This window comes from Myxocyprinus asiaticus, chromosome 22 (genome assembly GCF_019703515.2).
Source record: "Myxocyprinus asiaticus isolate MX2 ecotype Aquarium Trade chromosome 22, UBuf_Myxa_2, whole genome shotgun sequence".
In the NCBI taxonomy this organism is placed as follows: Eukaryota; Metazoa; Chordata; class Actinopteri; order Cypriniformes; family Catostomidae; genus Myxocyprinus; species Myxocyprinus asiaticus.
Window position 1 is genome coordinate 8,666,772 of NC_059365.1, and position 72,089 is coordinate 8,738,860.

The window sequence follows — 72,089 nt, forward strand, 5'->3', positions numbered from 1 at the left end:
ACACGTCTCCACATTCAGAAATCCTAGCTCATCTTTCGCTTAGACTTTAGATTTTAGTTGGGATGGCATGCAGCCACATCTCACATTGCCCAAATTTAAGCTTTTTTTATACTACCTTGTGTACAACAGACAAACACCGAAACAAACCAAAATTGTGGCTTCGTTTCATCAACTAAGAACATAATGACATGCTTTTGGAGTCTGGGACAACTGAGCTTCCTGTGTGAGCTTTCATTGTCTTATTCATTTACATCCAACTGAATTGTGAGGATGAATTTGTATTCCATGGGTAGGTAATTTCACTTCCATGGGGAAATCACTGGAAGAGTATACAAAACTAAATAGCAAAATTACATTCTTCACACATGTAGGCAGAAATCTAATTAAAATCTGACTGCAAAAAAAGAGAAAAAAGGGGGTGGGTGATCAGTAAACTGATTTACAGACTAAATAGTTGGCTGTCAGCATTTTAACAAAGGCTGTGCTTTCATTGTGTTTCATTCTTTCAAATAGGTTAATAAAACATGTTAACGTTCAACCATTAAATGGGATGGCATATGAAACACTTTCTTTTTTTACTTTATTCCTTTTTCTGCTTTCCTTCATACATTGCACTTAATTTTTATGTATCAAATTATTTATTGCTTCTCAATTGTAAGATAATTGGTGTATATTTTATGAGGTATTTAAAGACAACACGAAACAGCATTCACAATTCTTTTAACTTTCATAATGTGATGTTTTTAAGAGTGAAACAGAATATGCAGCAGGAAATGATGTAGGGAAAGACTTTGGGATTTGATTGGATAGTGAAAAGGCTTTAATATTATTGGTTAATATTATTTTTCCCCTGGCGAGTGGCCTTGGTTACATCAGCAGAAATGATTGATGTGGAGAAGTATATTATATTTGTAATGAAAGATTATGAAAACAAACTTTATTTTAAAAGTAAATATGATTCATTTTGATGTTGCTGTCTTTAATTAATTTCAGAGAAATATTTACAGTGTTTTGTTGGTTCTCTAAAATATTCAGTGGGTTTCAAAGTTCACATTGAAATCTGGCAATAAACAAAGTTGAAGGTATTTTATTTTATTTATTTTTTCAACAAAGACATGCTTTCATGTAATATGAGGAAATATGTAAGACTCTGCACTATTGCTAAGAGACAAGTCAAAATAAGCACACTTGTGGCATTGGCCAACTCCTTTTTTTATAAAAAGTCATATTTTATTACTTCCAATGAAGCCACACAAGATGCTCATTATTTGAACATTCTCAAATCAGGCTGAATAACATGATCATCAGCTTTTGCACAAACTTGTGGAGTCCATGCCAGCTCAATTGCATGCTGTCATAAAAGAATATACTAAAGACTAATAATTTCTAGAATTCATGTTAATTTTTAAATTAAACTTTTCACTTAAGTTGTTATGCTGATTATATGATTTTTAGTGGGAAAAACTGTATTAAATTAGAAATAAATGCAAAATAGAAGCCTTTTCATGGACTTTTGAACCCCACTGTAATTTTTTTTTTCATTCTATTCTCTATTAAATAACAGGACTACCTCCCAAATTTACTCACTCACACACAAATACTGTATACTTGTGTCCCCACCCTCTCCAACTCAAGTGAAACATCACTGTTGTGCTACTGTCATGTTGCCATCACATTTGACAGAGAGACGTAAAGCATTTTTGTATTGTCCCTGATGTTCCTGTCACCAAAAATTCTTTGTATAAACCTGTCACAAAGAACGGTAGGCAGTGGTTTGTTTACTGCCTTCAAATCAAATTGAAAAGGATGACAAGCCAAAACGCAAACGGGCAATTTTTGTTTCGCAGCTGTCCTCTACATATGGCTAATCTCCAAAAATAGCTGGTCCTGTCTCTGCCCAATGCTCAGTTTCAGACCACAAAAAACGACTGAATTTTGCCGTTAAAAACCCCATGAAATCATGGTTTTCTTGCTAACAAAGAGGATATTTTGATGGGACATGTATTGAAGGTTTCGCTCCTTTAAAATAAACAAACAACAGCATTTAGTTTACATCACAACCATAATTTGGTACTTGCTAGTTAGTTGCAGGTGGTATTAGGGGGAGAGGCATTCTCATTATAGAGAGCTTTTGATTTGACAAAAATCTGTGCAGTGCACTGCAGATGAGTCATCAACATTTTTGGTCCGTTTTCACGTAAGAGAAAGACTGTATATTTTTAACCTGTATATCTGCTAAAAGTTCATTTCATAGATGGCTTTAAAGCTGACAGAAATGGACTGAAAGCCACAATACTCCAGTTTTGATTTCATGGGGTTTTTAAATGTGAAACCCAAGGGTTCAGTATTTTCAAACACCTCAAAAATTTAGCATCCATTCTGTTGAGCTTAACTTTGGTCAATATAACTAAACCAAACTACACCTGAACATTCAATCTTCCCCTCAGAATTGTGCATGTTACTGCAGCTAACACTTCTGCATCAAATAGAGCAGAAACAGGTGATGAGAAAACGAGCAGAACGTTTGCTGTTCACAGGAACTGTTAAATACTGAAAGCACTTGTGTTTCAGCTACGGACCAATGACTTTTCTTTCTGCCTCATTTAATACAGCTATATCCAAAGAAAAAAACAATGTCAAAAGAGTGGTTGTCAGGGAAACATGAGCTGGCATGAGTCACGCATTCAAAAGTATGCAGGCCCTTGATGCAATCATTAATTATTGCACTAGGATGTCTTGGTTTACACAAATACATTACAGTTTTAGCAACTGCCCTTCAGATTTTGCTTTATAAATGGAGCTCTACTGTACACAATCCATCTTAAAATACAGTACTGTATATGCATTGTAGATGTCACAGACTCATAAGAGTTGCAATTCCCTCCTTAAAGGCACAGTGATCCCAATATATGAACATAAACAAGTACACCTTAGCATACTACAACACAAAGGTACTAGTCAATGGTGGCAATACTACAAACAACAAGAAGGAAAACAATGCTCTGTTACCGTAACGATCAAGATGAGTGTACATTACTGAGCTTATTAAACATATTATACTTAAAAACAATGTCTGTTGCTCTTCATCTCCAAATGCAAATAATTTGTCAGATTATATAGCCAGTCTAATATTCAGTTTGTCTATGGAAATAAATAATCTGAGAATCACAAATTACAGTATCAGAATCAGAATATGTAACAGCCAAACACAATACTTGGTCAAAACAATGTAGTCACTCAACTTGGTCAAAGCAATGCAAAGGTCAAAGCAACTTAATGTCACCAAAATACATGTCTGTTCAAACAGGGCCTGATCCTACTAATCATCTAATGGAAACAAACAGTTTTTTGCTCCTTAGATCACCAACACACAATAATATCAACAGTGACACAACAGAAGCAATTCACTTATCAGATATGGCTCTCTTCTGTTTCAACTCAAGTCAAGAGACCCTTCGGCATCTTAGATTAATCTCTTTTTATACCTGAGAAAGTAAGACCTTTAGAAATCAGAACCATAAAGCAGAAAGAGGAAGAGAGAGATAATTCTATTATAGATTTTTTTTTTTTTTTTTTATCAATATCATTGATTAAAAAAATCTATAGGACACTTAATTTACAAAACTGTCTGTAAGAGCATTCAGGGCCTTTTATTTGCGAAGCAACTTTAACGATCAACAAAACATGATAACACTTCTCTAAACAGAAACAAAAAGGCAGAAAAAAAGAAAAGACTCTTTCAAATTAGAACGGATTTTAATACCTTGACCTCAACATGATTGCACAATGAAATTAACCAATATACAGATTTCTCATGACTGATATAAAATTGTATTTATTTTATCCCTCAAGATACATTCTATTTTAAACAATCATTAACTTAGTATTTTAAATAAAGACTGAACGAAATTAAGCTTTTTCCTTTAAAAAAACAAACAAACAAAAAAAAAAGCTCTCTCCGTAATATTAACTTGAACTTACAAACAAAATAAAGATTTCAAGCTAATATTATTTAGCATAATAATATTGCACATGGAATGTGATATGATTCTGACCACATCTGTAGCCTTTTCATAAGGCGAGTTACAAGGTCTCAAATTTCTGTTGATAACACAAACCTCTCAGCAAATCCAATAAATTACCAAGTGTATTAGCGCCAGTTAGTACTAAATTCCCTTGGTACATTTATACTATCCAGAATCATATCAGGTTAATGCACACTTATTTGGTTGCATAATGTTAATAAGAAACCTTTTTACAAGTTGCTCTGGGATATAAGAATAAGCAAACTGTTAGACTTGATACGCTATGAGGCCTTACCTCATGCAACATGACAGTGAAATTTACATCACCATCATCTTTATGCCTCTGCCAGTTAGGCCATAAGTAGAAATCAAAATGTAACTCAGGTCAGAACAGAATTTTAGACCATTATAGCATTCAAAATGTTCCTTGAAATTGTTAAATAGTACCAGTAGTCTTTAAATAATCCTGCATAGAAAAGTAAATTAATTATGAAGTTAAACTACGAATTGACAGGTGTTTTCAATGGGTTTTTTTTTTTCTTCTTTTTTTTTTCATATTTTATTTTTTCTTGATGAGACAGTTGAATTTAATTGTTGACTGTTGTAATTTACACAACTGCCCCACAAATACAAATAATGTTGACTTACAAAATAAATCCAGATACGCTTACATGGCAAGCAGCTGTTTAGTTTCTCTTGAGTTCATCAATGTCCTGTCATGTGCCATACCCAAACACTTCAAGAAGAATCACATGTCAGTAGAACAATATCTAATGGCTCTTTACATTTAATTGGAATAATCCAAAATGTATGGATATTGGCTGCCAGTACCTTCAGATATTATCAAATCCATGAGTTTCAAGGCCCCCAAAAGTGGCAAAATATAATCCAAGAGCAGGGAGTCTGGGGTATTCCACCACTTTCAAGCAAGAGCCAACTTCCAATTCTTCTTCTCCATTTGATTTTGTCATCCCATGATCCCTAAAAATACTTCCAACCAAAAACAACGAAGAGGGGGGTTCAATACGAAGTACACTCAATACTGTTTCATGACCCAATCATTTGGTAAAAACAAAGTTCAGTGGAATCTGATGGAACCCATATCAATAGCAGCAAACTACAACTGTTTGTAACAATATATCCTCATAAACTGACTCATGTCATCTTAATTTTTAATGGCATCACAACGTGAAAAAAAAAAAATAAAATGTTATGTAATTTTAACACAGCCACCGATTTTAAGGGAGTTATGTTTTGTGTAATGAAATGTGTCCGTTATTCCATTGGTCATTAAGATTGGTCATAAGGCACTTTTGTCATTAAGGGGCGGATGAAAATGATGTTCTAGAATTTACTGTGAGCTGTCTGTTCCTCTAGTACTTGAAGGTAGTCTGGGGTCCCCATTTTTGCCTTTAGTTCATAATAATCACTTTTACGCTGCTCAATCACTATCTTACTGTGATTGCCCCCTATCAGTGATTTTTTAATTTTTTTGTCATGTGGTTTCTCGGGGTAACGGATCTCAAAGCCACTCACCCCTATACTGTTGAAATCCTTTTTGCTCTCCAAGTAGTTGTGGAGGAACATGTTGTCTCGTCCCGGTAAGAACTCGTCTAGCTCATCAATGGTGCTTAATCTCTTCCTAGGGTCCAGGGGTAGAGAGTCCTTGTCTTTGTCAGCACTGTTGCGTAACATCATTTTCTGTCTCTCAGAGTCTATAAACTTGAAACCAGGCTCTGAGTCTCTTATTCCACAGGTGTGAGCTTTGCTCATGTGCTCGATGGTCTGCGGAATGAAGGTCTCTCCTCCCAGGTCATCCTTCTTGTTTGATTTGTGATTGTGCCTCCTAATCTGGAGAGGCATGGAGCCACACTCCTGGTTGCCAAGTCCCTCCTGTCTCCCTGCCGGCTTTTTGTTGCGTCTCAACACAAAGACCAGCAGGCAGAAGGCCACAAAGACAGTGAGGATCAGAACCACCAGTATGCTCAAGATCATAATAGACAATGGTACAGGGCCACTGGGAGGCGCCTTGCCAACTCCAGCAGGGGACAGTGATGTGAGAATGGGGGTAGCACTAGTCAGGATAAAAGGAGGCCTGGCTATGAGCTTAGGGCACATGATCTCATTTTTCAGCTCTTTCAGCTCAATATTGGAGAACTGCACTGGAGATGCACACTTGACCCCTTTGGCAGCGACCCCTTCATTCAGTTTTTCAAGCCACAGTTTCAAAGCCACTAAATCGCAGGAGCATTCCCAAGGGTTGCCATCCAGGTCTATTTGAGTGAGCGATTTCAGCTGGTCTAGGACGCCACTCACAGGCAGAGTCATGAAGTGGTTGTTCTTTAGATTTAATCTGGCAAGAGGAACACCTGCAAAGATATATGCAGGAAGGCTTCTGAGCACATTGTTATTCAGGTATAAGAGCTGCAAATTTGGCATAGTGTCAAATGTTCCTGCTAACACCTCCTTTATGGCGTTGTACTCCAAATAGAGATATTGGAGGTTACTAAGCCCAAGAAACATTTCAGGGTGCAGCTGCTCCAGCTGATTTCCATTAAGGTATAACCTACGGAGGTTGGTCAGGTTTGCAAACACACCTTTTTGGACTGTGAATATTTGATTGCTGCCCAAATGTAATAAATCTAAACCCTCAAAACCTTGGAAGTTGGTGGGTCTGATATATCTGATGTAATTACCACTAAGGTGCAGTTTCTTGGCATTTGGCGGTTTAGGTATGAGATCCGCTAGACTCTGAATATTTCTTTCTTGACAGCTGACACTAATGCCAAAGTCTGAAGGGTGAGCTTTGCATGTGCAAGGCTGAGGACAGGAGAGGGGAGGGATTCGAGTTTGGTAGGACACAATTAGACCATTTTTACCAGCTGGAATACCAGCAACAATCCCATTTCCATATATTTTGGAGGGACTGGTGGTTTTGGGTGCTTTGGTAACTGAAGGTGCTATGGTTGAAGGTGATACATTAGACATGTTTAGCCCACCCTCAGGCTGGGAAGGGGGCATCCGTACGTCGAAGTCACTGCCTGTCCCCATAGGGCACAGTTCCTGTTTATTGGTCTCCTTTAAGAGTCGGCCATACAAGTCACTGGGGGTCTCACATATAGCCTCCCCAATGAAAATGTTATAGGGCATATTCTCCAACCAGGCTTTCAAAGGTAACAAATCACAAGTGCAATTCCATGGGTTGTCATCCAACTGCAATTCCACTATCCTCCCAATGTGCTCCAAAACTCCAAGATAAGGAAGCTTCTGTATCCTATTCCCTCGTATGTCCAAGTGAGTTAGGGAGGCGAATCGAAAAATGTTCTCAGGTAGGCTTTGAATAAGATTGTCATTTAAAATTAGAACCTTGAGTTTATGTAATTTGTTGAAGGCTCCTTTCTCAATAAACTTTATTAAATTGTAGTCAGCCTGTAGGTATTCCAAATTCTCGATCCCCCGAAATGTGTCAGCACGGAGCTCTTTTAATTCATTGTTATTTAAGTGCAACTGTTTTAATGCACTAAGCCCCATGAAGGCCCCTCCCTCAATGTTTTGGAGTTTGTTATTCCCCAGCTGGAGTGAGACTGCATGTGTGAAATTCAGAAAGGTGTTGGGGTAAAGGATGTACAAAAGGTTGTTCTGGAAATTCAAATGGTAGAGGCTGGATACTGGTGGCTGCAGCTGTGTAGGTCGGTACACAGTTATTTTCTCACAGTTCACATAGAGGACATTCTCGATGGACATGCAGGAGCAAGCGCTGCAGCTCTCAGCTCTGAGGTCTGAATCCGAGTCAGAAAATGAACTGGATATGAACAAGGCCAACAGAACAAGCAGCAGCATTTTGCCTTTTTAAAATCCCCCAGTAAACCATTTAGTAACCTTAGAAGGGGAAAAAAAACAAACAAACAATCAATCAGAACACATGCTGGTTTCCATTGGAGTCACACAGCAATATTCCAAGATCTTACAGCAAGGATGTTTGATAACCCTGGCACACAGTGAACTTGGAACAACCTGCCATTTGCCTGTAGTCGCTCTGACCCAGCTATAATATTTAATTCCATATGGAAATAAATAAATACATAAATAAATAAGTAAATATAAAATCCATCTGGTTAACAATCACCACAACTGTGATAACTACATTTTTAAATACACTGACGTAGTGTGACTAACACCGCATTGAGTGTATGCATCAGCGTATTTCTTGTGTTTCACTAAATAGAGGTAAGAAAAAAAAAGAATATATATATATATATCTTTCCCTCGTATATGCAAGAAAATACAGTATTATCACCCTCACAAAATCATTATTTAGAATTAGAATGCAAAAGCGAGAATATTGTTCGCGTTTCCCTGTTGATTCTCAAGCTTTGCCTACAACTGACTGAATGCAGAAATAATTTAAGACTCACCGGAAATGTTAATATTTCCTTCTTTTCAGATGACACCGGACCTTGGGATCGCCAAGAGAGGGACTATACCCATTAAGTCAGGTTCAAATTTCAGTCTCAGTCACTCTCCGTGTCAGGCTCCACTTGTACAAAACATATATTGGGTCATAAAATCCCAAGGTTAATGAGCTCTTTTGAGGCATCTCAAAATTGTCGATGCGCTGAAGAATAAATTCGTTGGGCAAAACCGAAGTGAAAATGATGAAATAGCAAGTGGTGGATTTGGATGCAAAACAAGTCCTGCATTCTCCCGTTAAAGGAAGCGGGGTTGAAAGAGTGTAAATGATTCCGCTTTATCATCAGTTTAAAACGTATTTTCAACGCTGGAGCTGTACACTTCACTCAACAGTTCGGTGGATAAAAATGATTCGGGTCGTAATAAAGTAATAAATTAGTAACAATTCATCGCGCGTCGGCACTCTCCGGATATACGGAAAACCAGAAATCGACTCCAGTTGATTCCTGCCGTTTCTTAAGATTATGCAAGTTGCGAGATGTGAGGGGGTAAAAAGAACTACGTGTCTGATGTCAGAAAAGGGGTTCTGGCCACCGAACTGACAAGGAAATGAATAATTCAGCTAAATAAAATGCGCTCAAAAAGCGATGCCAACCTCCACATCGTCGTGTGAAACTCTGACTGAAAATAAGTGTTGGTGGTGCAGTCCCCGTCTTAAAATGATACCTGGATGAGTCTTGTAAAGCAACTATTCCACCTCGTCTTCTTGTAAGTATGTTGGTTTTGCTGCTGCATTGAGCTTCCCACACGGTGAAGCGGGAGGAGAGAAAATGCAGAGATGCAGAGAGAGAGAGAGAGAGAGAGAGAGAGAGAGAGAGAGAGAGAGAGAGAGAGAGAGAGAGAGAGAGAGAGAGAGAGAGAGCGAGCGAGCGAGCGAGCGAGCGGGCGGGGGGGGGTATGTAACAGTGTGAGAATATTAAAGAACAAAATTCAACTTCAGACTCCCCTAAACACTCGCTTGTGACAATTATAAAGCGCTCTGCTCTGGTGTATTTCGTTGAGGAGATCTCTAGAAAGGGTGACGCGCAATCTTTAGTTGGATCGAGGCCAGTTTTGTCGCTGCACCAAACAATTTTTCTGACAGCAGCGCGATAGGTTTTTTATTTGTATTTATTCTTTATGTTTCGATTTCATGACTTTGTAATTATGTCCTGATCCACAAACAGAAACTGCGGCAAAAGTCCACCTTTCCACATTAGTTTGAGCTGTTGCACGGCGCAGCAGTAAATCATTATAGTCTGACAGATCGCCACGATCCTAATAACTTGAAGCTTCATTTGTGTACATGCATGTGTTTCATTGATTTTATGTCATGCCACTGAATTGGAATCGGTTAAAATGAGACTTTTAGATCATGGAGAGGTAAAAGGAAAATAGTGAGCAAGTCGACATAGACTGAGCATCCTTAGCTCTCACATCATTCAGGGTTCGATGTGTTAATGTTGAAACTCACCAAGAAAAATAAGATCAAACACGGCGCCCTCATCTGGCAGAAATAAGTGCGTTATAAGTGAGATTTCATTAAATGGATTCTATGTCAAGCTTAGATTTGTGTAGCCTAATATTTAATGATACATAGTGATACAGCCAGATCGTTCTGATATAGAAGAGACTTGTTGGGGCTAGTTGTCACACGCGGAAGGTGTCACAAAGGCTACAGTATCTCAGTAACAATAAGGTTTTGAGCCAAAAGTCCTGTACAATATATTGTATATAAGCTATATGTAGTAGTATATGCTGTATATATGATTTCTATTCTCTGCTATTAAAATTCCAATATTGTTATATGTTGGTAGTAGCTGTTGAGTAAATAAGTGGACATAATTAAACATGCATTCATGCAGACATCGGTCAACTATACAAATAATGAATACTTTAATAATTTTAAATGTTGGGTATTTTAAAAGATACTTATTTCACACATTATTTTTCAGGTTGGGCAGGTAATCACAGTTTTATTATTTTAAGTTGTGACTTGTATTTTATTGTATGTTGTAACTTATTAAATGTATTAAAACCCAACACGTCCTTTTTGTACATTAAATGTACAAAAAAAAAAAAACATTATTTTTTATTTTTTTTATTTTTTGGGGGGGGTTTGATATTTTTCTATTTTTCAATTTCTGTTGCTTCATTCATTGTTTTAATGTTTATATTATGATGAAAAGCCATTAAATAGATGCTAAGGGGGCATGTTGTCACAAAATGACAATGCATGTTAAATTAACTGTATATTATTTCCTGAGCAATAATGGTAAAACATAATAATAATAATAATAATAATAATAATAATAATAATTATATATATATATATATATATATATATATATATATATATATATATATATATATATAATTTATTTTTTCCCTAACCCCTTGAAAAATTTGAATGATTTGTTGCGAAACGCCACACTGCTTAACACAATGTACACTAATGTGTACTTCAGCACATTTTGCCTTTAGAAATCCTATATTACTGTGCATTTTCACATTGAGGATCAATGGGTTCATCCAAAAGCTGAAAAATTTTGCTTTCAGAGGCTTTATATGGAGTTAGGATGAAAATAAGGTGCATTTCAAACTGTTCTGAGACCAGTGCAGACAGACAGCACACTGGAGGTTAAGTCATTCACCAAATAGTGATTAAGGGAGCATCCTATATCTCTCTATGCAGCTAAGTGCATTCAATCCTAAAATCCAACCAAAAGTTCAGTTTCAGACTGCATTTGGACCACTCAACATGTTGGGCAGACATGGAACAAGGGTAATCAGTACATAGATTCAGAATGTATAATGCATAATTTTATTTTTAACATTAGCAGTCATTGGATGATGCTGGCCATTACTTTAAATAAGTATTAATTATGCTTATTTCTGATGCATGTCTGTAACATCTCAAAAACATGAATAACCAACACTCCTGGAAACATAATAAACAATTTGATTAAAAACCACAGGAATTTCAAGTGCTTTTTCCCCCATTTGTTTACTGCATAACAAGGGTGGGAAAAGAAGATTTTATATTGTCAGTGTATTTGACACTGTTGTTGGCACAGGGATAAAAAATAATATATATATTGCAATGTTCAACAGAGAGTAATGGCACAGTTTCAACAAAAACTGTGAATGAGTAATGAGATTTAATTTATCCAAAGGATACTGTTAGTGCATCTTCATTCCTCTGGTTGTTTACAAGCAAAAACTAGTGACAGTTCTCCATCAACCATCCTTCTGTTTTCCTCATCTCCCATTAAACCAAACAGAGAATGTCGCTTTCTTTCCACATGTTTTACAGCTTTCTTTTAACCCTTGCTCCTCGGTCCCGTCAATAATAGAGCAATCTAATAAAGTACATCCCTCCAGCTGGCAAACATTCTGATTGACAGGCAGTCTGTTGAAATAGGGTAATGAGATAGAAGAGATGACACTGTGGAATGCCGCCTGCAGCGGATGAGAGTGGTTTGGGGAATGTCTGCCGGGGATTACCGCAGAGAACTTTGGAGTCTGGTGGCAAAAATGGCTTTGAACTATCTACATATGTACACATGCCATGATTATAAGCTGTTTATCTTACTTGTAGTCTGAAAGGTTACTAAGCCTATAGGCACGGAAGGCGTTCACATTCATTAAGAGCTCTGAGTGTCGTTTGAGTGACAAGAATATTTCGATAGGAAAAAAATTATATTTGGAAGGACTTTATGGGGATTAACAGTGTAATATAAAGGGAGGCACGTTTTGATGCTGATGGAAGTTAACAGGCATATTTGTACTAGTGGTCGACCGATATGGGTTTTTTAATGGTCAATGCCGATATCCAGAGAGCAGGGTGGCTGATATGCCGATACAATGGCAATATAACACACAATTTAATATAGTAAATAACAAACATAATAATAGTAATAATAATACACTCTTATTTAGCACTATATTTACTCAATTTCACACAAAACAAACAAAAAAAAAAAATTATAATATTGTATTTTAAATGGTAGATAGCAGTTTCTTCAGATTTCTGTTTAATCATAAAATTTTAGTAATTTATTTGCACATGAAGAAATTGTTAATATACACAGTAGTCCAGCAACCATGGATGGCATGTCCACGTTAGCAATCACATAAAAATATAAAAATTAAAAAAATATAAAATCAAATCAGTTGTACATACAGTGCAGAGTGAATACGACATTTACTTATAACACACGTGACTTGCTTTACCTTGGGCTGCATCCAAAACGTAGGCAGCTGACTTGCTACATACAGTAGCTGCCTAATCAGTTAATGGCTTAACTGAAATCTGTTTTGAATGAATGGAACTCTTAAGGAAACTGGTCTCCGGACAGTTATAAAGTACCTTATTTTCATCCTACCTCCGTATACAGCCTCTGGAGGCAGCATTTTCCTGGTTTCGGACGCAACCTTGAAGTTGCACTCACGCGCTCGTGCGGATCCAGCGCAGGCCTCAATCTCCTGACAGTTTAAACAGCCTGGATCACCTGCTTGGATTGTGACCACTGACCGTCATGATTTGTGAATCAGAGGAACTTTTGATCCTGATCCTGAAGTTTTTCTGGCTGATAGAATACGCGCTTCAGAGGAAGATATTAGATGAGCGCTCGACGGGAAGAAAATGCTGGATTTTCATGAGGTTCATGAATGACATCTGTTTAAATTAGATATCTGCATATTTGCAAATGGTATATAATAAAAGTTTTATTGATATTTGCCTTTTATCATTAGAAAAGTTACAGGGAACTATTGAGGAGAGACTGTTAGAATATGTGTTTCAGAGGAAGATTTATGAGCTCTCCACAGGATGCTGGATCTGTTGAAGTTGTGTGAGGTTGGTTTATTACATTTGTTTAAATGAGATATGCACATATTTGCAGACGATATATGATATTAGTTTTATTGATATTTGCCTTTTTCTCATTAGACAAGACAGTTAAAAGTTACAGGGAACTGTTGAGGAGAGAGAGAACTATTATGAGGTCATGTGATCTATACCACTATTCTGTGCTGGTAGGCATTCATTTGTCTCTCAAAAGCACCTTGTCAGCCTATCAAATATGAATTTAGATCCTTTTTTTTTTTTTTTTTTTGTAAACTACATTTTCAAAAGTTGCCTTTTTGTTTTAGCAGTAAACACAAATGCTTCAGAAAGGTTTAGCTGTGGTTGCTCATATGGAGATGCAGGTTAGATTCTGGTCTTTCATTTCAGATACCCATAGTTTACCATTCTGCTGGCACACCATTTTACCTGTAAATTAACTGTATGTTGAATGTATTAGCAGGGTAGTGGGTGTTCTGCATGTTTGGCATCAGGGGTTAGTTAAGAAGGATAAAAATCGGGTTCAAGTTGGATGCTTGATTATATAGCAAAATGCGTAATTGTTGATTATTTCCCTTAATATTGTAATCACGGTTATTCATTTTGATTAAGTTTACATAAAATAAAAAATAAATACAAATACAAAATAACTTCAGCCGCCCCAAGAAAGTCCATAGCACCCCCTTAGCACCCCCAGCAAATGTTTGTAACAGCCAGCAGGTTGTCCTCTGTATTAAGATTGTGTGAAGAAACATTTTACATTTAAATATTTTATATTTGTCAATTCCTTCAAAGAATAAGTCAAACAGTTTAGCAAAATGGTCTGAATCGTTCAGACAGCTCACGCACTGTATCGTTTGGAGCCTTTCTCAATCCGTAAAAACAGAAAAGAAATAAATAGAACAGAAAATAATCAAGTGGAATATTTATTGTCATGATACACAGAGCAGATGAGGAGGTAAACTTAACTGTTGAAACTTCATTAAGCGCACTCCAACTGCATGTCTCACAACAACTTTCTCTCTCAGTAATTGTGGAGCAGCCCCCGTAACCTAGCAACCCTGGACCCTGCTTTGTAACAACCAGGTCCTCGTTCCCATCGGATTGATTTTAGCGGGTAAGAGCGTTTTCTATGAGCGATTTTACGAACGTTCATTATTTTTTTACGTGCGTTTCCCAAAACAGCACTTAACATTATCGTGCGAGGACGAGCTTTAAGTGCTACTTAAGAGAGACACTGTCCATAAACGTGAAGTGCTGAAATATGACCGTATAGTGCTGCTTGTCATTGCAACTTCATTATATTTGTTGCATAACTTTAAAAAATGTTTGTAATTTACCTCACTGGAAATATATTTTCTTAAATATACTTAATTCACCACATAATTGCATTTTGTTTTGCAATCGTTTTGTGCAGAACAAAATATATATATATATATATATATATATATATATATATATATATATATATATATATATATATATATATATATTTTTTTTTTTACACAATCACTGCTTCGTTCATCATATGTGCATTTTAATATTTCGTTTAAGAAATTTGCTCAGTGGGTCAAGATTAAAGCTTCCAGGATCAGTGAAGACAGTGGAGGCCCTGTGTATGGTGCTGCTAATGACAACAAGCATTAATTGAATATAAGGAGGTTCACAGTGGCTGTGTCTCGTTTGGGAGGCTACATGCTAGGTAGGACACGTCCTTTGAAGGCTGCGGTATACGGAGCGTCGTCCTTTAAACAAGTCTCACTTTAAACAAAACGGCCTTCGTTGGACAAACGGAAACGTAACGTAACATGGTTGCTATGACAGCACGCCACTCTTTAACAAGGGCAAGTCCTTTGAGTGAGAAGGGAACAAAGTCCCTTTAGAAGGGAATGTATGAGGTAAAATTTAGGAGAGTTATAATGATTTAGACAGAAAAGAAAATAGATTCTACAGGTGTACTTTTAGTCTAATAAATTATTATTTTAATTATATATTAATATAATTATACACATTATATACTCTGCACCCATCTACTGAGGTACTTCAACTTGGGAATTAACATTATTTGCATTTGAACATCATATTTACGGGCAAATTGGCATTATTTTATGTGTTATTTTTTTAATTTATTTTTTTACATTTCCGTTGAAGCAAAGAATTGTGGGTTATCAGTGCCCACAAAGGATACACCTCATGCATCCTCTGAAATCCCATGAAAGAAGGTCGCATTTGAAGGCTGCATTCGAAGTGTCCTACTCGCTTTTATGAAACGAGACAGCCTCGATGACGAAATGCGACCTCCGGAGGACGCATCCTTCCAAACGAGACACAGCCAGTGTTATTGTGCAGCGCAAAATAAAGAGACGCATGGAAGTTGCGCTTTAGGGACATTAGCCAATCAAAGGGAGGACTGCTCTTTATTCCCAAAAGTGATAACGGAAATAGCAATGCTACATACCATGTGCGGTACCACACAACACGTGGTGCGGGCGAGAGCGCCCTTAGGTGTCAGAGAGGAAGAGGAGAAGAGGACGAGGAGCCAATATACTGTACAGACAATTTTCATGCATGGCAGCAAGTTATTTAATTTTTTCCTTCTCTCTTTGATTGTAATTTTTACAGTTCTCTGCAACAATCATGCCACCACTTTGTTGTTACTAACTAGTCCACAAATAACTTTTATTTGTTTACTTATTAATTTATTTGTCCATCCAATATTGACTAACCATTTTATGCATTCATCATTATTATTATTATTATTATTATTATTATTATTATTATTAGCCTTTTCAGTTAAAAAATAAATAAAAATAAAATGTATGTATACTGATATTAAATGAGCATAAAGTGTAGCTATAGGTGTTTAAATTGTATCAGGTGTAATTTCACTTTTGTCCTGCAATTGTCTGCATAAGTCTGTGTCCTTACGATGTTCTTAGCGCTGTATGATTACTCCAGACCACTCGTTATTCTACAAGCATTTTCAAGTACTACTTAAGTTACGATGCTTTTGGGTAACAGCCTGCAAATCTAAGATAAAATGGATTCTACAATCTACTTAGGCTTACGATGCTTTTGGGAAATTAGGCCCTGAGCCCCTTTACCAAGGGAACCTGCAAAGTTAGCAAAGAAAGCATAATGCAGAATAATAAACAGCTTTTGTGAGGAAACAGCACATAACTTAATGAATTAGCTGTCTGTCCACTAATCTTCAACATGTTTTACACTTAACAATCCTTTTGGAGTGAACAATATGTGGAGTTTACTACGATAAAAAAATGGCCTGTTTTTTAAGAGAAGTCATGGACAATTTTGCGACATGTAGGTGTCAGTTTACGCCTCTCCCCGATCATACGGTGACGGCAATATTTTGAATCAAAACCTGCAAGTGCATCCTTTGTTTGACAGCGATGAATAATGTCTTTATTAAGTTCAACGCCTGCTTGTGCAGCTTTTGAACAACTCAAGGTAAAGCCATTTTTTCCAACCAAACAGGTATCAAAAAGTATCATTGCATGTTTTTTTTTACATGTACATTGGAATACTATATAAATACCATGGTGTACATCAATGCACCACAGTATTACCAACTAATAGCATCACAATAACATGGTCCTGCCACAGCAGGCTATTTTTAATTTATTTTTTAATTTTATTTTTTAAAGGTAGTCACCAGAATTAAATGCTTTAGTGCTGTTTTTGAAAAAAGTTTCTCCCAGGGGAGCATGTCCCAAGACCCCCAATAAAAGTACCCTGTTTGGTTGTAACTGTGTTCAGACAGTACTGTAAAAAGCTGAAAACCCCTGAAAGTGCGTTGACTGTGAAACTGGTCCTGCTCGACCCACTCCGAGCCGGCGTCTCCGGCATGGGAGGCGGGCGTGCTAATGAGGAAGCTAAAGGCAACAGCCTCTAGCGTCAGTCAATATTGCACCTCTTGAGGCCAGGGGAGTGAGGCTTACACACTGCACATCTACTTACCAGCTGGCTCCTGTTACACCTGTTTTATTGAGGCTGAAGCATAGTGATTTCATTTCTGCTGTTACCACGTGCAAACTGATATGAATAAATTCACTTGGCCATGCCGGGTTTTGCACATATTTAATGACCAAAGCTCAGCTCCCCCTGTCAATGATTTAGCACCTCTTCAGCACCAGCAATCAAAATTCACTGGCGCCGCCCCTGGGGCTGCTGCATGCCATATTTTTTATTTAGGATTCACATAAAAAAAAAAAAAAAAAAAAGCTGAGAACTGAGTTCATGTGAGACATAAAACGTGCATCAGACTGTGCTAAACTCTGGCCACAACCACACTGATACGTTTTCATTTAAAAAAGCATTAATTTAGCTATGTTTGCACCTGTCATCCTCACAAGAATGGTGTTTTCCTCCACGGAAAACAAAGAGTTTCAAAAACTCTCTCCATTACCACATACTTGGAAAACGATAACGTTATGAAACTGAAAAAAAAAAAAAAAGTGTGGACATTGCCTCACTTTTTAGGACTCATGATACTGTTATTTAGTTTAACACACCTTATTATGTTCAAATCCATTCTGTAATTTATTTATTTATTTATTTTTAGATTTTTAAACAAAATCAGCACCAAAAATGCCCAAAAAGTCTGATTCTGTCTGGACGTAAACTAAACATTCTGATTTATCATTGCATTAATGAGCACAATGGATATGTCTCTGATTGGTTACAATGCTCAAAGTTGCAAAACAACACGTTGTAAACAGAAAGTGTTCACACGACTGGAATATACCTAGGGAATTCTGTAATTGGCACTTTTCACGATTATTTAATTTTGTTAGCTGTACTTGTAATCTGTAATCTGATAATTTTGTCGATCAATTGCGCAGCCCTAGTATAAGTATAGTGTTTAATTCAAACATAATTTGTATTCTAACTTTTGTGAATGGCATATGAAAGAAAATTTCAAATAAATAAATACAAATGAATCAGTTTTTTTTATTTTTTATTTATTTTTTATGTACAGTAATTTCAAATCCAATGATTGCATGTGTTTTCCACTGTGAAACATCACCATTTCTTCTAATAACTCTTTTTAAGCATTTGGACACTGAAGGCACAAGTTTTTAAGTTTAGAAAGTGGAATTTTTTGGAATTTTCATTCATCCATTAATTAGGTCTTTATCTGCACAATTGTTCGGGGTCTTCGTTGCCGTATTGTGCACTTCATAATGCACCACACATTCTCAATTGGAGACAGGTCAGGACTGCAGGCAGGCCAATCTAGCACCCACACTCTCTGCTTACACAGCCATGCACTTGAAATCTGGGCAGTATGTGGTTTGAAGTTGTCCTGCTGGAAAATGCAGGGACGTCCCTGGAAAAGATGGTGCTGAATGGCAGTATATGTTGCTCCAACATTTGTACATATCTGTCTGCATTCATGGTGTTCTCACAGATGTGCGAGTTACCCATGCCATGGGAACTGACACACCCCTGGCCCATACAGACACTGGCTTTTGGACCTGACGCTGACAACAGCTTGGATGGCCCTTTTCCTCTTTGGCCCGGATAACACAACAGCTGTGTTTTTCAAAAACTTTTGAAATGTGGACTCTTTGGACCAAAAAACACAGTTGCACTGTTCTACTTTAATCTAAGATGAGACCGAGACTAGAGAGGTAGGCAGTGCCTTTGTACAGTGTTGATGTAGGGATTCTGCTTTGCATAGTAAAGTCTTAACTTGCATCTGTGGATGCAGTGGCGAATGGTGTTAACTAATAAAGGTTTACTAAAGATTTGACCAGATTCCTTGAATCTTTTAACTATATTGTGCACTGTAGAGGGTGAAATGCCCAAAATCCTTCCAATTTGTCTTTGGGGAACATTGTTCTCAAAGTGCTGGATTATTTGCTGAAGCATCAGTTGGCAAATTGACAAGTCTTGAATGATCCTTGCTCTTGAAGGACTAGGCTGTTTTTGGAGGCTCCTTATACGGTATACAGTACTATGACACAATTGCCTCACCTGTTTAACATCTCTTGTTTCACATTGCCTTGTTATTCGAACTAGTCAATTTGTTATTAGTCTTAAATTGCCCCCGTCTCAACTTGTTTGGAGTGTGTTGCAATCAGCTGATTTGAATTTACTGTACAATAATAAAAAAAAATTACAAAAATTACATTCATATGTAAAACATCATATAATGTGTAGATGTAGTGCTTTCAATATAGCAAAGGGTGAATATAATTTACAAATAACTCCTTTATGTTTTATTCACATTTTTCATTCTGTCCCAACTTTTTTGGAATTGGGGTTGTATATATTTTTGTAAATTTTCCTTTGGGCATTTAGTACTAGATCAACATTTTTAAGAAAATACTGGTTGTTTTGTGTTTGGACAAATTTGAGTCATATATTACTAAAACAGACCAATATGTGTTTCAGAAGCTTCAGCCCAGATTGACAAACATTGACATATAGGCCTATGGGGCAACAACTAGAGGAAGAAAAACTTGAGCTGGTCAGCAGACAGACAGCGATCCTGTTAGATGCAGCTCAGTGGGAGCTCGGAACATGTTTATTATGGCCAGTGCCTGCAGAAGTTTAACAAGTGATGCTCCTGTGTGCTGCTTTGCTGCATGGGTTCTCCCACAGCTCTGAGTCAGATTTACTCAGCTGTCAGTTTCATTTGTGAGCCACTGTGCCTTAATACGCTTCAGAAGGATCCCACAAGACCAGAGTAGAGAGCCACATGAGCGGTTTTGTTTGTGCTGTTATGATAGTCAACCTGACTTTAATTAACCTTTTCCATTAATACATCATACTTCATCAGCAAAAATAAACAAAACAAAAAATAAATAATTAAAAAAAAAGATTATTTTTGTCGATACACAATGCCTGGGCAGTGGGGTGAATCAGTCAGGCTCAGGTAATCTCAGCTATCTTTGTCGAAGAGGGCAGCGTGGCATTTCAAAACTCTGGCAATTTTTTCCTTACACAATAAATGTAACGTAAACGAAAGGTCAGCCTTTCACTGGTTATCACTTTGACTTTTTAACATTTTTTCTCCATCTCCTAAGTAAATATCAAACTGTTTCTACACACAGGGCCTGTGTTTCTTTTACATAGGGCCAGCCACTGGCTTAACCTTAAAGGAGGATTCCGGGTTCAATACAAGGTAAGCTCAATCGACAGCATTTGTGACATAATGTTGATTATTCCAAAAAATATTTTGACTTGCCCCTCCTTTTCTTTAAAAAAAAAAAAAAAGGAAAAATCTGGGCAATAGTGAGGCACTAACAATAGATGTGAATGGGGCCAATCTATATTCATTAAAACACGCACTGTTTCAAAAGGATAGCCACAAGATGTAAATAATATGCATGTTAACACATAAATAATTTACTAACCTTTTCTGTGTAGTTATATCTGTGTAGTTGTCATGATGCTGTAAACCCTACTACCTCAAAATTACTGTAAAATGTCCTGGTTACTTGCATAACCTTCGTTCCCTGATGGAGGGAACGAGACGTTGTGTCGATATAGTGACAATAGGGGTCATTCTAGGGAGCCCGAGACACCTCTGGTCTTTGATAAAAGGCCAATGAAAATTGGCGAGTAGTATTTGCATACCACTCCCCCGGACATACGGGTATAAAAGGAGCTGGTATGCAACCACTCATTCAGGTTTTATGCTGAGGAGCTGAGACAAGGTCCCGAACACTTCAGCGGGTAGTTCAGCGTTGTGGCAGGAGGGACACAACGTCTCGTTCCCTCCATCAGGGAACGGAGGTTACGCAAGTAACCAGGACATTCCCTATCTGTCACTCACTCAACGCTGTGTCGATGTAGTGACACTAGGGGTCCCTATACAAAAACGGCACAACTGGTTGAACTGTGCTACATGAACTGGCGGTGTGTGACAGGCAGACCACTGTGTGCCTCGTAGCCAGCACACCAGGCCGAAATGTAACCTCCCCCAACACTATTATGAGTGACGAACGGCCCTTTGGGACAAGTCGACTACCCAAAAGATAGAGACGGGCTAGCCCAGTCATGGTCTCTTATCCCCTTATCTTTTTCCACTCCCTAAAAAAAGGGGTATTATCCGACTGGGCCAACCAGGTCTAGTCAGAGGGGGTGTCCCTCCCAAGGGGAGGACACCGCGGAGACCACACCTCGCCCAGAGAGAGGGGGGGTATTTAAGTGGAAATACGTCACATGGTCTTGCCGAGCTATGTCGGAAGTATGCCATGTGGAGAAGTCCCATGGTAGGTCCTAGCCTACAGGGGAGGAGTTACTACAAGCATGGAGACTGGGGCAGAGGGGCCTCTTCCCAAGGAAGACGCAGTTTGCCAACAGGGAAACAAATTAGCGGAAGATATATGTCGCATGGGGTTACCTACGGGGAACTGCCACATGCGGAGCACCTACCCCAGTACAGGGCTTTATTTAGCATGTGTACTCGGCCGGCAGCGAGTCTCTCCGAAAACTCGACTGCCACAGGGCTCGGAGGAAGTCAACCAGGGAACATAATTTGTGAAAACTACTGGGAATTAATGGCGCACGTCTTCAGCTCAGAGGAGGTGAAAGGCGCTATGTGCAAGCAATACACCCGGCCGGCTGTCCCGGACTTACCTGCTTGTGCGTGCCACTACACGGGACGAAACCGGTTCCACCCGGAGGTTGTAGATCCTCGCAAAGGTGTTGGGTGTTGCCCAGCCCACTGCTCTGCAAATGTCTGTTAGAGAGGTGGCCCTGGCCAAGGCCCAGGAGGCCGCTACACCCCTGGTAGAATGGGCTCGTAGCCCTACCGGGGGCGGCATATCCTGGGCATGATAAGCCATAATTATGGCGTCAATGAGCCAGTGGGCGATCCTCTGCTTGGAGACAGCGCTTCCTTTCCGCTGTCCACCAAAGCAGACAAAGAGCTGCTCAGAGACTCTAAAGCTCTGCATGTGATCCAAATAGATGCGTAAAGTGCGCATCGGACACAGCAATGTCAGGGCTGGGTCTGCCTCCTCCTGGGGCAGCGCTTGCAGGTTCACCACCTGGTCCCTAAAAGGGGTTGTGGGAACCTTGGGCACATAGCCCGGTCGGGGTCTTAGGATCACGTGAGAGTAGCCCGGACCGAACTCCAGGCACATTTCGCTGACAGAGAACGCTTGCAGGTCTCCTACCCTCTTGATGGAAGTAAGCGCAGTCAGGAGGGCAGTCTTCAAGGAGAGTGCCTTAAGCTCAGCTGACTGCAAGGGCTCAAAGGGGGCTTTCTGTAGACCCTGAAGAACTACAGAGAGGTCCCATGAGGGAACGAGGCACGGTCTGAGGGATTCAGCCTCCTGGCGCCTCTCAGGAACCTGATGATCAGGTCGTGCTTCCCTAAGGACTTACCATACACTGTGTCATGGTGTGCCGCTGTGGCGGTTATATACACCTTCAAGGTGGAAGGGGACAGACGCACTTCCCACCTCTCCTGCAGGAAGGAAAGCATCGATCCGACTGCGCATCTCTGGGGGTCTTCCCGTCAGGAAGAACACCACTTAGCGAACAGACGGCACTTAAAGGCATACAGGCGCCTCGTAGAGGGGGCCCTAGCCTGAGTGATCGTGTCTACCACTGCGGGTAGACACAATCCATGTCCCGTCCAGGGGCCAGACATGGAGATTCCAGAGGTCTGATCGTGGGTCCCAGATGGTGCCCCGTCCCTGAGACAGAAGATCCTTCCTCAGGGGAATTCACCAGGGGGGGCTGTCGCGAGGAGCGTGAAGTCCGAGAACCACGTCTGGGTGGGCCAGTGGGCTGCTACCGGACGACCTGCTCCTCGTCCTCCCTGACCTTGCACAGGGTCTGTAAAGGTAGGCTCACTGGGGGAAATGCATATTTGCGCAGTCCAGGGGGCCAGCTGTGTGCCAGCACATCTATACCAAGAGGTGCCTCAGTCAGGGCGTACTAAAGCGGGCAGTGGGAGGATTCCTGGGAGGCGAACAGGTCTACCTGTGCCTGTCAGAATTGACTCCAGATCAGCTAGACCACCTGAGGGTGGAGTCTCCGTTCTCCCCTGAGAGTAACCTGCCATGACAGCTCGTCTGCTGCAGTGTTGAGGTCACCTGGGATGTGAGTGGCTCGCAGTGACTTGAGGTGCTGCTGACTCCAGAGGAGGAGACGGCGGGCGAGTTGTGACATACAACAGGAGCGCAGACTGCCTTGACGGTTGACATATGCTACCGTTGCCGTGTTGTCTGTCTGAACTAACACGTTCTTGCCCTGGATCAACAGCTGTAACCTCCGCAGGGCAAGCAGAATTGCCAGCAACTCGAGGCAGTTGATGTGCCAATTCAGCCGCGGGCCCGTCCATAAGCTGGCGGCTGCGTGTCCATTGCAGACAGCGCTTCAGCCCGTTTTGGAGGCGTCTGTCATGACCACGATGTGCCTGGAGACCTGCTCTAGGAGAACACCTGCCCATAGAAACGTGAGGTCGGTCCAAGGGCTGAAGAGACGGTGACAGATCGGCGTGATGGCCACGCGATATGTCCCACGGCGCCATGCCCATCTTGGGACTCGAGTCTGAAGCCAGTGCTGAAGCAGTCTCATATGCATCAACCCGAGCGGAATGGCCACCGCTGAGGATGCCATATGCCCCAGGAGCCTCTGAAAAAGTTTCAGTGGAACCGCTGTTTTCTGTTTGAAAGCCTTCAAACAGGTCAGCACCAATTGTGCACGCTCGTTCGTGAGGCGCGCCGTCAACGAGACTGAGTCCAACTCCAAACCAAGAAAAGAGATGCTCTGAACCGGGAGGCGCTTAACTTTTTCCCAGTTGACCCGAAGCCCAAGTCGGCTGAGGTGCGAGAGCACCAGGTCCCTGTGTGCACACAACACATCCCGAGAGTGAGCTAGGATTAGCCAACCATCAGGATAGTTGAGGATGCGAATGCCCACCTCCCTTAGTGGGACAAGGGCTGCCTCTGCAACCTTCATGAAGACGTGAGGGAACAAGGACAGACCGAAAGGGAGGACCTTGTACTGATACGCCCGACCCTCGAATGCAAACCGCAGGAAGGGTCTGTGTCGAGGTAGAATCGAGACGTGGAAGTACGTGTCCTTCAGGTCTACAACCGCGAACCAATCTTGATGTTGGAGGCTCGCTGGAGTGCGTCTTTGCGTCAGCATCTAGGACGGGAGTCTGTGTAAAGCTCGGTTCAGTACTCGCAGGTCCAAGATTGGCCACAACCCACTGCCTTTTTTCGGTACAATGAAGTAGGGGCTGTAAAACCCCTTCTTCATCTCGGCCGGAGAGACAGTCTCGTCAGACATACCGGCGGGTGGGGCTGAGCGGTGGGGCAGAGCCTGAGGTGCCACACCGTGTCATGTCCGTGCTGAGTTCAGGGACATCGAAGTACTTTCCTGGCTCCTTGTGACCACCCCCGGAACAGCCTGGGACGGGGGAGGAAGAGGCCTGTCCTCATGACCCGTGGAGACTGTCACATCGGGGGCGGAATTGTTCCACAGCTTGGCGCTCAGGGGCGGGGAGACCACCGCTGGAGTGCCAAACCTGCCAAAATGGAGTGGTGGACGTGGGGGTGATGACGGCCGTGCACACCGGGTATGTGACCCAGGGAACAAAGAAACCGCTGAACTGGGCCCGGCGGAGGTGGTCCCATTGGGGTCCCCAAATCGCCCCACAGAACGGCTTAAATCACTTACAGGACCTTTAAACAAATTTACAGCTCAAATAATACAACATCTTTAACATGCAGAAGAATTCATGTTGTACTTACATATAATTTATATATATATATATATATATATATATATATATATATATATATATATATATATATATATATATACACATATATATATTTATATAAATTATGAGCATCACATTTCTGCCTTTAAACCCTCCAAAAATTGGCCCCCCATTTACTTCTGTTGTAGGTGTGTTACGAATTTTGCACCCACCATTAATGTCTGGTGAAAAGATGTTACTCTGTTAAAACTTTTAAATATGCAACAGTTAGTTCCGGTACTTTAATTTGATTGGACAAGTGATATCCCAAGAGTGCTTATTCAGTGCACTGTTTGTATCGCTTTTGTTGGTGGAGCCAGATTGTGTCTAAAGCTGTGCTAATATTAGCTGTGCTAATATGATATACTCTTGCTTGTTTGATATGCTTATATGAATAATGTGGGAAACTGGTAAAATGCATAGCAAAAGTGTGCAACAGTGAAAACTTTGGGCATACTGTAGAATTCTGATCAAATTAATGATTTAGAGAAGAAAATATGTTGCGATAATGGAATTAGTTTTGCATTCAAACCAAGTAAAAACCTTGATTCAAAGGTCTGAACCAAATTAAAATAACTACTTAGACAAACTCTGACATGCCGATATTTCAAAAACCTCCAGACGAACATTGCATTATACATAAAGAATGTCAGGGACTACATAGTGATTTCTCATCTCAAATTGAGTTCTTATTTTATTTTTCATCTTCTCTATATGTCTTTCTTGAGGCATAGGTCAAATTTAAACTTAAGGGCAGGAGGATGTCGGGAAATATTACATTGATGCATGCTAGAATATCAAGTAATCGTAGTATAACTATTGAAATGAATGAAAACCGCAATTGACAAATATTAAACTGCAAACACAACAAGAATGACTTTTCCACTGTTTTGGTTTACATACTACCTAGATTATTTGTTCTGCAAAGAAACTGCAAATGTAGTGCCTACATGGGCACAAACTTTTGCAGGGTCTCAGCTGAAGTCCAGCAGACCAGGCAGCTGAGGTTTGAGAGAATGCAATGTACCAGATCTGCTATGTCTGTCTAAAGCAAATGTAGATGAGAGCGATGGAGGGGAATTTGGCATGTGTCAACAAAATGAGTGCAGGCCAACAGCAAGGCCCATCTGCAGTGTCATGTGAAACTGTTACAATAATACTTTACAGGGACACAGATTTTAGCCACACAATCTAGGGATTTGACACCACGTTTGGTTGTCGGGTAAAAGCCTATTCTAAACATTCAATATTTAAATATTCTAAATGTTCTATTTGTTGACATTACTAAATGCATTTGGTATCATGAACTAACCATGAACAGTACATATATATATATATATATATATATATATATATATATATATATATATATATATATATATATATTATTATTATTATTATTATTATTATTATTATTATTTATTTTTTGCAGAATTATTGATCTTGGTTAGTGCTAATTTATAGAAAATATAATTTTTCATTGTTAGTTCATGGAAATGAATAATGCATTAATTTTAACATGCAACTGTAACTTTTAATTAAAACAGTGTATTAGTGTATGTTAAAATTAACATTAAACAAGTTTTGAAAAAAGTATTGTTCATTGTAACTAATTTAGTTACTGTAAATAATGTTAACAAATACAACCTTATTGTAAAGTGTTACCCCTTTGCTTATGCATCAAATATCATCAACTAACAATAAGTTTTACAGCATTTATTAAAATTGGTTTGTTAATTTTTAAGTGTACCATTGTTCACTATTAGTTCATAATGCATTCTGCTAAATCATACTGTGCAATTTAACATTAAAATTTGGTATGTATAAATAAACATTACTGTAACAAAAATTATTAAACTATGTAAACATTGTTCATTGTTAGATCATGTTAACTAATGTGTTTATAATATACAACCTTCCTGTCACTAAATACTTACTATTATTTAAATATAATATAATAAAATAATTATGGCATCCATCTGCATTGGTAGTTGAAACAGATACATTTTCTAGTAAGTCTGTTAGGTACGAAAGCATCTGCCAGGAGTGTTGATGTATGTAAATGACAATACATAAATAAATAAATAAATAAAGTATTGTGGTCAGATTCTCCTGGAATAGATAGCACATTGCTTAAGGCCTGACTGTTGATTGCCTACACAGTTAACATGCAAAACTAAAACAGACAATGATTTCAGAGAAAACATCATGAAGTCACCTATTTAATCACAAAGAACACAACTGTGTCCAAAGCCATTAAGCACAATTGTTTCTTGAGTGAAAAAAAAGAGTTCATTTAAATAAACATTAACTGCTGTAGATAAGATTAAAGAGGAGAGACCAGGCTGCCATAAACATTAAGGGACATTTAACCTAAAAGAACATACTAAATAGTTTAAAAACATGCAGACTGTTTCAAATCATGATTCAAATTATTTTAGCTTTTTTTAGCTTTATTTCATGGAAAATAACAAGAGTGCTCTTGAACATGATTGCATGTGTTGTTAAATGAATTTCAAACTGGTCGACGGTTTAGTGCTTTACAGTGAAGCCTATTTTTCTCACATTAATTTCTTTGCAACAACATCAACTGTATTTCAGAGGACAGAGGACCTGTTTTCAGACAGGGCAGTCTTAAGAGAAATGCCGGTCTAGCGACTTTTATCCTGCACCACAAAAACAAAAAAATATATAACAAAGTAATAAGTAAATGATGACAGAATTGTATTTTTGATCAATATATAAGGTAAAAAAATAAAAATAAAAAAAATCAAATTTAGCCATGGGCCAAGACCACGCATTAAAATGATTCTATTTTACATTTATTTATCAGCATAACATTTTGATTAAAAAGTTTAATTTATAAATGGATTTCAGAATTTCTTAGTTATTCTTATGCCCCCCTTTTGCTTTAATTACAGCTTGCACTGGGACTAACATGGACTCCAGAAGTTTGTGCAAACCTGATGATACATTGTAAAAGATGAGGCGAGAAGCAGTTTTCCTTCTTAAGGTGAGGCTTTATTTTTCCCTCTTCGCCACACCACTTTACAGTTTTCCTTTAAGCACTAAGCTAAACACTATCACACACTGCTTTCACAAATAAACTTTCACTACTAAAAATCCTTGCTCTGGCTCGGCTCTGTCGTGTCCAGTCTCTCTCCCCGACTAAGTGCTGTGTCGCTCTATTTATGCCGCTCTCCCCGTGCTCACTGAAATTAGAGACAGGTGTTAGACATAATTTAGCTCAGGTATAAGCGCCCTTACCGCTTTCTCTCCGGAGAGATGCTTGACCACGCCCCTGCTGCCACATACATGTTATCTTAGCATGATTGTTTAAATGGAAGCAAAGAAATCTGAAATTTTGTAAAAGGAATTGAATGTTCCGGGTTCAATACAAGTTAAGGTCAAACCAGCACTTTTACATGCCGTTATTCATTCTTAGTTAATTCCCCCCTAAGTATTTTAACATTTACGGATTGGCCAAATTCACTTCCATTAAAAGTGTCTCGCTGTAACCCAGATTTTAGATTTGTATTTGTATTTTTTATTTATTTATTTATTTATTTATTTATTTATTTATTTTTAAAGAAGTGGAGGAATGAGTCGAAATAAATTTTTGTGGTAATCAACATTATGCCACAAATGCATTCGATTAAGCTTAACTTGTATTGAACCTGGACTATTCTTTTAACATGGTCAATGTCACAAATTTGCTTACATTCAATCAGCGACCTAGAAATAGTGTAGAATCTTAAATATTTCTTCTTCATTTTACATCATGATGATTATTTTTTTTACATTTGTTTTCCTTTATTTCAAGGTTTAAATTAGATTCCCTATCTGTCACTCACTCGACATTGTGTCGATGTAGTGACACTAGGGGTCACTCTTGGGAGCCCCAAATACCTCTGCTTTTTTTAAAAAGGCCAATGGGAATTGGTTTTCCTGGTTGCGGTCGTTATCTCTCCGCTTCTGACAGCCACGATCGCTGTCTTACGTGTCTGGGTGCTGCCCACGTGGAGACATTGTCGTGGATGGGTCTTGTCCTCATTGTGAGAACATGACCATGGCAACATTGCGGTCACGGCTTGCATTCGTAAGAAAGCAAGCCACCCCAGCGGCTCCCCGGTCCTTCTACCTACGGGTATGAGGCCGTGCCGGTTATCACTGGGAGCGATTTGGGGACATCAATGGGACCACCTCTGCCGGGTATCCCCCCACGGACCTCCCATTCCCTAGAATGCTCGCTTGCCCCGGTCAGGCGCTCGGACGAGACTGCCGGCTCGTCTCAGGGCGAGTTCGACCTCTTGTTCGGAGCCCAGGAACATGATGAGTTATCAAGCACAGCATCGGAGAGCGGGCTCGTCCAGTCGGACGCAGAGGCTTCGACTGGGCTTCCTCCTTCGGGAATGGTCGCCCAGTCCCAGGCTGACGCGGAAATGATGGACATGCTTTCCCGGGTGGCCGCGAGCGTCCGGCTAGAGTGGAACCCTCCTCCCCTGAACCCTCGCAGATCGACGATTGGTTCCTGGGCTCGGGGTGCCGGCCACGCCCCACGCCTGTTCCTTTCTTTCCGGAAGTGCATGAGAAGCTGACAAGATCGTGGGAGGCACCTTTTACTGCCCGGTCCAGGTATTTCAGCTCCCCCTCTCACTACCCTCGATGGTGGAGCGGCCAGGGGGTATTCAGTGATCCCCCAGGTGGATATGGTGCTCGTGTTGCACTTGTGTCCGCAGAGCGCCGCCACCTGGCGTGGGTGCCCAAAGCTCCCATCCAGGGCCTGTAGGTTTACGTCATCCCTGACGGCTAGGGCCTACGGTGCCGCTGGACAAGCCGCCTCCGCCCTGCATGCCATGGCTCTCCAGTAAGTACACCAAGCCAAGGCGCTAAAAGAACTGCACAAGGATAGTTCTGACCCAGGATTGATGCAGGAACTGCGCTCGGTGACCGACCTCGCTCTCCGGGCGACAAAGGTTACGGCGTGGTCTCTCATGCAGGCGATGTCAACCCTGGTGGTCCAGGGGCTCAACTTGGTTGAGATGCGAGAGGTTGACAAGGCACGGTTCCTTGATGCCACCATCTCCCAGGTTGGGAGGACTTTGCCCAGCAGTTGTTGGTGGTGAAGAAGCAGAAGGAGGCCATACAATACATCCTGCCCCGGCATGGCTCAAGACCCTGCACCCTGTCTGCTCGTCGCCAAGGGCGTCCTCCTGCAGCAACTACACTGGCTCCACTGCAGCCCGCCCCCATGGCCCGGCCCCGACGTGTAGCCCAATGCAGGAAGCAGACACAACCTGTCTCATGGCCGGCCGCTAAGAACCCGAGGAAGGCTTCGAAGCACCCCTGAGACGGGTGACCCGGGAGTGAGGAGACCAGCTTTTCTGGAGCTGGTGAGCAGACCACTCCATCCCCCGGAATCCTTTGTTTCATTTTCTGCCACATGCCCAAGTGGCTGCGGTACCCAAAAGTTCAACAAAAGGCCATCGTCATGACCACCGTCCTATTTTTGCAGGTATGGCGCTCCAGCGGCGGACCCCCCCCGCCCCTGTGCACCCAGCTGTGGCACAAACATACCCACACGGGATTGGTTACGGTTGAATATGGGGACGAGATTCCTCCTCCCCCCTCCTCGGTCAATCTTATGGTGGGTGGCAGGAGCCAGGTAAGTGCTTCGATGTCCCTGGACTCAGCACGGCCATGTGGCCCCACCCACCAGTACGTCCGATGTGATCATTCCCTTGGTCCCCATTGCCCGGAGTTTGGGCGCGTGGCTCGCGCTTTCCAACCCATCGTGATGGCTGACCCGGACCGTCCGACTCGGCTACGCGATTCAGTTCGCCAGGTGCCCGCCCAGATTCAGCGGCGTCTGCTTCACCTTGGTGAAGTGCGAGAACGCCGCTACCTTGTGTGCGGAGATCGCTATACTTGTATGCAAGGGCGTGATAGAGCCAATCCCTCCAGCTGAGATGAAGAAAGGGTTCTACAGCCCTTACTTCATTGTACCGAAGAAAGGCGGTGGGTTGCGACCAATCCTGGACCTACAAATACTGAACCGGGCTTTGCACAGACTCCCGTTCAAGATGCTGACGCAAAAATGCATTCTAGCGAGTGTCCGGCATCAAGATTGGTTCTCGGCTGTAGACCTGAAGGACGCGTACATCCACGTCTCGGTCTTACCTCGACACAGGCCCTTTCTGTGGTTTGCCTTCGAAGGCCAGGCGTACCAGTACAAGGTCCTCCCCTTCAGCCTGTCTTTGTCCTACATCTTCACAAAGGTCGCAGAGGCAGCCCTTGCCCCGCTAAGGGAAGTGGGCATCCGCATCCTCAACTGTCTCGACGACTGGCTAATTCTAGCTCACTCTCGAGAGTTTGCTGTGCACACACAGGGACCTTGTGCTCCGGCACCTCAGCTGACTGGGGCTTCGGGTCAACTGGAAAAAGAGCAAGCTCTCCCCGGTTCAGAGCATCTCTTTTTTCGGTTTGGAGTTGGACTTAGTCTCGATGACAGCGCGCCTCACGAACGAGCGTGCACACTCGTTGCTTAACTGTCTGAAGGTGTTCAGATGGAAGGCAGGAGTTCCACTGAAACTTTTTCAGAGGCTCCTGGGGCATATGGCATCCTCAGCGGCGGCCACACTGCTCGGGTTGATGCATATGAGACCGCTTCAGCACTGGCTTCAGACTCATGTCCTGAGATGGGTATGGCGCCGCGTGACCATCACACCGATCTGTCGCTGCCTCTTCAGTCCTTGGACCGACCTTGCATTTCTATGGGCAGGGGTTTCCCTAGAGCAGGTCTCCAGGCGCGTCGTGGTTACAACAGACACCTCCAAGACGGACTGGGGCACCATATGCAATGGGCACACAGCTGCGTCGGGAAGAACACCACTTAGCGAACAGACGCCACTTCAAGGCATACAAGTGCCTCGTAAAGGGAGCCCTAGCCTGAGTGATCATGTCTACCACTGCGGGTGGTAGGCCACTTAGGTCTTCCGACAAGACCCAGTAAGACCATGTGACATATTCCACTCAAAATACCCCCCCCTTTGGGCGGGGTGTGTTCTCCGCGGTGTCTTCCCCTTGAGAGAGACACCCCCCGACGTAGACACTTATGGCTCCCAGTCGGTTAATGAATTCCACTCTTTTTGGGGAGAAAAGAGAGGAAAACAGGCCTCGGCTGGGCTAGCCTGTCCCTATTGTTGGGCAGTCGACTTGTTCCCGAAGGACCGTTCGACGCTCATAAGAGCATTGGGGGAGGTTATGTGACGGCCTGGTGCGCTGGCTACGAGGCACACAGCGGTCTGCCCATCTCGCACCGCCAGTTCATGAAACACAGTTCAGCTAGTTGTGGCATTTTGTATAGGGACCCCTAGTGTCACTACATCGACACAACATCGAGTGAGTGACATATAAGGAACGTCATGGTTACTTTCGTAACCTCCGTTCCCTGATGGAGGAAATGAGACGTTGTGTCCCTCTTGCCACAATGCTGAACTACCCGCTGAAATGGCTGGAACCTTGTCTTGGCTCCTCAGCACAAAACCTGAATGAGTGGTTGCATACCAGCTCTTTTTATAGCCAGATGTCCGGGGGAGTGGCATGCAAATTCCACTCGCCAATTCCCATTGGCCTTTTTTAAAAAAAAGCAGAGGTGTTTGGGGCTCCCAAGAGTGACCCCTAGTGTCACTACATCGACACAACGTCTCGTTCCCTTCATCAGGGAACGGAGGTTACGAAAGTAACCATGATGTTTTTAATCCTAGATTTTTAATGTGGTCTCAGATTTTTTTACTGACTTTTTAACATATAGTGATATGTTAAAATGATGTAAAATTACAATGAATGATATACATATATATACAAATTATGCATACCCCCCAAAAGCTTTACAAATTTTCAAGCGCTTTTAATCATAAGGTTTATAAGATAAATCGTTAATGATGTCCATGTCCCCAAACACACATTCCACTTCTTGGTAATTGGTGCTTTTGCAGCTAGCCCTTCACTGTGCTTTTTAAAGAGGGAATAGCTCTCCATAATCACGACACTCTGTGATCCTCTGCCATCAGCCTCCACACCAATGAAAATACCACAATTCAGCCTCATTCAGCCTCATGTCCTCACCTCTCAGGATTTCATTTAATTAGGCAGTGGTCAAAAATAGCCCTGGCAGATCAGGAATAATGACATTAAGGTGTGTGAGGGGAGTGGGGCAGTTCGGAATTTTCCTGCTCTCTGATTTTCTGTTCATTTTCTTCCACTGGGATACATTTTCACCACTGGCATGGCATTTACTTCTTATTATGCTCATGTCAACCTTAATCAAAATTCAGCATGGTTTTGAAATGTTACTCACATGAAATGATGGGAACTGATAGATGCGAACAAGCCGCGATAGGGAAACCAGAATTGTGCTCTTATCAAGTATCAAACAGCTTAATAGGAAAGATTTAATTCCTTCTCATACATAATGACTTTTGCATAATAGATCACTCACATTGCATATGCAGCCATGCACTGGGCTCTCTCACACAACATAAACACACACACAGACACATCTGTATTCAAACAGAACACCTCCATCATGTTTTTGTTGTACAACACAGCGAAAGACCACCTTCGAGAGAAATATGTTTCTTTGCTGATACAGACAAGCAAACAACATGTTCTTTTGATGTAGGCCACATGCTGGGGATAAAGGACACAGACAAATTCATGATATAAATGTATAAATCCTCTCATAGATTTTAAAAAGGCTTTCAACTTGCTCATGGAATGTATACTGGTCTGAGTAACATTTTCAAACTCTGATAAAAGGCAGTTTGGAATTATTTTCGAAAAGGTGCTGTCCAACTAATTGTTTTATTAAAACTAAAGATATTATATTTTTATTTGATTTTATTGGCCAAGGACTGTATATTGCTCATTTTAAATCAAGCAGTCTTTAAAAGTAAATAACTACAAATAGATACAAACAAATGCATTTTTAAACAACACATCCAGTTGGCCCAGTTCAGACTTAGGAAATGTAACTTAGTAGAGAACATAAAATAAAATATACATAAAACCCATACAGAAATCTAATATATGGTAAAACACTCACTGAGCACTTTATTATGAACACTATGATCCTAATAAAGTGCCCTACAGGGTCTTCTGCTGTTGTGGCCCATCCGCCTCAAGGTTTGACATGTTGTCCATTCTGAGATGCTATTCTGATCACTTTAATTGTACAGAGTGGATATCTTAGTTACCATAGCCTTTCTGTCAGCTCGAACCAGCCTGGCCATTCTCTGTTGACCTCTCTCCTCAACAAGGCATTTCTGTCTGCAGAACTGGATGTTTTTTTTTTTTTTTTTGGCACCATTCTGAGTAAATTCTATAGACTGTTGTGCATGGAAATCACAGGAGATCCGTAGTTACAGAAATACTCAAACCAGCCTGTCTGGCACCAACAAACATGCCACAGTCAAAATCACTGAGATCACACCCCCCCCCCCCCACCCATTCTGATGGTTGATGAGAACATTAACTGAGGCTCCTGACCTTTATCTGAATGATTTTATGCATTGCACTGCTGCCACATGATTGGCTAATTAGATAATCACATGAATAAGTAGGTACACAGGTGTTCCTAATAAAGTGAGTGTATGTAAAACACAAATAGGAAATATGTTCATATAGGGGTTTCACTGATATAAAAAACTACTACAAACATGTCTGATTTCATATGTAACATATGAATGAATGTGTGTGTGTGTGTGTGTGTGTGTGTGTGTGTATGTGTCCAGGTATTCTCTACATTGTGGGGACAGTAAAACCTGAAATTTTTGATGTTGTGGGGACAATCAGTAGGTCCCCATGAGGAAAACAGCTTATAAATCATACTAAATGATGTTTTTTGAAAATGTAAAAATTCAGAAAGTTTTCTGTGAGGGTTAGGTTTAGGGGTAGGGTTAGGGTTAGGGGATAGAATATAAATTTTGTTCAGTATAAAAACCATTATGTCTATGGAGAGTCCTCATAAAACATGAAAACCCAACGTGTGTGTGTGTGTGTGTGTGTGTGTGTGTGTGTGTGTGTGTGTGTGATTTCTGTATGGGAAGGCTGTGTCCAGTCAAACTGTATATATATATATATATATATATATTTAACCATTGAAATTCCAGAGACTGTTAAAAATAGTTGTCAATTTGTCGAGTTTTCTTTTGTCATATTGTTGGATCTGTACGGTTCATGATCATTTTATAGACTTTTAATATTTGACATGATTTAAGTTTGCTAAGGACATTTTTGGCTTACTTTTATTTTGAGTTGCATCAACCCTTGATGTCCAATGTAAAATGTGGGTCCTCAATCAAAACCAGTTGGGAACAATTGTGGTAAAACCAGTATACCATTTTATTAAAATGTGTTACTTTCTCTCTGGAGGACACTGGTTAAAATACAAATGGGTGGAAAAACCAAAATTCAACTAGATCCCCAGGAGCTATCTATTATTTAATATCCATTAAATGTCTAGAAGAAGTGATCTGCTGCCTTCCTCCCTGTCTGCCTTTCTTCAACCTGTTGAGTAAAGCTGCTGGTTAGTTCCATCTCCATACAATACTGCACCTCTCAGCCAGACTTTATCAATGGGAGAGTGGAGAGCATGCATCAATTGAATAGCAGTGTTCAATTTCAGATCCCTTTGTCCCTTGTGTGCTTCATGCACCCAGGTTTAATTAGAATCCGTTTTAAATATTCATGCCGATTGTATGTACTGTAATCTTGTGAGGAAACCAGATAACTAGGTGGAGAGAAACCTTATGACACCAAAACATACTGGCTGACAACTTCAAGCTGCTTAGCAATTAATTAATTACCCTGGGTGAAGGGACATTATAATAAATAAATATTGGCCGATCATGACCGCCGGTGAACTTGAAAGATGGTGGTGTTAGCAAAGGTTGTGGGTGAATGACCTCAAAGTTAATGTGTCCACATGGCATGGCGCAGGTTGGCCATAAATATGCATTACATCAAAGTCAAGGTTTCGGGGAGATCTGGGGAGAGGGCACTGGTGGCTGCAGGGTGGGTATTTAACACACATCACACAGCCCATTGCGTCGTTGTGAATGGAGACGCTCATGTGTGCGCAGCGCTGGTCATAGTGCTCTCGCTCTCTGATTCTGAGAGTGCCAGAAGACTTGAACATTGAAAATGTTTCAGTGGTTCAGGGGGGGAAAAAAGAGTGTGAGGGTTATAAAGTGTGTGAGTGAGTGAGTCGTTTAGGAATCTGTGGCATGGAACACATTTCCTGTTGCTGATTTGTCCATATGTTAGGATGGCTATGAACACAAACTTTCCTTTTATCCAAACAGACTACTAGTGGATAAACAGCGAGACCAGTTCAAAAGCTATTCGAGATAATAAGGATAGCAGGCTTATGCAAGTTTTAAAGTTCCACAAACATTAAAAAAATAAAAATAAACCTAACGTCTTGCGCACAAATACATTTTATGGTCAAGTCAGCAGAACTGGAACATGCTGTGTGCTTTTGTTGCATTTTCACATGTCCTGTTTTCACCTGCACCCAGAAAGAGTACTGACACAATCCAGAAATAACCACAAACTTGACAATTCATAAAGGTTATATTGTTGTCATAGCAGCAATGCAATTATTTTTATGAATATGGGAAAATGTGTCTATATACCTTTGTTCTAGGGCAAAAAATGAAAACAGTATAAGGTTTGTTCTGGAAAAAAGTAATGAGGCCTAGAAGTCGGAACGTAATTACAGTGATACAGGCTGTATCCTCACACAATCCTTCAAACTTTGCTGTTTGCATCTCTTTATGGTCTGTTACTGTTGCGGTAACAAACCTCAGTACTCAAGGGGGCGATAGAGTTACTTTTAAAAGTGTGTGCCATAACCCGGATGTGTTCTTATTCAGGTATGTTGCTATAAATATATTAACTTGAGCTTAATTGCTCAGCAATATTCTCTTCAATCTGTTGCTCTGCCATGACAGTAGTTGGCTTGAATGAGAAAACACACCATGAAAGCAGACATTTAATTACATCTGTAGTTACACTGTTAACCTTAACCCCTTATCCTAAACCTAACTCTACCCCAACTCTTACCCTAAACGGTAAACCCTTACCCTGCCTCAACCTCAGTTGGAGCAAATGTGAATCTTGTGAGAATTTTGCAGAATAACATGTAGTTACACAATAAGTTAATTGTATTGCATGTATTTTAATGTTATTACAAGGTAGACTAAGACAAATAATATAAAGTGTGAATATCAATCTTGTATAGCTATATGGGTCTGCATTCACCTACTTGTGAAGAGTATGTTTTGGCTGTGATTGGACTGTTTTTGGCCAGAATATGTGATATGGTTCAGACCTTTTGCTTGTTTGTCAAACATCTGGTTAAACAAGACTAAGTGCTGTGTAAAGACAAGAACGTCAAGGTATAGGAAATAAAAGAACAATGTGTACTAGCTTTCAATGATGTTAACGACAATCAAAGGAGTTTTTGTCACAGACCCAAGGCAACTTAGCAAGGTGTGTCTGACAAGTAGTATACTGTAAATGGCCCTCAACATTTTAGAAAAGGGGGAAAATACCATGTTCCTGAGTGTTGGGAAAATCTTTGGTCACCCTTGCCTCTTGCATCATCATTATTCTCCATTCGGTGTGACAAAGTTATCCACCTCCCAGAACATCGCCTTGTCAGCCTCTCCTTTATTACTCTCTCCATAGAGGTAATTTGCCCATGAAGAATTAATCTTTAAATATGCCGTGTAAATTTAATCAGGGCTCACGCCAACCCGTAAAAATGTCTCAGAGTCCCGACCAGGGTGACACAAGAAATTAACCGCGGCAGCGCAGAGTTGAGCACTTGAACTCGGTCGAAAGCCCCATGGTTTATAACTAGGCTGGTATGCCCATTGACACAGCTAATCATGCACATTGACAGGGACCACTGGGAATGAATTTGGGTGAAAGCTCATCAATTCACATTGTAAGACAAAAAAGTGCTCATCGTTATATAATGATGGTATGCAAAATGTCAATCTATCTTGTCTCAGAAATGCTTGCCCATATATGCTCTTCACCCCCCAGCTACTGTTTGCATATTAACCACATTATGAATAGGTGCATACACTTTAATATGGACATGTGAATTATGCATGGTGGAAACAGGGGATGGATTCCGGTCGGCTTCCAAGTTCAGCTCTGTCAGGGCTCCGAGGGGGTGTTCACTCTCTGGAACAATAGCTGCCCAAGGGGTAGGGGTTTACGTTTAAAGAGTGTCACGACAGCTATCTTTGGATTAAGCATCAGGTAGAGTGGAGGACATGTATATTTATGTCACCGCCCAATGTACCATGCCTGGTAAACAAACAATATGTAAGCTAATCTCAGCCACCCTTCCTTTTACCTCTGAAAGCCCAGGGCACATGCTCTCTACATAATTCAGCAAAACCTTTGTGTAAATATTTAATTGGGTGTTAAGCAGTTCATTTGTTTTCGAAGTGCTTTGGGAGAGGGAAGCGGGCTCATCTACATCACGAAATATGCTTTAGATGTCAACTTAAAGATCTTTTTTTTAACATATAGAATATTATATAATCTTTTAGTGCACTAACAAAAAGTTAACAACTGAAATGCATTTGATTTAATTGTTCTATAGGCAGTTTTGGCAACTTGAACATACTGTAGGACTATATGAAAATCTGTGATATACTGTATAAATAAAATGTTGATAATTTGATTCCATATATGAAGCATACTTTGATAAATGTGGCTCATTGTAATTGTCATGTAGATTTTGCCAGCAGCTGGCACATTTGTGCCAAAGTTAAAACACTATTAATAATTGAGCTTCAATGAGTATGTACCCAGATTTGATGTGACCTAATGTCAGGTTCATGTTTGCTCTTGTCAGTCTCCATATACAGAGGTTCCATAAGCATTATTAACATGTAATTGTTGTGGTATACCTCTACTCTCTGGGGAATTACTATAGTCTGTAAAAAGGGAGTGAGTATGTTTGTTCTCCCTCCTTTATTTTGCATTTATCTAATTTAATTGAAAATTTTTATTATTAACACATTGGTTTAATTGAAAAATTTTAATGAAAAATCAGCATGAATTTCAGAATTTCTAAGTATTTGGTATGTCCCACTTTTACTTTAATGTCAGCCTGCACTCAAGCTGGCATGGACTCCACAGTTTGTACAAAACATGATGATACATGTTATTCCAGCATGATCTGAGTATCAAGTGTGCTTCAATGTAAGCAAGGAAACCTGATCTTTCATGCAAAGCACAAATTTGCCTGTTTGATTAGTGACCTAGAAATGCAAAATCTTAATGATTTTCTTAAGGTTTTCTTTTTTTTTAATCATTTAGCAAAATCTTAACAGCAGGTGTAGTCTGTACTCAGATTTTGGAACCCCACTGTACAGTATATTGTTTGTTTTTTTCTCTGACAGTATGCAGGAAAAACTGAATATTTATGTGGTCTTTAGTAAACTAAATTTCAAATCTGCAACTCTGGAGAAAAGAGATAGGTGAGTAGGAGAAAACTGATTGTAATCTTTTGATGTGTCAGGTGACACTGGTAGTTCTATGGCAGAGTGTGAAAACATGCCAACGACCTGTCAGTACTAGCAACACTGGAGGTGGGGTTGGGGGGGGGTGGTTAAAGGAGGACTTCTGATTGTCATAGAGTTGTGATCCCTGTGCGAAATATGTTGAGAATGAAAAGGATTTATTCTTAGTCGTGGATGGAAAGGCCATGTGCACTATTACACAAGTGGTTTATGGGGATTTGCTGTACATATGCCACATGTCAGATAACCTCTGCCTCAGCATCATCGTGTATCATTTCAAAGTGCACACTGTTTAACCAAATTGAACAACTGCAAATGGCATGTCATGAGTAGATCCATTAGAATAGGAATTACCCTTCCAGATTGTATTGCTTGGGGAACAAAGTGCATAAATATATACACATGGTACTGTAAAATTCAACTCAAGCCATGCTTAAAATATTGCAGGATGGTGGTTATTGGTTGCTGAAGCCAATATTGTTTATTGTGGCTCTTTGCCAGTGGTTATACAATATGTCTCTGAGGAAAGAGGTTTGTTCTTTGTGGAGCTATGACTGCAAAATTAACAAAGGAGACCTGCTAAGAGCTACAACTAAGCAACATAGACAAACTTGTCTGGGCATTTCGAGAAGTTAATTAGTGTGTTGCTTCTAACCATAGTGTTTCAGATTTGTTATCAACATAGAAATTGAGAGATGAATGGATAATTGAACTGAAATGGATTTGTCTTGTGCTGCAATGCAAAGACAAAACACAGTTTTAGGTCTCTCAGGCTATAATCTGTCCTGTGACAGACGGTTTTGGCTTAGTAGAGTTCTACAGGCTGGTTCTGGATGTAAAAATTCCATTCATTTTTTTATTTTATTTTATTCAATAGGGGAATGGATTCTTAATGATAACATACGGACCTTTAAAGACAGACCTACCATGAGCTTTGAGGTTGTTTATCTATTTTATATGCTTCTTTTGAAGCCATCATTCCACCTTGACCACATTTGCATGGACACCAGAAAAAGGCTTATTGCGAGAAAGTGGGTTATTGCGAGAAAGCAGCATTCCCGTTTACATTCACTGATAAGTGGCGTATTCTTTACTCCCGTAAAGCTCGGTCAATAAGCAGCATTCTCCACAGTGATGCTTGTGTAAATAACAAACATGATATCCAAGGAAAAATTGTCATGTAATCCCCGTGTTTGCACTGACTTTTATGTTGAAATTATTGTTTAGTTCCCATGTTCCTGTTTCCTGTTTGATTTTGTAGTCCTTTATAGTTTCATTTTATGATTGGTTTTACCCTGATTGTTTCCACAGGTGTTCCTTGTTCCCTTGTTTGCCCCTGTATATTTAAGCCCTTGTTTTTTCTTGTTTCCTTTGTCAGTCTTTGCATGTATTATGCGTTACTCTGTACGTTTGTTCCCCGTGTTTTGTTTCTGTATGTTCCGAGTTACCTGGTTTTCTTTTGTTTATTAAAAACGCTGCATTTAGATCCTCCAACTTCTCCTGATTCATTACAGAAAGACTGACCCTCCGAAATGGATCTAGCAGCGTGTTTTATCCAGTTGAGCCGAGCGAACCTTCCAATCAGGGAATATTCTCATCTATTTAGCACCATTGCCAGACACACAGGATTTACCAATTCCCACTTGAAATCCCTATATCAAATCGGCCTCATAGCTCACAAGTGGAGGGAATTGCTGGAGTCCGGTGATCACATATGGGAGGAATACATGGAGTTAATCTTAGAGACATTTATTTCTGAGGGTCCTCCCCTCTCAATCCCGGTTCCAGTTTCCAAGTCTTCCACACCTCAGCCTGCTCCATGCCATGTCACAGCAATGCCTCAACCTGCTCCACACTATATCATGGCCAAACCTCAGCCCACTACACGCCATGTTACAGCTACGCCTGAGTCTGCTCCTCACCATGTCACCACCAAGTTTAAGTCTACTCCATGCCATACCACAGCCCAGCCTCCCACAGCCCTTGTTTCCAAGTTAATTTGTCCACCACTTATGTCAGTGCATAGGATCACGAAGACCCTTCCTCACAGCTTGTCAGTACCCACGCCTGCCACGGCCAATAAGCCAATGCCCATGCCTGCCACAGCTAACGAGTCAACGCCCACGCCTGCCACGGCCAACGAGCTGGAAGCCTCGTCCGTCCCAGAGCCAGCGTTGCCAGCCTCATCCGTCCCAGAGCCAGTGTTGCCAACTTCGGCCTCCCAGAGGAAGAGGAGGAGGAGGAGAAAGGCTTTCATTTACAAGTCTCGGCCCATGTACATGACCATGGAGGTCGTTTCCAAGTCTATGCCTATGTTCACGACCACAGAGGTCGTTTCCGAGTCTCTGCCTATGCCCACGACCACAGAAGTCGTTCCAGAGTCTCCACCCATGCTCACGACCACGGAGGTCATTCCCCAGTTTCTACCCGAGCTCTCGACCGTGGAGGTCAATCCCCAATCTCAGCCTGTACTCTCCTCCACACCCCTCAGCCCCGAGCCCTCCACGGCCTCTTCCTTCGAGCCCTCCACAGCCTCTTCCTTCGAGCCCTTCACGGCCTCTTCCTTCGAGCCTTTCATGGCCTCATCCCTTGAGCCTTCCCTGACTCTGTCTTCCATGGCTCCGCCCCCAGAGTCTTCCACGGCTCCATCTTCCACAGCTCTGCCCCCAGAGTCTTCCACGGCTCCTCCCACTCCCCCAGAGACTATTCCTCCAGCGGCTCTGCCCGCTACCCCAGAGACTCCAACTCCAGCGGCTCTGCCTGCTCCCCAAGAGACTATTCCTCCTGCGGCTCTGCCCGCTCCCCCAGAGACTCCTCCTGCAGCTCCACCCGCTCCCCCAGAGACTATTCCTTCTACGTTTCCACCCGCTCCCCCAGAGACTATACCTCCAGCGGCTCTGCCTACACCCCCAGAGACTCCTCCTCCAGCGGCTCCGCCTGCTCCCCCAGATACTATTCCTCCTGCGGCTCCGCCCGCTCCCCCAGAGACTCCTCCTGCGGCTCCACCTGCTCGCCCAGAGACTATTCCTCCTATGGCTCAGCCCGCTCCCCCATAGACTCCTCCTACTGCAGCTCCACCACCTGACCCTGTCCCTGTCCTGTGGCCACCTCCCAGGCCTCTTGACCCTGTCCCTGTCCTGCGGCTACCTCCCAGGCCTCCTGACCCTGTCTTGGCCCTGCGGTGGCCTCCCAGGATTCCTGACCCTGTCTCGGACCTGCGGCCGCCTCACAGGACTCCTGACCCAGTCCCTACCTTGAGGTGGTCTCCTGGCTGTCTGCCTGATCTGCTCTGGTCTCCCTTGTCTCCTGACCATCCGCCTGATCTGCTCTGGTCTTCTTGGTCTTCTGGCTGTCCGCCTGGTCTGCTCTGTTCTTCTGGGTCTCCTGGCCATCCACCTGATCTGTTCTGGTCTCCCTGGTCTCCTGGCCGTCTGCCTGATCTGCTCTGGTCTCCCTGGTCTCCTGGCCGTCTGCCTGATCTGCTCTGGTCTCCCTGGTCGCCTGGCCGTCCGCCTGATCTGCTCTGGTCTCCCTGGTCTCCTGGCCATCTGCCTGATCAGCTCTGGTCTCCCTGGTCTCCTGGCCATCTGCCTGATCAGCTCTGGTCTCCCTGGTCTCCTGGCCGTCCACCTGATCTGCTCTGGTCTCCCTGGTCTCCTGGCCATCTGCCTGATCTGCACTGGTCTCCTGGCCGTCCGCCTGATCTGCACTGGTCTCCTGGCCATCCGCCTGGTCTGCTCTGGTCCTCTGGGTCTCCTGGCCATCTGCCTGATCTGCTCTGGTCTCCTTGGTCTCCTGGCTGCCCGCTTGATCTGCTCTGGTTCCGTGGCCATCCGCCTGATCGGCTCTGGTCTCCTTGGTCTCCTGGCCACCCAGCTGATCTGCTCTGATTGCCTTGTTCCTCTGTCCCCCCTTGTGCCCCCCAGAATGGCCTGTTTTCCCCCACGCCCCATGGACAAATGTTTTTTTTTTTGAGCATCTGGAATCTGCTCTTAAAGGGGGGGGTTCTGTCACGTAATCCCCGTTTTCGCACTGACTTTTATGTTGAAATTCTTGTTTAGTTCCCATGTTCCTGTTTCCTGTTTCATTTTATGATTGGTTTTCCCCTGATTGTTTCCACAGGTGTTCCTTGTTCCCTTGTTTGCCCCTGTATATTTAAGCCCTTGTTTCTTCTTGTTTCCTTTGTCAGTCTATTCATGTATTATGCGTTATTCTGTACGTTTGTTCCCTGTGTTTTGTTTCTGTATGTTCTGAGTTACCTGGTTTACATTTGTTTATTAAAAACGCTGCGTTTAGATCCTCCAACCTCTCCAAATTCGTTACAAATTCACTATTTTATTCTCTATTGCTTCACTTTTATTTCTAGATATTCCAAAGTTGTTTCTTTGTTTGTTTCCTTAACTTTCCATCGTGACATGCAGTGTAATTGCAATGCAAAAGTGGGGTTTCCCTCTTATGTAAAACTCTTAGATTCCCTCAATGTATGAGTGCATATAGTATGCGAACATGAGGGAAGGTCAATATTTTACATTGGTGTGTAAATGTAAAGGGATAGTTTATAGTGTATGTGCTTTTCCCACTGTACTACCAGAAATGTTTAATTATTTCCCCTGTGTTGACTTGTTGTTGAGCTCCATCCTATGATGTTAGTTTTCCGGTCTGTTCCATGTACATGCACAGTCCTCAAAAACCTGTTGAATGCTGCTTATGTGCTTACATGGTCACATTAAGCTGCATTCTTTGGGAGAAACCTAGGTGTGTTCCCACAAATGCAAGATAAAACTTGCAAAGAAGATATGCAAAGCAGAAGCCCTACATCAACACTGTCCAGAAGCGTTGCCGACTTCTCTGGGCTCTGTCTCATCTTAGATGGAAAGTAGAAAAGTGGAACTGTGTTTTTTGGTCTGAAGAGTCCACATTTCAAAAAGTTTTTGAAAAACAAAGCTGTCGTGTTATCCGGGCCAAAGAGGAAAAGGGCCATCTATGCTGTTATTAGTGCCAGGTCCTAAAGCCAGAGTCTGTATGGGCCAGGGGTGTGTCAGTGCCCATGGCATGGGAAACTCGCACATCTGTGATAACACCATGAATGCAGACAGATATGTACAAATTTTGGAGCAACATATACTGCCATCCAGCACCGTCTTTTCCAGGGACGTCCCTGCATTTTCCAACAGGACAACTTCAAACCACATACTGCCCGGATTTCAAGTGCATGGCTGTGTAAGCAGAGAGTGTGGGTGCTAGATTGGCCTGCCTGCAGTCCTGACCTGTCTTCAATTGAGAATGTGTGGCACATTATGAAGCACACCATATGGCAACGAAGACCCCGTACAATTGTGCAGCTAAAGACCTATATAATGGATTACTGGCGGAAAATTCCCCTTTCTAAACTTAACAAACTTGTGTCTTCAGTGCCCAAATGTTTAATAAGTGTTATTAGTAGAAATGGTGATGTTTCACAGTGGTAAACACTCGACTGTCCCAACTTTTTTAGAGCGTTGTAATCATCTGATTTGAAATTACTGTACATTTTCAAAAAACAATGAAATTCACAAGGGAAAAACATCATATAATGTGTAGTTGTAGTGCTTTCAATATAGCAAAGGGTGAACATAATTTACAAATCACTCCTTTTTGTTTTTGTTAGCATTTTTCATACTGTCCCAAATGTTTTGGAATTGGGGTTGTAAACGTGGTCAGTATTTCAACCTATTTAATGTTTTAATTTGTTATTATTTTGTTTAAAAGTGGAACTCCTGATGAAGAACTACACTACCCATGATCCTGAGCAGAAAAATCCATCAATCAGATAATTGTGGCAAACAAACCAAAGCAAACTGGATCAACAGCGACTGCCCCCTTCCAGTGTGAATGACGTAACCGAGTCGGTCTCCCTACACTCTCAAACCACTATTTGTATATTTCTAAATATTTTGCAATATACTATAAATATATTGAGATATATATATATATATATATATATATATATATATATATATATATATATATATATATATATATATATATATATTATACTTATAATCTACCACTTCAAATCAATATTTTGTTTCCATAGTTTTTAATTTGATTACGTCATTTGCAATAATTCATGGGATCACTGTAGTTAATTCCCTCATTAAAGACTTTAAGTACACACTCTTGTACCTTCGTCATTTTGTCTGATTTTCAAATATTTTTTTTGGTTTAAATCAAAGTTTGTAATGTTGTGATTCCCCTCAGAGCTGGTTGGTTTAATTTATAGCTTTGAATTCTTTTATGAAGGACTTTATGTAAAAAAAAAGTGGGTGATTCTTCTTGCACTCTATTATGCTTAGATTAAGAGAAAATGTACCCTAAAAATTGTAACTACAATATCCACACTAAAACCAAGGAAAGTTTCAGTGTTGGAATTGTTATTGTTTTTTGCCTTTGTAGGCCACTGTGGACACACCAAAATAAAAGAACGTAGATATTCTACAAATGTGTAATGTCTTCAAGGGTGAAGACAACCTAAGAAACTTTATGCTTCAGTATGTTGCAGCAAAACCAGAAAAATATGATATTCAAATGGTAAACTGGTTTGTTCACTGCCTGTTTAAAGAAAATGACCATATTATTGACTACAAAGACTTTCATGGGAATAACAGTTTGAAAATAACATCCATTGACACCATAATTCTATTTTTGCATCACAGAAATAGCAATTGCAGGGTAATAATACTGGTGTGCTAAGATATAGTAAAGGGCAGATGACAGTCAATTGTTTGCATTAAAAAGCTCGGAAATTAAGCAAAAGTGACATAAATGCCTCCAGTGGCATAAAAAATTCAAGCTGATTGCATGGTGAAATTAAGAGACATTATGCAATAATACAGTGCTTGAAAAAGGTTGTATTTGTGTGGCACTGACCACCCAAATTACTTTTGTTAATAACGCAGAGTGAAAGATAGTTAAGTTAGCCATTTAGTCATAAGACTTACTGGTTTCACTAACCAATTCATAGTGCTTGAGGTTAGTGAATAAGACGCAGGCTTAATATTAAGAGTAAACTATAAGTAAGCCATTTTCAAGTTGATTTCACCTATAAGTGTAACACTGTTATTCTGTGGCACTTTCAAAACATTCCTCAGTTTGTGTGAGGGGCCCATCCAGCCCAACACAGCAACATGGCGAGACTATCTGTTTGCAAAATCAATGGAAGACGTGGGGAGTTTTATGGAATCTGTTTGAAAACAGTTCCATTTGGTGAAGCTAGTAAGACAGAAATTGCATATATCAGCTTTAAAACACATGGGTATTGTTTTATCTGTTCAATGTCCCATTCTTTTTTTCATATTAAAGTTTGATGGATTCCAAACTCAGCTGTACTTTACATAAACACAGGTTGCTGTACTTTTGCGAGTAATAAATGATTAATTTGCCCCTTTTATCACTTATACTGTATATTTATACATCTGTATTTAAGTGTGAACTGGAGTCATTCATCAAGACTTTTTTTTCTTCTTTAATATAATGCATGACGTGAGGTCCATTGAGACATAAGGTGGGAGAATATCATTTGACCCCCACGGTATAGAAGAAAATTAGCAAAGAGATGCTAAAGAGACTTGGCATAATGCAGTATCGTGGGAGCACAACCATTCTGTCACTAAGGCTTCAATTGAATATGTGATCTAATTAAATGTGAAAAAAAAAAAAAAGAAAAAAAAATACGAGTCTCTTAGAGCTTTAAAGTGCCATCAGAGGTTCTTCTCTTTAATTGAATATTTTCTCCCCGAGGGGCTCTTGTGTTATGAACTTGATTTAGATCAATAGATTGACGAGCTGAGTCTAACTTCGCTTGGTGCTTTGGCACAGATTCAGTCCAATCACCAGTTGCTTTCTTCTCAAGGAGGAAAAATCCTACTTTGCAAAATAAGACAAATTATTTTCTCATCTGATGTAGTAGATAGACCTTTGACTAAGGTCTGCACAAGACTGTGATCAGAATTTCCCGTAATGATATAATAATATATATTTAAAGAAGTAACAAAATATAAATATAATTATATAATATACAGTTCTGCTCATGGATATCTAGTTAATGTACTAAGTGCCTCTAACTGAACTCAAACTTTTGCGAATCCTGCGTGTGCAATATGCATCTGACGATCGGTGAACGGACTGCGGGAGGTCCATGGATGTGCCGCCTGAGGCTACAAATTTAGGAACAATACAAAGCCTCAATATGAAATCTGAATAGAACGAAATTTTCATGGTAGTCGAAAGGAAGTTGAACAAAATAATACATCTCAGCAGAATTTGAATAAAAGTTAATGTATGAAATGCAACCCCTCCCCAAGCTAACATCATCAAAGCTATTGAAATAGACTTGCTGGGAAACTTACACATTAACCAAGCGTGAGTCGAAAGAGGCCTTGAAATAACTCAGAAGTAAGGTGCACATGTAATGAATCATAACTCAACCCGTGGAAGCGAGTGAACATTTAGACCAGAGACTTTTTGTGAGATTACAGTCCGAGAGAGGAAGTGATCTCCAAGGGAGGCTGCCAAATATGTTTTCTTTCATTACATATTTAATGCCTCTTTTTTTTATTTAACTCTAGTGAACCCATTAGGAAACTATAAACTCCACTTGTACACTCCTATCCTGTAGCATACAATGACATTTGAATATGATGGGGGAAAAAGGTTAGCTTTTCTAAAGTGCTCTTGCAGAGGGATTATATTTTCATGAAACTTCACGGACATCCTTTAGTGTTTTGTCATTTGAACTTCCCCTTTTGTTGTCCCCTTCTGAAGAATGTTAGTTCTAAAGAGGATGGGGAGCTAAATATAAAATATTGACTGTATTTAAGAAGGCCCTGTGATGCATTATTCAAATGTTTTGTACGGGCCATTCTTATGTGTCTGATCACATCATAAATCAAAAAATTGTGGCAAAATCCTTCAGCCAGTGGTAACGTGATTCCTTCTAAATTAAACAAGAGGATTTTGGAGATTAAACTCTCAGGCAGTAAAATAAAATATTTTTGTATAATATCTGAAGGTGCCGCCTTTGGGAGTAAATTATTTGTGAGGGGGGATATATATATATATATATATATATATATATATATATATATATATATATATATATATATATATATATATATAATCACTAGCCATTATATCAAACACTGCTGAAAGCTATTTTGCTCGTTAAATGAAGCTTAACATTGTCTTTGTGTTTGTTTTTGAGTTGCCACAGTATGCAATAGACTGGCATGTCTTAAGGTCAATATTAGGTGAAAAATGCCAAAAAATAAAAAGCTTTCTCTAGAAACTCATCAGTCAATAATTGTTTTGAGGAATGAAAGCTATACGATGCTTGAAATTGCCAAAAAACAAGATTTCATATAAAGATATACACTACAGTCTTCAAAGACAAAGGACAACTGGCTCTAACAAAGACAGAAAGAGATGTGGAAAGCCAAGATGTTCAACTAAACAAGAGGATAAGTACATCAGAGTCTCTAGTTTGAGAAATAGATGCCCCACATGTCCTCAGCTGACAACTTCATTGAATCCAACATGCTCAACACCAGTTTCATGTACAACAGTAAAGAGAAGACTCAGGGGTGCAGGCCTTATGGGAAGAATTGCAAAGAAAAAGCCACTTTTACAGGAAGTGTGGGGTGAAATGTCACCTGAGTATCTGGACAAACTGACAGCTAGAATGTCAAGGATCTGCAAAGCTGTCATTGTTGCACGTGGAGGATTTTTTGATGAGAACTCTTTGAAGTAGTTAATTTAAAAAAAAAATTGTAATAGTAATTTTTCATGTTATTAATGTCCTGAATATACATTGTGATCAGTTGAATGCCACTTTGGTGAATAAAAGTACCAATTTCTTTCCATAAGAGAAAATCTGTACATAATTCCAAACTTTTGGCTGCCAGTTTATATATCTTCTAAACCCTAGATTGTGGCCACACATCTAGGGTTTAGAAGCAAAAAGCGAAAAAAAAAAAAAAAAAAAAAAAAACATATTTCATGGATACAAGGCTATATAAACTCAGCAAAAAAAAGAAACGTCCCTTTTGCAGGACACCGTATTTTAAAGATCATTTTGTAAAAATCCAAATAACTTTACAGATCTTTATTGTAAATGGTTTAAACAATGTTTTCCATGCTTGTTCAATGAACCATAAACAATGAATGAACATGCACCTGTGGAACGGTCGTTAAGACACTAACAGCTTACAGACGGTAGGCAATTAAGGTCACAGTTATAAAAACTTAGGACACTAAAGAGACCTTTCTACTGACTCTGAAAAACACCAAAAGAAAGATGTCCATGGTCCCTGCTCATCTGCGTGAACGTGCCTTAGGCATGCTGCATGAAGGCATGAGGACTGCAGATGTGGCCAGGGCAATAATTTGCAATGTCAGTACTGTGAGATGCCTAAGACAGCACTAAAGGGAGACAGGAAGGACAGCTGATCATCCTCGCAGTAGCAAACAATGTATTACAACACCTGCAGTGGATCAGTACATCCGAATATCACACCTGCAGGACAGGTACAGGATGGCAACAACAACTGCCTGAGTTACACCAGGAACGCACTATCCCTACATCAGTGCTCAGACTGTCCGCAGTAGGCTGACATAGGCTGGACTGAGGGCTTGTGGGCCTGTTGTAAAGCAGGTCCTTACCAGACATCACCGGCAACAACGTCGCCTATGGGCACAAACCCACCTTCCCTGGGTCAGACAGGACTGGCAAAAAGTGCTCTTCATTGCCATCAGGGAATACAGTTGCCATGAAGGGGTGTATGTGGTCTGCAGAAATCTTTAGGTAGGTGGTATGTGTTGAAGTAAGATCATTATGAATGGCAGGATCCAAGGTTTCCCAGAACATTGCCCAGGGCATCACACTGCCTCCACCGGCCTGCCTTCTTCCCATGGTGCATCCTGCTGCCATCTCTTCCCCAGGTAAACGACGCACACGCACCCAGCCATCCACATGATCTAAAAGAAAACGTGATTCATCAGACCAGGCCACCTTCTTCGAAATGCTCCATGGTCCAGTTGTAGGCACAATGGGCACGTGAATTATGTACAGATTTTGCTCTTATGGAAAGAAATTGGTACTTTTATTCACCAAAATGGCATTCAACTGATCACAATGTTTATTCAGGACATTAATAACATGAGAAATTACTATTACAATTTTTTAAAAATTCAGAACTTCTTAAACTACTTCAAAGAGTTCTCATCAAAAAATCCTTTCAGCGGTGGACAGAGATTAGCATGGGCACTCTGACCGGTCTGCGTCTACGCAGCCCCATACACAGCAAGCTGCGATGCACTGTATTTTCTGACACCTTTATCATGGCCAGCATTAAGTTTTTCAGCCATTTGTGCTACAGTAGCTCTTCTGTGGGATCAGAGCAGACGGGCTTGCTTTCGCACCCCACGTGCATCAGTGAGACTTGGGCGCCCATAAGCCTGTTGCCAGTTCACCGGTTGTCCATCCTTGGTCCACTTTTGGTAGGTACTAACCACTGCATACCGTGAACACCCCACAAGACCTGCTGTTTTGGAGATGCTCTGACCCAGTCATCTAGCCATCACAATTTGTCCCTTGTCAAAGTCGCTCAGATCCTTACACTTGCCCATTTTTCCTGCTTCCAACACTGTTCCCTTGCTGCCTAATATATCCCCACCCTTTGACATGTGCCATTGTAACGATATAATCAATGTTATTCACTTCATCTGTCAGTGGTTTTAATGTTGTGGCTGATCAGTGTAAACCAGCCTGGACCATCATGGTAGGATTGTCTAAGCTGGTGTCATCAGTAGGATTCACATCTGTTGCTTAGAAGTACCATCTTTTCTGACAAAACCAGCTTAAACTACCCTAAGGTGGTTAGCTGGTCCCCCAGTCTGGCCATGCTGGTTAGGCTGGTCTGTTTTGATGGTTTTGGTAGACATTTGGGCACTTTTCAGCTTGTCTAGATGGGAAACTAGCTTGTTGGCCTGCTAAACCAGCTAAAACCAGCCTGGCCAGGATGGGAGACCATCTTAAATCAGCTAATACCAGCAAACCACCTTGATTTAAGGTGTTTCATTTTTCAGCAAGGTATGTTTCCATTGTAGGGGAAATCAATATGAGCAAATCGCAGGCAGAATTTCCCTATAATTGTATCTAATCCATTTTGAATGCATAATATGGAGATTTCCTGGGAGCATTTTCACTGCAGATGTTGATGCTGTGCATCAGTGTAAGCAGTGCTACGCAAACACTGTCTATCAGACCGCACACACCTGCCATCCCCGTCAATGCAAATGTTCTCAGAGGAACCAGGTAGCATATGTTTGGGAATAAATAAGGAAACACAGCACCAGCAAATCAAAATTCCTTTAAATCTTACGCTGTCTCTCGCTTGCAGTGTAGAAGGGATGTTAACATATCCTTCACCTTTTATTCAGTCGCTGGTTCTGAGGGGCCGTGGTGTTTATTTGAAATCATTGCACATGTTTTTTTTGGGAGTTTGAGTTGTGTTTAATCGCTTTGTGAAAAGGAGGCAGAGATATAAAACAGTACGCTGGATATTACCATATGTTCTTTGAGGCAAACTCATGAACGCATTAATTTGTCCCACCGGCACCATTCTCTTCATGAGGGAGCGATTTAATCTGCTGTGTCTTAGGGAACTTGAATAATATAAGATACTTTGGTAGTTCTGCGAGCTGTCCAAATTAATATTAGCCATTGTCCATAGACAGCTGGATCCCTCCATTTCCGAGGATGTACTATGATGCTCAATTTTAATCAAAATAGCCATGAGTACGCTAAAGGGAATATAATCAGATCTGTTTATTACTTTATGCTACCGATGGGATCCTAAAAACATTGTCTTGGGACAGCTTCCTTACTGTAAGTTAAAGAGGAAAAACTGTTTGTGGGATTTAAAGGGTGATTGAAAAAGTAGTAAAATAGTTCAAACAAATAGCAACTAAGCAATTCACTGGCTCTCCATGGTTTTCCTGTTGTTAATGGAGGCTATGTTGAAAATAAAATGCCTATTTTATGCGTGTTTTATCTATGGGTACTTTCGGCCCTGTGGAATTTTGGAAAATAACTCTCTTAAACTAAACTTTTCACACTTTAATCCGTCCACTAACAATGCCCATGAAAACAGTATATCTTCCCTGTACTATATACAATACCGTTCAAAGTTTGGAATCACCATGATATTTTTATGTTTTTGAAAGAAATTTATAATTTTTATAAATTTTGATCAAGAATTACAACAGATACATTTATAATGTTAAAAATAATTATTTCTATAAAAATAAAAAAAAAAAAATAAAAATTTGTATTCTTCAAACTTTCTGTTCATCCATGAATCCTTCCCTTGCAGCAATGAAACCTAGGCATTCTAGCAGTCAGTTTATTCCAATATTTGGGTGAAATTTCATCCCGTTTTCTGTAGCACTTCCCAAAGATGTAACTGGCTTGAAAGACACTTTTCAAAGATCAGACTTTTCTATCAATAGCTTACCACCTCAAAATGTGATACATCCATCCGTAATACTCGTTTCTAATAATTTATCTCTCAATCTATTAGGTTCTTTTGCACATTCTACTCTTTTCTACTCATTTGCAAGTTTCAGATGTTGCTTTTTCTTTGAAACTCTGCCTAAAAGGCCAGCATCTCAGTTTCTCTGATGTACTTGTCTTCTTGTTGTTGTGTATCTGGGCCTCCACTTCTCTATCTATCCTGGTTAGATCCAGTTTGATTTTTCTTCAAGTCAGTAGTGCATCGAATAGCCTTCTTCTCTTAGAAGAACAATAGACTGATGAGTTTTTAGAGAACTTTGTTTCTTTGTGGCCATTTTTCAAACCAAAATTTGGCTTGGAAGTTAAATTGACTTGCAGGAAATGCAAGTGCACTCAGTATTTTAGCAACTGAAAAAAGACACTGTCTTGCAATGTTCAAACGCTATCAAATAGCAGAAACTGTTTCAACTGTTCTAATAATAATAAAAAAAAAAAAGTTTTATTGAGTACCAAATTAACACATTAGATTGATTTCAAAATGATTAGGTAATATTATTTTCTTACTAAACTGAATTTAGTAATTTCTGAAAATGGGACATTGTCGTCATGGGTAACAATGTAAAAAAAAAAAAAAAACCTTAAAATAGCTATTTCAAACAATAATAATAATTTTCAATATTTACATTTCAACATTTTGGTAGTATTTTTGATCAATTTAATGCATCTTTGGTAAAACAGAGGCAGCAATTTCTTTCAAAAACAACCTTTTCTTAACATTTGACCGTTAGTGTATCATAAGGGAATTTTGATATTTTTCTGGAATGTCATTAACTTTTCCGCCACATCTCACATTCTGTGGTGGAAATGACATTGGTGGAAATGACAATATTTTTTTGTATTTTTAGAATAAAAAAGCAGACACTTTTGTCTTGCTTAGGCTAATTTCATTGCTAGCTTTTTATGTGTCTAACATACAATACATTTTGTTTTTTTTTTGTTGCATAATTTGACTTGGAATTGGATTGGAATAATCAATTTGGAATCGATGCACATTAAAAATATTCTGTTGAAAAGTGATGCCTTTGAATTTGTTTGTTTTTTACACACGCTACATGTCTCATATTTCATATTTCAAGTATGCTCTTCACTGAAACTGTTATCTCCCTGGTAATGCCAACTTTACACTGAAGTGCACTAACTTTTGTAAAATAAATAAATAAATAAATAAATAAATGATTAATACAAATTATATTGTGGGTCTGGGACAAGACAAACAATAAAATATATCCAAGGCTTTTAAAAAGTGGTTAAAAAGATTCCTGTTTAATGTGGCCTTCATTTAACAAAGAGAGAAAAAAATTAAAATCTGCAGGTTTTAATAAAAATCAAGCCTGAGACATATAGTTGAAGAAACACCCTTATGCAGATGTAGATTCATCATCAATATTAGAGCTAATAAGGATTTTGTTCCTGAGCGTACTGTACTGTTCACATGGCCAAATTCTGCTGCTATTTTAAAGCAACAACAAAGATTGATGGCATTTGGCGCATGCATGAATACTATATTTTAGAATTGTTTTATGTGCCCCAGCATGTGTCATCTATAACATTCTTTAATTTACAATGAAAACTCACAGTATTATTTTGTAATTAATGGCCCCGTGTATTGAAGGGGGCATTCAGTGTGAGTAATATAAGCACTTTATTAAACATTCTCTTATGTAAATAGCACCACAGAAAGTGCACTTGTAAACAATATTCTTGACCTAAGCTTTCAGAGCTTTATAGCAAATGCAAAATAACTTCCCTATCCTCAATTTGCATAAACACTTGTTGAAAAATTAAGTGTATGCAGTCCTGTAGATGATGTTTACAATATATATTGTCTTTTGACATTAAAAGCAGAGAGTGAAATTATATGCTGAGTAGGGGAGTAATGGCGGTAGGGAAATTTCCTAACAAGTTACAGTCTCATTATAAAGATATATTTTTCAGTGGTCACATAAATGAACAGATAGTATAGTCAACAACTTGCTGACACCTGCTAAAGTGTCTTTTATCCCATTTCCTTATTGAATCAAATTGATTGCAATCAGCACTATAGCTTTCCCAGGCTTTATATACAAATATATTTTTATATACAGTATATATGTGTGTGTGTGTGTGTGTGTGTGTGTGTGTATGTACAGTATATGCAAGATTCTGCAAGATTCTTCACCGCCTCCTGATGTTTATTTATTTATTTTATTTATTTATTTTTTATTAGATTCTTTCTTTCTTGCTTGCTTTTTGCTTTCTTTCTGATATTGATTCTAAGAATCTCAAGATTAATCTTTTACTTTAAAGTTTACTTCAGTAAACTTAAGTAAATTTACTTTGCTGAATCAGAGCTACTAAACACATGGAAATAGTCAAACAAGCAATTTAATTGTTTCAAAACATCTTCTATGGAAGTACATTAAGTGAGTGTCTTCAGCATTTATGGCATAATTAACTGTACTTTTTAAAGCTTTAATGTGTGCTCCAAAATGCCAATACAGCCCTGCAACACAAAAAACTAGTGAAGTGTGGTTGGGAATTTACACAAAATATTTTTTACTGTATTTAGCAGATTCTTTGTTATCAAAGCAATGCTACTGCAGACATACTTAGCTGAGTCATTAGACAATGTGATGTGGCCTACAGTGGTTGCCCATACAGTGTATTTCTTTTACATACAATGAAAGTAAATGGTGATTGAGGTGGTCATTTTGCCTAAAATTTCCTTTTGTGATTCATAAAAAAAAGTCATACAGCTTACAACATAGGAGTGAATAAATGATGTCAGAACTAGCATTTTTGGCTCAACAATCAATTTAAGCTTAAGGTGATCGCTGGGCATCCAGGTATGAAGATGTCTAAGAAGCATTCAGAGATCCTTGCTAGGATCGCAGATGCAGAAACAGAAGGGGGAAATGAGATGGAGATCTAATGTAAATGGAGAACAGCAGGGGAGCACTGATCCCTGTAGTACTCCAGAGGCGAGGGGACGGGGTTAGTCAAGTTAGCCTTTCCGGCTGACTTAGTATGACCTATTTTCCTGATGTAAACCAGTGACTACCAGTTTGGAGTCGCATGATTTAATGTGTCAAAGGCTGCATAAAGATCCAGGGCAATTAGTAAAGAGGGAAGCTTGAATGCTCTGACATAAGCAGTTACAACAAGGAGAGCACCCTTTGACTGATTGATTGGTTTCTCTGAGTGTAAATGTTCATCACAAAACAAAACATTCAGCTGTGCATTATCATTGAAGTACACCAGCAGTAAAAGAGAGTGACTGTTTGTTGGTCAAACCCCGAAAGCAGCAGTGTTGGGCAAGTTACTTTCAAAAAGTAATCCACTAATGATTACTGATTACTTCTCTAAAATTGTGTTCTGAATACTTTACTGATTATTTTATGGGGGAAAGTAATCAGATTACTAATGATTTTACTTTGAAGTTACTTTCTAAAACCAGTCAAACCTGCGAAAAATACAAACGTTACTCTAATAGCTCTTTTAGTACTTAAATGTTGACAGAAAACAATAATAAATGTACAACAACTTGGCTAAAGAGATCTAATGCATTTCTAAAAATGCAACTTAACTTTCTTATCTCAAAAATGCAGTAGTAGTATCTTCAGGTGTGTGTGTGTCCCCGCTATCTACAACCTTCTTAGCTGTGTGTGGCATGTATGTGTACAGTAGGCTATGCTTGTTTACCTGTGTTTGTGTTGGTGTGCAAGACAGAAAAAGAATACTAATAAACTGAAAACATTTCTGAAAACATATTTGCAAACAGTTTTGATAGTCAAACCATTGTGTGTTTGAATGCTTGTTGTTTCTTTTCGGTGTGCATATATAGATTTGCTTGTGTGTTGCATCTGTTTGCAGGGTTGGGAGGGTTACTTTTGAAATGTATTCCACTACAGATTACAGAATACATGCTGTAAAATGTAATTTGTAACATATTCCGTTAGATTACTCAAGGTCAGTAACGTATTCTAAATACTTTGGATTACTTCTTCAGCACTGGTAGATTTTTTTCACTTATTTGACTATTAAAACTCTGCCAGCACAGTGACACAAAATACACGTTAAAAATACATTCTCTGAAAAACCTAAATATCTTATGCAGTGTTGTTTCTAAAACAGGATTAATCAAACTGATCTTGTTTTAAGGATTTTTAGATACAACAATACACAAATTATTATCAAGAATGTGATTTTTGCCCTAATATAAAAGGTCTTATTAGAAAAAAAATAATTATGATCCAATGTGAATTTTCTTGATTAAAAATATGATCGTGCCTGGTAACGTGCATGTAAAATGGCTAGAAATAGCATTTTAGCTTAGCGTAAAGCTGACAATTTACACAAGGTTTATTTCTATTTCTTCTGCTCCAAACTTACTTCAAACTTACTTTTCTGTCTGCTCGTATGAATGTAACACATCATAAGAAAGTGTTTTACCACTGTTCAAATGCACTTTGGATCGCATCATCTATATGTATAAATGTTTTCTATCTGAAAGGACTAAATATTAACCCTTATGTTCTGTTGAGATTTGCTTCACTTCCTCATTGTTTGGGGTCACTGTTACCCCAATGATTAAAGTGTGAAAATGATCATTATATTTATGAAATAAATCTTTTTTTTTTTCCTGCTTAAATTTTCCTTTCCATTTATCCTGAGCTTACTGAACTGATAAAAGAATAGCAATAAGTGTATCATTAACTCTTACATTTACTGAAATAGGAATGTGCATTTCAGAAAAGCAACTAAATACAGAAATTACCATATCATTTCTTAATTTACACAAAATAATGAAAAAAAAAAAATATAGCTGTATATGTTCTATATATGTTATTGAACAAATATAAATATCCCTTTTGTTTGAAAAAAAAAAAAAAAAAAAATCACAGAAATAAATTGTTTTCCAAAATAGTACCATTACTTATGTTTAGGGTCAATCTGCCCCTGGTCAGATATCATTGTTTTTTAAAAAAAAGAAAAATTAAGTAAATGCAAAAGTGCTTTTTTTACTACACACTCACAAATCAGCAAATTTACAGTATATACACATCGTCTGGGCAACAGGACAGTCAAATGTAAATTTCATGCAAATTTCAAGGGCACATTTCAGGAAAAAAAACAAAAAAAAATGAAATCTAAAACTAACCATATAACTTATTACACAAAATAATAAAAAAATTGTGTATGTGTGTATATATATATATATATATATATATGTATTTGAAAAAAAAAAAAAAAAATGCAAGTGCTTTTTTCCACACACTCACTATGTGCAAATTTACAGTATCTTCCAGGCAGCCAGATGCAGCCTCTGTTCCCTAGTGCTAGTGAAAAAATAATAAGGACATATTACTGTTACCTAAGACAAACACTGAACTTTTTTCAAACAGAACATTTCCAAAGCTAGATAACTGATGTGCTCTCTGTAATAGATTTTGCCAATACCAATATGTCTTGAACTGCTGATATTCAAAGAGTTTTTCTTTTATTCCCTCTATATACATATATATCATATAATACACAAAAAGGATGGCCAAACACTTTTCTCCTAAAACCCTGTCACACCACAAAATTCCTGATACTGTATTATGCTAATGGTGAAAACCAAAAAAAGACTAACTTCAGATGCAAGAGGAACAGATCATTTGTGTGTGTGCTGTACACAAGTACTTGTGACATTTCAGACATCTTTTGTTAGTCTTTGAATAATTTTTTCTGGAGCAGATCTGGCATCATCCACATTTTCCAGCAGCTGCTGGAGAAGTGATTGCTTTAGGCTGACTTTGAATCTCCCTCACAGTGGATGCAGCAAAAAGTGACCTAGAAAGGTGCTCTCTCCTGTCAATGTGAGGCCTCACCAAGACATATCCTAGCTGCTCCAAGAATATTCTCCTCCGGTTCATTTTGCCACCACACCACTCATTGTTGATGGCACACCATATCACAAACACATTGTATGCATTGATATCCAGGATGTTGAAGAATATCTCTGTGCCATGTGCTCATCAGAGGGTGTATGTGTGAGAGAGAGAGAGATAGGGAGAGAGTGAGTGTGTGTGTGTGTGTGTGTGTGTGTGTGTGTGTGTGTGTGTGTGTGTGTGTGAGAGAGAGAGAGAGAGGGATTTGTATTGAGAAATTGCACCTTGGGTACCAAACAGATTCAAAGCATGTGAAAATCCTTTGCGCTCAATAACATTTATTACTGGGGTCAATATGACCCCAAACATCACGTGTGTAGTCATGTCATAGCGGACATCAGAAACATTATCATTAAGTAAAAAACACATTTCTGAAAAGATCTTATGTAATTAGGAAAATTCATGAAATTTCAGGATAAAAAAATAATGCATATGTTTTTTTTTTACTATTTGAAGAGGGTCTGGGGTCGTATAGACCCCAAACAGAACATAAGGGAAACAAATGACAATAAAATGCAAAGTAATCTCTTCAGTAATCAAAATACTTTTTGAATGTAACTTTATTCTAATTACTAATGATTTAAATTGTAACTGTAGTGGAATACAGTTAATTATATTTTGTATTTTAAATACGTAATCCCGTTACATGTATTCCGTTACTCCCCAACCCTGTCTGTTTGTGTGTGTACATGTGCAGCATGTGTGTGTTTACACAACTTTACAGCAAGTGGATTATTTCTACCTCCCTGCTTGTGCCCAGACGAATTGAGTATCCTTTATCACTTGCGCATCTGTAACACTATTGCATTGTGTTTGTGTTTTATTGTGTACAGTACATAAAGAACATAAAAGAGCCGTTTGCTTAGTTCCATCTTGTGAGTGATATATCCTCTGTCAGATGGGAATGAGAGTTGTTTTCCATGTATGCCTGAAGCCGATCCCCTCTCCTCCCATGGCAGCTGCAGAGGGACACACGAGGGAGGCGCGTGAGGATGGGGTGGAGCGCAGACATTTGAGAAGGATTTGTCACCAGCCCAGCCTTGCGCACCTCTCTCCTCCAGCCAGGGCTGAGAGCACATTGACACAGCGCTCGCTGAGATTGATTGTGAGCGCATGAAAACTTGAAACGATTTGCTTTCGTTTTCAGTTCGAACAAACAACTACACTCCACTACGTCCATAGTAATGTCGCTCACTCATCTGCCGTTGCCTCGATACGTTGTTTCTATGCCATGGTGGTTTGTTAGAGCACATGCTCATTAGCTGACACATTTTAACACATATAAAATTACTAACATTGGAATGTAATACATTTTAAAATGCATTCTACTTATTGTCTTGGCAATAAATGTGTAATCCAAGTAACGCAATTTTACTAATGTCTGTAACTGTAATCAGATTACTTCATTTTAAAAGTAACATGTTACATTACTGCGTTACCACAAAATGTAATTAGATTACAGTAACTTGTTACTTTGTAACATGTTACACCCAACCCTGGAATGCAGTAACGTTGTCTTGCGTCCATTCTGTTTGCTGGATTACTAATTAATTAGCTCCATGTTTACTCTTTAAACCTCAAATAATTAATGGCACTTTGGCAAATTAACAAGCCTTTACTGTGCTTAATAGTATTCTGTTGATATGCTACATAAAAATGGAGCCCCCCCCAGCTTTTTCACCCTACCTTATTTCTTTTTCTTCATCTGATGTCTGCTCATCCACACTGTTGAAAAGTCCAGCATTGTCACCAGCATATGTTGTGTTTTGGATGCTGTCTCTAGTATGTAAAGCTAGTGTCCAAAACAGGGATAGTGAAAATTGAAATGACAATGAAAAATGAAATTTCTGACATCATTCACTCACCATCCTCCTAAACACATATGACTTTCTTCCATTGAACACAAAAAGAGAAGTTAGGCAGTGTGTTAATCTCAGTCCCTAGTCACTTTATTATTATTTTTTATTTTTATTTATAAGAGTAAATGGTGACTGAGTCTGTCAATCTGAAAAACCATGCTGGGAAGTCAAGGCATATGAATATGTATTTAAAAATATGAATTTTAAACATTCCCTTCAAAGTGGACAATTTTTTATTTTTTTATTTCTCTCTCTCTCTCTCTCTCTGCAAATTGGACTTTTTTTTTTCTTTTTTAATCTTTCTCCATCTTCAAATTAAAGAAATATTTTTAAATATTTTTTTCTCTCTTCAAATTGGACAAAACAATGGATTTTATGCATTATTTTTTTTAATCTTGTTCCATACCCACATTTTAAATCACCATTTTCCAAAAATATTAATTAGTATATTTTTAACTATGATACTGAAAAAAAAAAAAAAAAAAAAAAAAACTGGAGTGAAAAAATAAAATAATTTATATTACCATTATATTACATTTTCAACTCACTAAATGTTTGCATAATTTACATAATTTTTTCCCTAAGTACTTTAAAAAAAAAAATAAAAAAAAATAAAAAAAAAGTTAGTGTACTTGTTTACCAAGGAGACAACTGTGTCAGTGAATAGCATGCTTAAGATTAAATATGGGACATGTGGTGTGAGAAGAAAAAGAAAAATATTGGTAAATAATAATTTGAGAACAGAATATATCATTGTGTCACATTTGTTGATTCATAAAATGACAGAATTAGTCTATGATACATGCATATTCACTGTTGGACAGTTAGCACATTTACATGCACAATGGTAACTATCATAAATCAACTTGCGTTGTCAGATTTGTTTTAATGCAAGTAAACTTTCTTTACATGAGGCTTAAAATAATTTGATTATTCTCTGGTTTTGATGACAAAATGTAAACAGACATGTGCACAACACTTGCACACATTGGATAAGCCAGTAAGAATGCTGGCAATAGTTTTTACATTTAACACTAAATCAGGATAATGGGCAAAAATCAGCCTAACTACAATTAGGTGTCTTTAATTACTATGTACTTTTTATACAAAGTACTTCTTATGTACATATGTGTTGTTGCATTGAACTTACATTTAAAGTACCTGCAATTAATGACATCTGTAGTTACATGGTTAACCTTACCCCTAACCTAACCCTACCCCAACCCTTACACAATACATTGCATGTATTTTTATGTTAGTACATAGTAGTTAAAGACATCTAATATAAAGTGGGACCCAAAAATCTACCTGCGTCGATGTACCTAATAAATGAAAACCATTTAAGACACTGTTTACATGACAACATACATTGTCAGCTAATTGAGCATAATGTGTGTTAGAATGTGCTTGTAAATGCACTCACTGATGGTAGACAAATTAAATAAACTAGTGAGAGTGTGCAAAGGATACTTTAAGAGAGTCCACAGAGCCAAAAGTGCCCATAGTTGAAGAAACTTGGCACATGGTTCCATTGGGTGATTTGCTTGATCGTGATTCTCTGGCATATACTAATTTCATATGCTGAGCATCTGTAGACTTTTTTTGGTGTATTTTACACACATGCACAGTGGTTCATGAAGTCTATTATCTTAGTAATCATCTCTGTGTAGTTTCATCTCTTGCCTTCCCTCTCTTGATCATGACCGTGCCTACCCTGGAGCCACAAACTACTGAAGTGAAGCAAATCAAATTGCTATTCCATATGAAAGACCCGCCTTCCCTAACAGAGTTGCCAGAGCGTATCATACTTTCCAGACAATGAAGTTGCAATGCAGACAATATCACAGCATTTCATGGGTCACAGAGAAAGTCGAAGTCATGGGCCTTTGTATTATAATTAAGTACAATCGTGTTGGAAATGGCTTGGAAGCATTATAGTGGCAGATGGGAAAGGCTGGACATTGAGCGAATGCTAACAGTTCTAGTGTGAAAGAGAGTGCAGTGTGATTAATTGGAGAGTGTGAGGAGGAAGAGGTGAGGTGAGTTCTGGAGTTTCTCACCCTTTATGTGGCCCCTGCTGACAAACACTTGTGCTGAGAGGAAATGATCACATAATGTTTTTGAGCTGTCAGATCAGTTATGTAATGAATGCCGGGAGTAATCACAGGAGGGATGGATCCAAGTGCAAGCTGAAGTTTATTGAAGTGCAGACGTGGGTGAACAAACGTAACCAGTGCAAAACTCACATGTAATCCAGGTGCAAAACACAAAAGGTAAATCCAAATGGACAAATCCAGAATACAGGCAAAATCCAAACACAAGAGATAATCCAAATACAGAACGGGTAAATCCAGATCAAAGCAGGAACAAACAGGAACAGACAGAAGTAAACCATTACACCATACGATGCATACAAAACCATGTACACAGAACATTCATTAACAACTGACAAACAGAACTGAAAACAGGGCACAGAATTACAAAACAGGATAACACGCAAACAAGAAACACCTGGAACAGATAATCAAACAGACCAATGACAAAACAGAACTACAATGGACTACAAACCCCATAACAGAATACAAACAGGAAACAGGAACAAGGAACAGAAAACAGGGATGACGACCTCTAGCGGTCATCCAGAACACTACACAGATACACAGAACAAATACAGAACAGAGAAATGAAATATAACACATAAATAAAACAGAGTCCAAGCTTTACGACCTTCACGGTCATCCAGAATATGTGACAGGTTAAAAGATTCTGTCATCATTTACTCTCCCTTACATAGTTTCAAACCCATTTGACTTGATTTCTACCGCATAACACTAAAGGTAAATGTTTTTTTTTTTGAAGAATGTTCACATAATGACAATGAAAAACACTTTAAAAATGGTTTAAACAAGTGATTGACAGCTTATTGGAGGGGATGATTATAACTAAATAACAACGTCATTTTGGTTTGATCCGCACACACAACTATTGTGCACTCAAAAAATATGCTATTTCAATTTCATACCAAAGTTCAATGAAATTGAATTGTGTATACAATTGTGTGCATGGCTTCAAAAAAACCACTTTTATGATACTTGATATGATGTATGATGTATGTGTGTGTGTGTGTGTGTGTGTGTGTGTGTGTGTGTGTGTGTGTGTGTTTTATCAGCAGTTAGACAGTCCCAGTCCCTCATTAACTCTCATTATATGGAAAAGAGTGGACTCGATATATACACTTAAAATTCACCTTTTTGTGTTCCACAGAAGACAGAGATTCATACAGGTTTGGAACGTCATGTGGGTGAACAAATAATGACATAATCTTAATTTTTCAGTGAACTTTTCTTTTAAAGGTCCACATGCAATTCCTGCAAAATGCTGTAAACACAAGAACGATCTGGATACAGATTGCAGAAAAATTTGATAGACTTGCGTAAATCCTTAATTTATTCTCTCGTAAAGTGTTCAGGAGCTGTGAAGTGTTCCAAACCAACGAAATCTGCTCTGTAAAACGCATCATATATCTTCTTGACAGCCTTTCTAAAAGTTAAGGATGCCTTTGGATATATTTTGCATGAAGTTTCGCAAGTTAGATTAGTTCAGAGAAAATACGGGTGTCTCTTCAACTACGGGCACTTTTATATATCAGGGTTTGATTTTTATTAAAACTGTCTTGGAATCTTTTTTTACCATGCATTCACCATTTATTTTGCAACATTTTAAATGCTTTTCATCTATAGATTGTATTGTTTTAGCCTTGTCCAGACACACTTTCAATCTTAAAATATGAAATTCCATCATAAAAATATTGATTAGTACACTTTAAAAACTAAGATAATATAAAAACAACAATATAACAATTGTATTTGTTTGAAACTGATTTATATCTATGTTTACTTTTTTCAATGTACAATGTTTAATTCTCCTTGGTCATTTCCACCACAACCAACAAATTTGCCCTATAAGAAAGTTTTTTTTTTTTTATTATTATTATTTATTTGTATTTTGTATACCAAAATAGCCCAGGCACTTTTCCAACTTCCAAAAGTAACGTCCTGGTTACTTTCGTAACCTCCGTTCCCTGATGGAGGTACGAAAGTAACCAGGATGTTCCCTATCTGTCACTCACTCAACGTTGTGTCGATGTAGTGACACTAGGGGTCCCTATACAAAACACCACAACTAGCTGAACTGTGTTACGTGGTCTGGCGGGTCGAGACGGGCAGACCGCTGTGTGCCACGTAGCCAGCGCACCAGGCCGTCACGTAACCTCACTCAACGCTCTTATGAGTGTCGAACGGTCCTTCGGGAACAAGTTGACTGCCCAACAAAGAGGGACAGGCTAGCCCAGTCATGGCCTCTTTTCCTCTTTTTTCTCCCCAAAAAGAGTGGAATTTGTTAACTGACTGGGGGCCATAAATGTCTACATCGGGGGAGTGTCACTCCCAAGGGGAAACACCGCGGAGACCACATCCCGCCCAGAGAAGGGGGAAGAATTTTGACTGGAAATACGTCACATGGTCTTACAGAGTCTTGTCAGAAGTATGTCATGTGGAGCAGTCGCATGGTAGGTCCTACCCGAGGGGGGAGGAGTTTCTACAAACTTGGTGACCAGGGGCAGAGTGGCATCTGCCCAAGGAAGATGCAGTTTACCAACAGGGAAACGATTTAGCGGAATATATCACATGGGCTCACCTACGGGGAACCAGCACATGTGGAGCACCTACCCCAGTACAGGGCCTAATTAGCACACATACTGGGCCGGCAGCGAGTTTCTCCGCAAACTCGTCTGCCACAGGGCTAATGAGGAAAGTCATCCAGGGATCACAGCTTGTGAACACGACTGGGAGTCAAATGCGCACGTCTTCACCTCAAGGGAGGGGAAAGGCGCTATGCGCAAGTGGTACACCTGGCCATCTGTCCCAGAACTTACCTGCTCATACCTGACAATACACGGGATGAAACAGGCTCAACCTGGAGATTGTAGAACCTCGCAAATGTGTTGGATGTTGCCCAGCCCACTGCTCTGCAGATATCTGCCAAAGACACGCCACTGGTCAGGGCCCAGGAGGCCGCTACACTTCTAATAGAGTGGGCTCGTAACCACATGAGGGCAGCACATCCTAAGCATGATATGCCATCACGATGGCGTCAACGACCCAGTGGGTGATCCTCTGTTTGGAGACAGCGCTTCCTTTCCACTGTCCACCAAAGCAGACAAAGAGCTGCTCGGAGCATCTAAAGCTCTGCGTGCGATCCAAATATAAAGCACGCACTGGACACGGCATTGCCAAGGCTGGGTCTGCCTCCTCCTGGGGAAGCACTTGCAGGTTCACCACCTGATCCCTAAAAGGGGTCATGGGAACCATGGGCACATAGCCCGGTGATAATTAAACCAATTTTTTTTTTTAAGACATCCTCACTATGCAACATTTTTCAGAAGTGCCTAAAACTTTTGCTCACTTATGTGGCCACAGTGGGTGCTCATATTTCAACAATTAAATGCTATCATTATGTTATCATAACAAATGTAAAGTATTTATAAAGGTGCGTGCAAATATAATTAAGTTACAATGACGAGCGACACAACACTCACATTTCACCAGTTCCTGCATACGGACAGTGAATCTCTTAGGTACCATTTAAAGCACCTCTTTGAGCATTCGTTTAAAGTGTATCTTTGGGAAACGCACGGAAAAAAAACAAAAACAACGAACGTTTCTAAAATCACTCGTAGAAAACGCTCTTAACAACTAAGATCAAGCATTATTGGGAAACGAGGCCCAGTTCATTTCACCACAGGTGAAATATACTTTGGTATATATGTGCTGACAGGAAAAAATACTGGCTGCCAAAATAAAGTACTGCGTGCACTACAACATGACTCACATTGGACAAACAGATTACATACTACACTTCGTTCTTTGAATGGCTTGGCAGAAGGCAAATGGTCATGTCTCTTTCCCTCATAAGTTGCAACCAGAGACATCTTTGAGAGTGCTTTTTTTTTTACCATAAATTTTCTTTTTACCATTGTCTGGAAAGTGTATACAGAAAGTGAAGCATTTTAACTCTCATTTAAGCTTCCTCTGTCACATCATCATCGCTAATGAACTCAGAATCACCAATGATTGTTTGAAGTGGGGAAAAATAACTAATCTGAGTTTTAGCTGCTCCTGAGTGGCTTTCCAATTTTGCTCTTGAACATTTTGACATGAAAAAAGAGAGTGCTATGTTCAGTTTCGAGTGTATATGGTGTACTTGGCAGACCATATAACCCTGTATTGATTGAAATATACTTTGTTGAGTATGAACTTCAACAAAAAAGTATTGATTTACCTTTTATTTTAGTTGCATTTAGTCCAAATAAATGATGCAGTATTTCACAGAATGTTAATATCGTAATATATATATATATATATATATATATATATATATATATATATATATATATATATATATATATGTGTGTGTGTGTGTGTGTGTGTGTGTATATATATAGATATATATATATATATAGATAGATATATATATATATGTGTGTGTGTGTGTATATATATATATATATATATATATATATATATATATATATATACAGGTGCATCTCAATAAATTAGAATGTCGTGGAAAAGTTCATTTATTTCAGTAATTCAACTCAAATTGTGAAACTTGTGTATTAAATAAATTCAATGCACACAGACTGAAGTAGTTCAAGTCTTTGGTTCTTTTAATTGTGATGATTTTGGCTCACATTTAACAAAAACCCACCAATTCACTATCTCAAAAAATTAGAATATGGTGACATGCCAATCAGCTAATCAACTCAAAACACCTGCAAAGGTTTCCTGAGCCTTCAAAATGGTCTCTCAGTTTGGTTCACTAGGCTACACAATCATGGGGAAGACTGCTGATCTGACAGTTGTCCAGAAGACAATCATTGACACCCTTCACAAGGAGGGTAAGCCACAAACATTCATTGCCAAAGAAGCTGGCTGTTCACAGAGTGCTGTATCCAAGCATGTTAACAGAAAGTTGAGTGGAAGGAAAAAGTGTGGAAGAAAAAGATGCACAACCAACCGAGAGAACCGCAGCCTTATGATTGTCAAGCAAAATCGATTCAAGAATTTGGGTGAACTTCACAAGGAATGGACTGAGGCTGGGGTCAAGGCATCAAGAGCCACCACACACAGACGTGTCAAGGAATTTGGCTACAGTTGTCGTATTCCTCTTGTTAAGCCACTCCTGAACCACAGACAACGTCAGAGGCGTCTTACCTGGGCTAAGGAGAAGAAGAACTGGACTGTTGCCCAGTGGTCCAAAGTCCTCTTTTTCAGATGAGAGCAAGTTTTGTACTTCATTTGGAAACCAAGGTCCTAGAGTCTGGAGGAAGGGTGGAGAAGCTCATAGCCCAAGTTGCTTGAAGTCCAGTGTTACGTTTCCACAGTCTGTGATGATTTGGGGTGCAATGTCATCTGCTGGTGTTGGTCCATTGTGTTTTTTGAAAACCAAAGTCACTGCACCCGTTTACCAAGAAATTTTGGAGCACTTCATGCTTCTGCTGACCATCTTTTTAAATATGCTGATTTCATTTTCCAGAAGGATTTGACACCTGCCCACACTGCCAAAAGCACCAAAAGTTGGTTAAATGACCATGGTGTTGGTGTGCTTGACTGGCCAGCAAACTCACCAGACCTGAACCCCATAGAGAATCTATGGGGTATTGTCAAGAGGAAAATGAGAAACAAGAGACCAAAAAATGCAGATGAGCTGAAGGCCACTGTCAAAGAAACCTGGGCTTCCATACCACCTCAGCAGTGCCACAAACTGATCACCTCCATGCCACGCTGAATTGAGGCAGTAATTAAAGCAAAAGGAGCCCCTACCAAGTATTGAGTACATATACAGTAAATGAACATACTTTCCAGAAGGCCAACAATTCACTAAAAATGTTTTTTTTATTGGTCTTATGATGTATTCTAATTTTTTGAGATAGTGAATTGGTGGGTTTTTGTTAAATGTGAGCCAAAATCATCACAATTAAAAGAACCAAAGACTTAAACTACTTCAGTCTGTGTGCACTGAATTTATTTAATACACGAGTTTCACAATTTGAGTTGAATTACTGAAATAAATGAACTTTTCCACGACATTCTAATTTATTGAGATGCACCTGTATATGTGTGTGTGTGTGTGTGTGTGTGTGTGTGTATATGTATGTATATATATATATATGTGTGTGTGAGTGTATATATATATATGTGTGTGTGAGTGTATATATATATATATATGTGTGTGTGTGTGTGTGTGTGTGTGTGTATATATATATATATATATATATATATATATACACTACCGTTCAAAAGTTTGGGGTCACTTGCCTGAAATGTTTCTCATGATCTTAAAAACCTTTTGATCTGAAGGTGTATGCTTAAATGTTTGAAATTAGTTTTGTAGACAAAAATATAATTGTGCCAACATATTAATTTATTTAATTACAAAAAAATAAAATAAATAAAAAAACGTTTTTGAAATGGATGACTTGGACTGAATAATTAAGAAAAGCAGCCAGTGCCCAGCATATAGATGGGAACTCCTTCAATATATATAGATATATATATATATATATATATATATATATATATATATAAAGAAAGAGTAAGGGACCCTAAACCTTTGAACGGTAGTGTCTATATATATATATATATATATATATATATATATATATATATAAACATTGTTTAGGAGGAAATAAGGTGTGGATTATACAAAGGGATATTCAGACTCTAAAATAAATTTCGAGCAATATTTAATTATTTAGGCTCACATATCTTATTTTTAAACTAATTCAGCTTGCAACATTTAGAAATATATTTAATTATTTACATACAGTGGCCCCAGAAAGTATTTAGGCACTTATGTCACATTTAAAATGTTTATTGCAAAAGATACAACAAATGAAACCTAGTGGCATCTGCAAACAATTTCTTTAAAAAATAAAATAATAATAAAAATAATAATAATAATAATAGTAATAATAATAACTTTTCTTCACATTTTTAAATTACTTTTAATCAGCTTGTGTCAAGGTGATGTTTAGTGAACTTATGAAGTCTGTATTTCTTTTAAAAAGGCCATTGGTTTGAGACATATAATGCACAGACATTCATACATAAGCGTAGATTAAGTATTAAAATACATTTTAGGGCCACTGTATTTATTTAATTATGTATACGTTTTACAACCATAACACCCCTGAATAGAGATACTTTGGAACACTTTACGCAAAATATCTAAAGCATTTATTCCCCATTGTGACTTTCATCTGACTGATCTATCTTATGCAATAAGCATGTACATCTGACGGTGGCCTGAAATGCCATTTTCATACAGTATTTGCTGCATGATGTTACATGAGTATACTGCAATCCAGGCTTTTGATTATACCTTCACTAGTCTTATCCATTATGCATCCACGCATCCCCTATGAAATTCAATTGTTTTCTCTTTTCTTGTCACTCTCCTTTCTTTCTATCCCTGTCTCCCACTAGATAGTGATGGACTTGTTTTTAACTTTCTCATTTGCTGAGGAAATAATGTTAGGTGGCTGAACACTGATCCAGACAAACTGTCAGCAGAGATTTGCTACTGGTAGTGCCATCTGTTTGGCAGGGATCTTTTTAACAGGGGGTCCACCAGTTATTGTTTGATCACAAACTAAGAAAAAAAGAAAAAGAAAAAAGAAAAGAAAAAAGAAAATATGTGTTGAAACTGAAAGGTTTCATTTCTGCTCCAAAAGCACCACCAAACAAAACGTCCTGGTTACTTGCGTATCCTCTGTTCCCTGATTGTGTCGATGTAGTGACACTAGGGGTCACTCTTGGGAGCCCGAGACACCTCTGGTCTTTGATAAAAGGCCAATAGAAAATTGGCGAGTGGTATTTGCATGCCACTCCCCTGAACATACGGGTATAAAAGGAGCTGGTATGCAACCACTCATTCAGATTTTCTGCTGCGGAGCCGAACGGTCATGCTCATTGAGCTGAATACTACTGTTCATTCACCTGCTGGATCTGACGGCGCATTTCAGCGGTTTCTCCCTCCTCTGCACTGGTGCACTGCAGAGAACACCCCTGGGCGCTTCGGCAGAAAAACTAGAGAGTATATTTTCTGAAAGAGCATTTTTCCCCTCTAAAAGAGTATATATTTCTCTAAAAGAGCGCACACACGGAACGTCTTTTTAAAGACGCGTCTTTTTAAAGATGCTTTTCCGATTGTGTGTTATTCCTGGTTGTGCTCGTTATCTCTCGCCTTCTAACGGTCACGATCACTGTCTTTCGTGTCTGGGCACTGCTCATGCGGAGACAGCGTTCGTGGATGGTCACATTCTCATTGCGAGAATGTGTCCATGGCAACGTTGCGGTCGCGGCTCGCCTTCGTAAAGAAGCGAGCCACCCCAGAGGCTCCCGCCTCGGTCCTTTTACCCACGGGTTTGAGGCCAGCGCGGCTAGCACTGGGGGCGATTTGGGGACCCCAATGGGACCGCCTCCGCCGGGTATCCCCCGCGGAACTCCCATTCCCCAGCACGCTCGTCTGCCCCGATCGGGCTTCCGGGTGAGTCCGCCGGCTCGTCTCACGGCGAGTTCGACCTCTTATTCGGAGCCCGCGAAAGTGATGAGCTCTCGAGCGCAGCATCGGAGAGCGGGCTCGTCCAGTCGGAAGCCTCGGCTGGGCTCCTCCCTTCGGGGTCGATCGCCCAGTCACAGGCTGACGCGGAGATGACGACATGCTTTCCCGGACAGCCGCGAGCATCGGTTAGAGTGGATTTCACCGCTCTTCCCTGAACCCTCGCGGCTCTCTGACTGGTTCCTGGGCTCGCGGCGCCGCTCAAAGCCACGCCCCGCCCCGTTCCTTTCTTCCCGGAAGTGCATGAAGAGCTGACAAGATCGCGGGAGGCACCTTTTACTGCCCGGTCCCGATCTTTTCAGCTTCCCCGCTCTCTCTGATTTT

General features: G+C 39.7%; 1 protein-coding gene across 2 annotated transcripts; it reads right to left on the reverse strand.

Annotated features, from left to right (window-relative positions):
• Positions 1–3,756: 3,756 nt before the first annotated feature.
• LOC127412689 (SLIT and NTRK-like protein 4) lies at positions 3,757–9,198 on the reverse strand. 2 transcript variants are annotated; one of them, XM_051649262.1, is made up of 3 exons: positions 8,441–9,198; positions 5,562–7,904; positions 3,757–5,015 (listed from the first exon to the last, which is right to left on the reverse strand). In XM_051649262.1, the coding sequence occupies exons 2-3, from the start codon at positions 7,863–7,865 to the stop codon at positions 5,007–5,009; spliced, it is 2,313 nt and encodes a 770-aa protein (XP_051505222.1). In that variant the 5' UTR covers positions 7,866–7,904; positions 8,441–9,198; the 3' UTR covers positions 3,757–5,006. The 2 variants fall into 2 exon arrangements, with proteins under 2 accessions (XP_051505222.1, XP_051505221.1); XM_051649261.1 differs by having other exon boundaries at positions 3,757–7,904.
• Between the last annotated feature and the right edge of the window lie 62,891 nt (positions 9,199–72,089).

What these genes read in the sequence shown, in the direction of transcription:
- LOC127412689 (XM_051649261.1), bottom strand. Translation starts at nt 7,865, where the DNA reads ATGCTGCTGCTTGTTCTGTTGGCCTTGTTCATATCCAGTTCATTTTCT.